This window comes from Schistocerca cancellata, chromosome 5 (genome assembly GCF_023864275.1).
Source record: "Schistocerca cancellata isolate TAMUIC-IGC-003103 chromosome 5, iqSchCanc2.1, whole genome shotgun sequence".
NCBI lineage: Eukaryota > Metazoa > Arthropoda > Insecta > Orthoptera > Acrididae > Schistocerca > Schistocerca cancellata.
Genome location: NC_064630.1, coordinates 3,591,289 through 3,663,377, shown reverse-complemented (window position 1 = coordinate 3,663,377; position 72,089 = coordinate 3,591,289).

Genomic DNA, 72,089 nt, shown 5'->3' with positions numbered 1-72,089 from the left:
CCCGGTCAACCTGTCAGGAAAAGAAAACACATAATTAGTGCTCTCCACAGCTTCATAATAACGCAAATTTCATATGAATTTGTAAACCATAAAATGAAATAAAATATCGAATATCGACATACTGCTTACCAAAATAAAGGAATATACACTCAGGTATCCACTGAACGTAGATGTATTTCATGTGAAGAAATGCTATGTGCACAGCACTAGCGTTATTCTCGTAGAACAAGTCGCCGGAATCACACATCCCATTCGAACCTGTGACGAAAGAAAAGAAATAGATTAGTGCACTCGACAGTACCATTAGTCTGTAAATTACATCTGAATTCGTAAAGAATAATATAAAAGTACTCAATCATCGAGATATCGCTTCCCAAAAACGAATATTCACGTTGCTTCCCATTGCACGTATATACATTTGGAGTGAAAAATTGCTATGTGCACAGCACTAGCCATCTTCTTGTACCATATGTCGCCGCACGGACCCACTCCCGGTGAACCTGTCAGGAAAAGAAAACATATAATTAGTGCTCTCCACAGCTTCATAATAACGCAAATTTCATAGGAATTTGTAAAGCATAAAATGAAATAAAATATCGAATATCGACATATTGCTTACCAAAATAAAGGAATATACACTCAGCTATCAATTGAACGTAGATATATTTCATGTGAAGAAATGCTATGTGCACAGCACTAGCATTATTCTCGTAGAACATGTCGCCGGAATCACACATCCCATTCGAACCTGTGACGAAAGAAAAGAAATAGATTAGTGCACTCGACAGTACCATTAGTCTGTAAATTACATCTGAATTCGTAAAGAATAATATAAATGTACTCAATCATTAAGATATCACTTCCCAAAAACGAATATTCACGTTGCTTCCCATTGCACGTATATACATTTGGAGTGAAAAATTGCTATGTGCACAGTACTACCCATCTTCTTGTACCATATGTCGCCGCACGGACCCACTCCCGGTGAACCTGTCAGGAAAAGAAAACACATAATTAGTGCTCTCCACAGCTTCATAATAACGCAAATTTCATATTAATTTGTAAAGCATAAAATGAAATAAAATATCGAATATCGACATATTCCTTACAAAAATAAAGGAATATACACTCAGCTATCCATTGAATGTAGATATATTTCATGTGAAGAAATGCTATGTGCACAGCACTAGCGTTATTCTCGTAGAACATGTCGCCGGAATCACACATCCCATTCGAACCTGTGACGAAAGAAAAGAAATAGATTAGTGCACTCGACAGTACCATTAGTCTGTAAATTTCATCTGAATTCGTAAAGAATAATATAAAAGTACTCAATCATCAAGATATCACATCCCAAAAACGAATATTCACGTTGCTTCCCGTTGCACGTAAATACATTTGGAGTGAAAAATTGCTATGTGCACAGCACTAGCCATCTTCTTGTACCATATGTCGCCGCACGGTCCCACTCCCGGTGAACCTGTCAGGAAAAGAAAACACATAATTAGTGCTCTCCACAGCTTCATAATAACGCAAATTTCAAATGAATTTGTAAAGCAGAAAATGAAATATAATATCGAATATCGACATATTGCTTAGCAAAATAAAGGAATATACACTCAGCTATCCATTGAACGTAGATGTATTTCATGTGAAGAAATGCTATGTGCACAGCACTAGCGTTATTCTCGTAGAACATGTCGCCGGAATCACACATCCCATTCGAACCTGTGACGAAAGAAAAGAAATAGATTAGTGCACTCGACAGTACCATTAGTCTGTCATTTCATCTGAATTCGTAAAGAATAATATAAAAGTACTCAATCATCGAGATATCACTTCCCAAAAACGAATATTCACGTTGCTTCCTATTGCACGTATATACATTTGGAGTGAAAAATTGCTATGTGCACAGCACTAGCCATCATCTTGTACCATATGTCGCCGCACGGACCCACTCCCGGTGAACCTGTCAGGAAAAGAAAACACATAATTAGTGCTCTCCACAGCTTCATAATAACGCAAATTTCATATGGATTTGTAAAGCATAAAATGAAATAAAATATCGAATATCGACATATTGCTTACCAAAATAAAGGAATATACACTCAGCTATCCATTGAACGTAGATATATTTCATGTGAAGAAATGCTATGTGCACAGCACTAGCGTTATTCTCGTAGAACATGTCGCCAGAATCACACATCCCATTCGAACCTGTGACGAAAGAAAAGAAATAGATTAGTGCACTCGACAGTACCACTAGTCTGTAAATTTCATCTGAATTCGTAAAGAATAATATAAAAGTACTCAATCATCAAGATATCACTTCCCAAAAACGAATATTCACGTTGCTTCCCATTGCACGTATATACATTTGGAGTGAAAAATTGCTATGTGCACAGCACTAGCCATCTTCTTGTACCATATGTCGCCGCACGGTCCCACTCCCGGTGAACCTGTCAGGAAAAGAAAACACATAATTAGTGCTCTCCACAGCTTCATAATAACGCAAATTTCATATGAATTTGTAAAGCAGAAAATGAAATAAAATATCGAATATCGACATATTGCTTACCAAAATAAAGGAATATACACCCAGCTATCCATTGAACGTAGATATATTTCATGTGAAGAAATGCTATGTGCACAGCACTAGCGTTATTCTCGTAGAACATGTCGCCGGAATCACACATCCCATTCGAACCTGTGACGAAAGAAATGAAATAGATTAGTGCACTCGACAGTACCATTAGTCTGTAAATTTCATCTGAATTCGTAAAGAATAATATAAAAGTACTCAATCATCGAGATATCACTTCCCAAAAACGAATATTCACGTTGCTTCCCTGTGCACGTATATACATTTGGAGTGAAAAATTGCTATGTGCACAGCACTAGCCATCTTCTTGTACCATATGTCGCCGCACGGACCCACTCCCGGTGAACCTGTCAGGAAAAGAAAACACATAATTAGTGCTCTCCACAGCTTCATAATAACGCAAATTTCATATGAAATTGTAAAGCATAAAATGAAATAAAATATCGAATATCGACATATTGCTTACCAAAATAAAGGAATATACACTCAGCTATCCATTGAACGTAGATATATTTCATGTGAAGAAATGCTATGTGCACAGCACTAGCGTTATTCTCGTAGAACATGTCGCCGGAATCACACATCCCATTCGAACCTGTGACGAAAGAAATGAAATAGATTAGTGCACTCGACAGTACCATTAGTCTGTAAATTTCATCTGAATTCGTAAAGAATAATATAAAAGTACTCAATCATCGAGATATCACTTCCCAAAAACGAATATTCACGTTGCTTCCCGTTGCACGTATATACATTTGGAGTGAAAAATTGCTATGTGCACAGCACTAGCCATCTTCTTGTACCATATGTCGCCGCACGGACCCACTCCCGGTGAACCTGTCAGGAAAAGAAAACACATAATTAGTGCTCTCCACAGCTTCATAATAACGCAAATTCCATATGAATTTGTAAAGCAGAAAATGAAATAAAATATCGAATATCGACATACTGCTTACCAAAATAAAGGAATATACACTCAGCTATCCATCGAACGTAGATATATTTCAGGAGAAGAAATGCTATGTGCACAGCACTAGCGTTATTCTCGTAGAACATGTCGCCGGAATCACACTTCCCATTCGAACCTGTGACGAAAGAAAAGAAATAGATTAGTGCACCCGACAGTACCATTAGTCTGTAAATTTCATCTGAATTCGTAAAGAATAATACAAAAGTACTCAATCATCGAGATATCACTTCCCAAAAACGAATATTCACGTTGCTTCCCGTTGCACGTATATACATTTGGAGTGAAAAATTGCTATGTGCACAGCACTAGCCATCTTCTTGTACCATATGTCACCGCACGGACCCACTCCCGGTGAACCTGTCAGGAAAAGAAAGCACATAATTAGTGCTCTCCACAGCTTCATAATAACGCAAATTTCATATGAATTTGTAAAGCAGAAAATGAAATAAAATATCGAATATCGACATATTGCTTACCAAAATAAAGGAATATACACTCAGCTATCCATTGAACGTAGATATATTTCATGTGAAGAAATGCTATGTGCACAGCACTAGCGTTATTCTCGTAGAACATGTCGCCGGAATCACACATCCCATTCGAACCTGTGACGAAAGAAAAGAAATAGATTAGTGCACTCGACAGTACCATTAGTCTGTAAATTACATCTGAATTCGTAAAGAATAATATAAAAGTACTCAATCGTCAAGATATCACTTCCCAAAAACGAATATTCACGTTGCTTCCCATTGCACGTATATACATTTGGAGTGAAAAATTGCTATGTGCACAGCACTAGCCATCTTCTTGTATCATATGTCGCCGCACGGACCCACTCCCGGTGAACCTGTCAGGAAAAGATAACACATAATTAGTGCTCTCCACAGCTTCATAATAACGCAAATTTCATATGAATTTGTGAGGCAGAAAATGAAATAAAATATCGAATATCGACATCTTGCTTACCAAAATAAAGGAATATACACTCAGCTATCCATTGAACGTAGATATATTTCATGTGAAGAAATGCTATGTGCACAGCACTAGCGTTATTCTGGTAGAACATGTCGCCGGAATCACACATCCCATTCGAACCTGTGACGAAAGCAAAGAAATAGATTAGTGCACTCGACAGTACCATTAGTCTGTAAATTTCATCTGAATTCGTAAAGAATAATATAAAAGTACTCAATCATCAAGATATCACTTCCCAAAAACGAATATTCACGTTGCTTCCCGTTGCACGTATATACATTTGGAGTGAAAAATTGCTATGTGCACAGCACTAGCCATCTTCTTGTACCATATGTCGCCGCACGGACCCACTTCCGGTGAACCTGTCAGGAAAAGAAAACACATAATTAGTGCTCTCCACAGCTTCATAATAACGCAAATTCCATATGAATTTGTAAAGCAGAAAATGAAATAAAATATCGAATATCGACATACTGCTTACCAAAATAAAGGAATATACACTCAGCTATCCATTGAACGTAGATATATTTCATGTGAAGAAATGCTATGTGCACAGCACTAGCGTTATTCTCGTAGAACATGTCGCCGGAATCACACATCCCATTCGAACCTGTGACGAAAGAAAAGAAATAGATTAGTGCACTCGACAGTACCATTAGTCTGTAAATTTCATCTGAATTCGTAAAGAATAATATAAAAGTACTCAATCATCGAGATATCAGTTCCCAAAAACGAATATTCACGTTGCTTCCCATTGCACGTATATACATTTGGAGTGAAAAATTGCTATGTGCACAGCACTAGCCATCTTCTTGTACCATATGTCGCTGCACGGACCCACTCCCGGTGAACCTGTCAGGAAAAGAAAACACATAATTAGTGCTCTCCACAGCTTCATACTAACGCAAATTTCATATGAATTTGTAAAGCATAAAATGAAATAAAATATCGAATATCGACATATTGCTTACCAAAATAAAGGAATATACACTCAGCTATCCATTGAACGTAGATATATTTCATGTGAAGAAATGCTATGTGCACAGCACTAGCGTTATTCTCGTAGAACATGTCGCCGGAATCACACATCCCATTCGAACCTGTGACGAAAGACAAGAAATAGATTAGTACACTCGACAGTACCATTAGTCTGTAAATTTCATCTGAATTCGTAAAGAATAATATAAAAGTACTCAATCATCGAGATATCACTTCCCAAAAACGAATATTCACGTTGCTTCCCGTTGCACGTATATACATTTGGAGTGAAAATTTGCTATGTGCACAGCACTAGCCATCTTCTTGTAGCATATGACGCCGCACGGACCCACTCCCGGTGAACCTGTCAGGAAAAGAAAACACATAATTAGTGCTCTCCACAGCTTCATAATAACGCAAATTTCATAAGAATTTGTAAAGCATAAAATGAAATAAAATATCGAATATCGACATATTGCTTACCAAAATAAAGGAATATACACTCAGCTATCCATTGAACGTAGATATATTTCATGTGAAGAAATGCTATGTGCACAGCACTAGCGTTATTCTCGTAGAACATGTCGACGGAATCACACATCCCATTCGAACCTGCGACGAAAGAAAAGAAATAGATTAGTGCACTCGACAGTACCATTAGTCTGTAAATTAGATCTGAATTCGCAAAGAATAATATATAAATACTCAATCATCGAGATATCACTTCCCAAAAACGAATATTCACGTTGCTTCCCGTTGCACGTATATACATTTGGAGTGAAAAATTGCTATGTGCACAGCACTAGCCATCTTCTTGTACCATATGTCGCCGCACGGACCCACTCCCGGTGAACCTGTCAGGAAAAGAAAACACATAATTAGTGCTCTCCACAGCTTCATAATAACGCAAATTTCATATGAATTTGTAAAGCATAAAATGATATAAAATATCGAATATCGACATATTGCTTACCAAAATAAAGGAATATACACTCAGCTATCCATTGAACGTAGATATATTTCATGTGAAGAAATGCTATGTGCACAGCACTAGCGTTATTCTCGTAGAACATGTCGCCGGAATCACACATCCCATTCGAACCTATAACGAAAGAAAAGAAATAGATTAGTGCACTCGACAGTACCATTAGTCTGTAAATTTCATCTGAATTCGTAAAGAACATATAAAAGTACTCAATCATCGAGATATCACTTCCCAAAAACGAATATTCGCGTTGCTTCCCGTTGCACGTATATACATTTGGAGTGAAAAATTGCTATGTGCACAGCACTAGCCATCATCTTGTACCATATGTCGCCGCACGGACCCACTCCCGGTGAACCTGTCAGGAAAAGAAAACACATAATTAGTGCTCTCCACAGCTTCATAATAACGCAAATTTCATATGAATTTGTAAAGCATAAAATGAAATAAAATATCGAATATCGACATATTGCTTACCTAAATAAAGGAATATACACTCAGCTATCTATTGAATGTAGATATATTTCATGTGAAGAAATGCTATGTGCACAGTACTAGCGTTATTCTCGTAGAACATGTCGCCGGAATCACACATCCCATTCGAACCTGTGACGAAAGAAAAGAAATAGATTAGTGCACTAGACAGTACCATTAGTCTGTAAATTTCATCTGACTTCGTAAAGAATAATATAAAAGTACTCAATCATCAAGATATCACTTCCCAAAAACGAATATTCACGTTGCTTCCCGTTGCACGTATATACATTTGGAGTGAAAAATTGCTATGTGCACAGCACTAGCCATCTTCTTGTACCATATGTCGCTGCACGGACCCACTCCTTGTGAACCTGTCAGGAAAAGAAAACACATAATTAGTGCTCTCCACAGCTTCATAATAACGCAAATTTCATATGAATTTGTAAAGCAGAAAATGAAATAAAATATCGAATATCGACATATTGCTTACCAAAATAAAGAAATATACACTCAGCTATCCATTGAACGTAGATATATTTCATGTGAAGAAATGCTATGTGCACAGCACTAGCGTTATTCTCGTAGAACATGTCGCCGGAATCACACATCCCATTCGAACCTGTGACGAAAGAAAAGAAATAGATTAGTGCACTCGACAGTACCATTAGTCTGTAAATTTCATCTGAATTCGTGAAGAATAATATAAAAGTACTCAATCATCAAGATATCACTTCCCAAAAACGAATATTCACGTTGCTTCCCGTTGCACGTATATACATTTGGAGTAAAAAATTGCTATGTGCACAGCACTAGCCATCTTCTTGTACCATATGTCGCCGCACGGACCCACTCCCGGTGAACCTGACAGGAAAAGAAAACACATAATTAGTGCTCTCCACAGCTTCATAATAACGCAAATTTCATATGAATTTGTAAAGCAGAAAATGAAATAAAATATCGAATATCGACATATTGCTTACCAAAATAAAGGAATATACACTCAGCTATCCATTGAACGTAGATATATTTCATGTGAAGAAATGCTATGTGCACAGCACTAGCGTTATTCTCGTAGAACATGTCGCCAGAGCACACATCCCATTCGAACCTGTGACGAAAGAAAAGAAATAGATTAGTGCACCCGACAGTACCATTAGTCTGTAAATTTCATCTGAATTCGTAAAGAATAATAGAAAAGTACTCAATTATCAAGATATCACTTCCCAAAAACGAATATTCACGTTGCTTCCCGTGTCACGTATATACATTTGGAGTGAAAAATTGCTATGTGCGCAGCACTAGCCATCTTCTTGTACCATATGTCACCGCACGGACCCACTCCCGGTGAACCTGTCAGGAAAAGAAAGCACATAATTAGTGCTCTCCACAGCTTCATAATAACGCAAATTTCATATGAATTTGTAAAGCATAAAATTAAATAAAATATCGAATATCGACATATTGCTTACCAAAATAAAGGAATATACACTCAGCTATCCATTGAACGTAGATATATTTCATGTGAAGAAAAGCTATGTGCACAGCACTAGCGTTATTCTCGTAGAACATGTCGCCGGAATCACACATCCCATTCGAACCTGTGACGAAAGAAAAGAAATAGATTAGTGCACTCGACAGTACCATTAGTCTGTAAATTACATCTGAATTCGTAAAGAATAATATAAAAGTACTCAATCATCGAGATATCACTTCCCAAAAACGAATATTCACGTTGCTTCCCGTTGCACGTATATACATTTGGAGTGAAAAATTGCTATGTGCACAGCACTAGCCATCTTCTTGTACCATATTTCGCCGCACGGACCCACTCCCGGTGAACCTGTCAGGAAAAGAAAACACATAATTAGTGCTCTCCACAGCTTCATAATAACGCAAATTTCATATGAATTTGTAAAGCATAAAATGAAATAAAATATCGAATATCGACATATTGCTTACCAAAATAAAGGAATATACACTCAGCTATCCATTGAACGTAGATATATTTCATGTGAAGAAATGCTATGTGCACAGAACTAGCGTTATTCTATTAGAACATGTCGCCGGAATCACACATCCCATTCGAACCTGTGACGAAAGAAAAGAAATAGATTAGTGCACTCGACAGTACCATTAGTCTGTAAATTTCATCTGACTTCGTAAAGAATAATATAAAAGTACTCAATCATCAAGATATCACTTCCCAAAAACGAATATTCACGTTGCTTCCCGTTGCACGTATATACATTTGGAGTGAAAAATTGCTATGTGCACAGCACTAGCCATCTTCTTGTACCATATGTCGCTGCACGGACCCACTCCTTGTGAACCTGTCAGGAAAAGAAAACACATAATTAGTGCTCTCCACAGCTTCATAATAACGCAAATTTCATATGAATTTGTAAAGCAGAAAATGAAATAAAATATCGAATATCGACATATTGCTTACCAAAATAAAGGAATATACACTCAGCTATCCATTGAACGTAGATATATTTCATGTGAAGAAATGCTATGTGCACAGCACTAGCGTTATTCTCGTAGAACATGTCGCCGGAATCACACATCCCATTCGAACCTGTGACGAAAGAAAAGAAATAGATTAGTGCACTCGACAGTACCATTAGTCTGTAAATTTCATCTGAATTCGTGAAGAATAATATAAAAGTACTCAATCATCAAGATATCACTTCCCAAAAACGAATATTCACGTTGCTTCCCGTTGCACGTATATACATTTGGAGTGAAAAATTGCTATGTGCACAGCACTAGCCATCTTCTTGTACCATATGTCGCTGCACGGACCCACTCCTTGTGAACCTGTCAGGAAAAGAAAACACATAATTAGTGCTCTCCACAGCTTCATAATACCGCAAATTTCATATGAATTTGTAAAGCATAAAATTAAATAAAATATCGAATATCGACATATTGCTTACCAAAATAAAGGAATATACACTCAGCTATCCATTGAACGTAGATATATTTCATGTGAAGAAAAGCTATGTGCACAGCACTAGCGTTATTCTCGTAGAACATGTCGCCGGAATCACACATCCCATTCGAACCTGTGACGAAAGAAAAGAAATAGATTAGTGCACTCGACAGTACCATTAGTCTGTAAATTACATCTGAATTCGTAAAGAATAATATAAAAGTACTCAATCATCGAGATATCACTTCCCAAAAACGAATATTCACGTTGCTTCCCGTTGCACGTATATACATTTGGAGTGAAAAATTGCTATGTGCACAGCACTAGCCATCTTCTTGTACCATATTTCGCCGCACGGACCCACTCCCGGTGAACCTGTCAGGAAAAGAAAACACATAATTAGTGCTCTCCACAGCTTCATAATAACGCAAATTTCATATGAATTTGTAAAGCATAAAATGAAATAAAATATCGAATATCGACATATTGCTTACCAAAATAAAGGAATATACACTCAGCTATCCATTGAACGTAGATATATTTCATGTGAAGAAATGCTATGTGCACAGCACTAGCGTTATTCTATTAGAACATGTCGCCGGAATCACACATCCCATTCGAACCTGTGACGAAAGAAAAGAAATAGATTAGTGCACTCGACAGTACCAATAGTCTGTAAATTTCATCTGAATTCGTAAAGAATAATATAAAAGTACTCAATCATCGAGATATCACTTCCCAAAAACGAATATTGACGTTGCTTCCCGTTGCACGTATATACATTTGGAGTGAAAAATTGCTATGTGCACAGCACTAGCCATCTTCTTGTACCATATGTCGCCGCACGGACCCACTCCCGGTGAACCTGCCAGGAAAAGAAAACACATAATTAGTGCTCTCCACAGCTTCATAATAACGCAAATTTCATATGAATTTGTAAAGCATAAAACCAAATAAAATATCGAATATCAACATATTGCTTACCAAAATAAAGGAATATACACTCAGCTATCCATTGAACGTAGATATATTTCATGTGAAGAAATGCTATGTGCACAGCACTAGCGTTATTCTCGTAGAACATGTCGCCGGAATCACACATCCCATTCGAACCTGTGACGAAAGAAAAGAAATAGATTAATACACTCGACAGTACCATTAGTCTGTAAATTTCATCTGAATTCGTAAAGAATAATATAAAAGTACTCAATCATCGAGATATCACTTCCCAAAAACGAATATTGACGATGCTTCCCGTTGCACGTATATACATTTGGAGTGAAAAATTGGTATGTGCACAGCACTAGCCATCTTCTTGTACCATATTTCGCCGCACGGACCCACTCCCGGTGAACCTGTCAGGAAAAGAAAACACATAATTAGTGCTCTCCACAGCTTCATAATAACGCAAATTTCATATGAATTTGTAAAGCAGAAAATGAAATAAAATATCGAATATCGACATATTGCTTACCAAAATAAAGGAATATACACTCAGCTATCCATTGAACGTAGATATATTTCATGTGAAGAAATGCTATGTGCACAGCACTAGCGTTATTCTCGTAGAACATGTCGCCGGAATCACACATCCCATTCGAACCTGTGACGAAAGAAAAGAAATAGATTAGTGCACTCGACAGTACCATTAGTCTGTAAATTTCATCTGAATTCGTAAAGAATAATATAAAAGTACTCAATCATCGAGATATCACTTCCCAAAAACGAATATTCACGTTGCTTCCCGTTGCACGTATATACATTTTGAGTGAAAAATTGCTATGTGCACAGCACTAGCCATCTTCTTGTACCATATGTCGCCGCACGGACCCACTCCCGGTGAACCTGTCAGGAAAAGAAAACACATAATTAGTGCTCTCCACAGCTTCATAATAACGCAAATTTCATATGAATTTGTAAAGCAGAAAATGAAATAAAATATCGAATATCGACATATTGCTTACCAAAATAAAGGAATATACACTCAGCTATCCATTGAACGTAGATATATTTCATGTGAAGAAATGCTATGTGCACAGCACTAGCGTTATTCTCGTAGAACATGTCGCCGGAATCACACATCCCATTCGAACCTGTGACGAAAGAAAAGAAATAGATTAGTGCACTCGACAGTACCATTAGTCTGTAAATTTCATCTGAATTCGTGAAGAATAATATAAAAGTACTCAATCATCAAGATATCATTTCCCAAAAACGAATATTCACGTTGCTTCCCGTTGCACGTATATACATTTGGAGTGAAAAATTGCTATGTGCACAGCACTAGCCATCTTCTTGTACCATATGTCGCCGCACGGACCCACTCCCGGTGAACCTGTCAGGAAAAGAAAACACATAATTAGTGCTCTCCATAGCTTCATAATAACGCAAATTTCATATGAATTTGTAAAGCAGAAAATGAAATATAATATCGAATATCGACATATTGCTTACCAAAATAAAGGAATATACACTCAGCTATCCATTGAACGTAGATATATTTCATGTGAAGAAATGCTATGTGCACAGCACTAGCGTTATTCTCGTAGATCATGTCGCCGGAATCACACATTCCATTCGAACCTGTGACGAAAGAAAAGAAATAGATTAGTGAACTCGACAGTACCATTAGTCTGTAAATTTCATCTGAATTCGTAAAGAATAATATAAAAGTACTCAATCATCGAGATATCACTTCCCAAAAACGAATATTCACGTTGCTTCCCGTTGCACGTTATTACATTTGGAGTGAAAAATTGCTATGTGCACAGCACTAGCCATCTTCTTGTACCATATGTCGACGCACAGGCCCACTCCCGGTGAACCTGTCAGGAAAAGAAAACACATAATTAGTGCTCTCCACAGCTTCATAATAACGCAAATTTCATATGAATTTGTAAAGCATAAAATGAAATAAAATATCGAATATCGACATATTGCTTACCAAAATAAAGGAATATACACTCAGCTATCCATTGAACGTAGATATATTTCATGTGAAGAAATGCTATGTGCACAGCACTAGCGTTATTCTCGTAGAACATGTCGCCGGAATCACACATCCCATTCGAACCTGTGACGAAAGAAAAGAAATAGATTAGTGCACTCGACAGTACCATTAGTCTGTAAATTTCATCTGAATTCGTGAAGAATAATATAAAAGTACTCAATCATCAAGATATCATTTCCCAAAAACGAATATTCACGTTGCTTCCCGTTGCACGTATATACATTTGGAGTGAAAAATTGCTATGTGCACAGCACTAGCCATCTTCTTGTACCATATGTCGCCGCACGGACCCACTCCCGGTGAACCTGTCAGGAAAAGAAAACACATAATTAGTGCTCTCCACAGCTTCATAATAACGCAAATTTCATATGAATTTGTAAAGCATAAAATGAAATAAAATATCGAATATCGACATATTGCTTACCAAAATAAAGGAATATACACTCAGCTATCCATTGAACGTAGATATATTTCATGTGAAGAAATGCTATGTGCACAGCACTAGCGTTATTCTCGTAGAACATGTCGCCGGAATCTCACATCCCATTCGAACCTGTGACGAAAGAAAAGAAATAGATTAGTGCACTCGACAGTACCATTAGTCTGTAAATTACATCTGAATTCGTAAAGAATAATATAAAAGTACTCAATCATCAAGATATCACTTCCCAAAAACGAATATTCACGTTGCTTCCCATTGCACATATATACATTTGGAGTGAAAAATTGCTATGTGCACAGCACTAGCCATCTTCTTGTACCATATGTCGCCGCACGGACCCAATCCCGGTGAACCTGTCAGGAAAAGAAAACACATAATTAGTGCTCTCCACAGCTTCATAATAACGCAAATTTCATATGAATTTGTAAAGCAGAAAATGAAATAAAATATCGAATATCGACATATTGCTTACCAAAATAAAGGAATATACACTCAGCTATCCATTGAACGTAGATATATTTCATGTGAAGAGATGCTATGTGCACAGCACTAGCGTTATCCTCGTAGAACATGTCGCCGGAATCACACATCCCATTCGAACCTGTGACGAAAGAAAAGAAATAGATTAGTGCACTCGACAGTACCATTAGTCTGTAAATTTCATCTGAATTCGTAAAGAATAGTATAAAAGTACTCAATCATCGAGATATCAGTTCCCAAAAACGAATATTCACGTTGCTTCCTGTTGCACGTATATACATTTGGAGTGAAAAATTGCTATGTGCACAGCACTAGCCATCTTCTTGTACCATATGTCGCCGCACGGACCCACTCCCGGTGAACCTGTCAGGAAAAGAAGACACATAATTAGTGCTCCCCACAGCTTCATAATAACGCAAATTTCATATGAATTTGTAAAGCATAAAATGATATAAAATATCGAATATCGACATATTGCTTACCAAAATAAAGGAATATACACTCAGCTATCCATTGAACGTTGATATATTTCATGTGAAGAAATGCTATGTGCACAGCACTAGCGTTATTCTCGTAGAACATGTCGCCGGAATCACACATCCCATTCGAACCTGTGACGAAAGAAAAGAAATAGATTAGTGCACTCGACAGTACCATTAGTCTGTAAATTTCATCTGAATTCGTAAGGAATAATATAAAAGTACTCAATCATCGAGATATCACTTCCCAAAAACGAATATTCACGTTGCTTCCCATTGCACGTATATACATTTGGAGTGAAAAATTGCTATGTGCACAGCACTAGCCATCTTCTTGTAGCATATGTCGCCGCACGAACCCACTCCCGGTGAACCTGTCAGGAAAAGAAAACACATAATTAGTGCTCTCCACAGCCTCATAATAACGCAAATTTCATATGAATTTGTAAAGCATAAAATTAAATAAAATATCGAATATCGACATATTGCTTACCAAAATAAAGGAATATACACTCAGCTATCCATTGAACGTAGATATATTTCATGTGAAGAAATGCTATTTGCACAGCACTAGAGTTATTCTCGTAGAACATGTCGCCGGAATCACACATCCTATTCGAACCTGTGACGAAAGAAAAGAAATAGATTAGTGCACTCGACAGTACCATTAAACTGTAAATTTCATCTGAATTCGTAAAGAATAATATAAAAGTACTCAATCATCGAGATATCACTTCCCAAAAACGAATATTCACGTTGCTTCCCATTGCACGTATATACATTTGGAGTGAAAAATTGCTATGTGCACAGCACTAGCCATCTTCTTGTACCATATGTCGTCGCACGGACCCACTCCCGGTGAACCTGTCAGGAAAAGAAATCACATAATTAGTGCTCTCCACAGCTTCATAATAACGCAAATTTCATATGAATTTGTAAAGCATAAAATGAAATAAAATATCGAATATCGACATATTGCTTTCCAAAATAAAGGAATATACACTCAGCTATCCATTGAACGTAGATATATTTCATGTGAAGAAATGCTATGTGCACAGCACTAGCGTTATTCTCGTAGAACATGTCGCCGGAATCACACATCCCATTCGAACCTGTGACGAAAGAAATGAAATAGATTAGTGCACTCGACAGTACCATTAGTCTGTAAATTTCATGTGAATTCGTAAAGAATAATATAAAAGTACTCAATCATCGAGATATCACTTCCCAAAAACGAATATTCACGTTGCTTCCCGTTGCACGTATATACATTTGGAGTGAAAAATTGCTATGTGCACAGCACTAGCCATCTTCTTGTACCATATGTCGCCGCACGGATCCGATCCCGGTGAACCTGGCAGGAAAAGAAAACACATAATTAGTGCTCTCCACAGCTTCATAATAACGCAAATTTCATATGAATTTGTAAAGCATAAAATGAAATAAAATATCGAATATCGACATATTGCTTACCAAAATAAAGGAATATACACTCAGCTATCCATTGCACGTAGATATATTTCATGTGAAGAAATGCTATGTGCTTAGCACTAGCTTTATTCGCGTAGAACATGTCGCCGGAATCACACATCCCATTCGAACCTGTGACGAAAGAAAAGAAATAGATTAGTGCACTTGACAGTACCATTAGTCTGTAAATTTCATCTGAATTCGTAAAGAATAATATAAAAGTACTCAATCATCGAGATATCACTTCCCAAAAACGAATATTCACGTTGCTTCCCGTTGCACGTATATACATTTGGAGTGAAAATTTGCTATGTGCACAGCACTAGCCATCTTCTTGTACCATATGTCGCCACACGGACCCACTCCCGGTGAACCTGTCAGGAAAAGAAAACACATAATTAGTGCTCTCCACAGCTTCATAATAACGCAAATTTCATATGAATTTGTAAAGCAGAAAATGAAATAAAATATCGAATATCGACATATTGCTTACCAAAATGAAGGAATATACACTCAGCTATCCATTGAAAGTAGATATATTTTATGTGAAGAAATGCTATGTGCACAGCTCTAGCGTTATTCTCGTAGAACATGTCGCCGGAATCACACATCCATTTCGAACCTGTGACGAAAGAAAAGAAATAGATTAGTGCACTCGACAGTACCATTAGTCTGTAAATTTCATCTGAATTCGTAAAGAATAATATAAAAGTACTCAATCATCGAGATATCACTTCCCAAAAGCAAATATTCACGTTGCTTCCCGTTGCATGTATATACATTTGGAGTGAAAAATTGCTATCTGCACAGCACTAGCCATCTTCTTGTACCATATGTCGCCGCACGGACGCACTCCCGGTGAACCTGTCAGGAAAAGAAAACACATAATTAGTGCTCTCCACAGCTTCATAATAACGCAAATTTCATATGAATTTGTAAAGCAGAAAATGAAATAAAATATCGAATATCGACATTTGCTTACCAAAATAAATTAATATACACACAGCAATCCATTGAACGTATATGTATTTCATGTGAAGAAATGCTATGTGCACAGCACTAGCGTTATTCTCGTAGAACATGTCGCCGGAATCACACATCCCATTCGAACCTGTGACGAAAGAAAAGAAATAGATTAGTGCACTCGACAGTACCATTAGTCTATAAATTTCATCTGAATTCGTAAAGAATAATATAAAAGTACTCAATCATCGAGATATCACTTCCCAAAAACGAATATTCACGTTGCTTCCCGTTGCACGTATATACATTTGGAGTGAAAAATTGATATGTGCACAGCACTAGCCATCTTCTTGTACCATATGTCGCCGCACGGACCCACTCCCAGTGAACCTGTCAGGAAAAGAAAACACATAATTAGTGCTCTCCACAGCTTCATAATAACGCAAATTTCATATGAATTTGTAAAGCAGAAAATGAAATAAAATATCGAATATCGACATATTGCTTACCAAAATAAAGGAATATACACTCAGCTAACCATTGAACGTAGATATATTTCATGTGAAGAACATGTCGCCGGAATCACACATCCCATTTGAACCTGTGACGAAAGAAAAGAAATAGATTAGTGCACCCGACAGTACCATTAGTCTGTAAATTTCATCTGAATTCGTAAAGAATAATATAAAAGTACTCAATCATCGAGATATCACTTCCCAAAAACGAATATTCACGTTGCTTCCCATTGCACGTATATACATTTGGAGTGAAAAATTGCTATGTGCACAGCATTAGCCATCTTCTTGTACCATATGTCGCCGCACGGACCCACTCCCAGTGAACCTGTCAGGAAAAGAAAACACATAATTAGTGCTCTCCACAGCGTCATAATAACGCAAATTTCATATGAATTTGTAAAGCAGAAAATGAAATAAAATATCGAATATCGACATATTGCTTACCAAAATAAAGGAATATACACTCAGCTATCCATTGAACGTAGATATATTTCATGTGAAGAACATGTCGCCTGAATCACACATCCCATTCGAACCTGTGACGAAAGAAAAGAAATAGATTAGTGCACCCGACAGTACCATTAGTCTGTAAATTTCATCTGAATTCGTAAAGAATAATATAAAAGTACTCAATCATCGAGATATCACTTCCCAAAAACGAATATTCACGTTGCTTCCCATTGCACGTATATACATTTGGAGTGAAAAATTGCTATGTGCACAGCATTAGCCATCTTCTTGTACCATATGTCGCCGCACGGACCCACTCCCCGTGAACCTGTCAGGAAAAGAAAACACATAATTAGTTCTCTCCACAGCTTCATAATAACGCAAATTTCATATGAATTTGTAAAGCATAAAATGAAATAAAATATCGAATATCGACATATTGCTTACCAAAATAAAGGAATATACACTCAGCTATCCATTGAACGTAGATATATTTCATGTGAAGAAATGCTATGTGCACAGCACTAGCGTTATTCTCGTAGAACCTGTCGCCGGAATCACACATCCCATTCGAACCTGTGACGAAAGAAAAGAAATAGATTAGTACACTCGACAGTGCCATTAGTCTGTAAATTTCATCTGAATTCGTAAAGAATTATATAAAAGTACCAATCATCGAGATATCACTTCCCAAAAACGAATATTCACGTTGCTTCCCGTTGCACGTATATACATTTGGAGTGAAAAATTGCTATGTGCACAGCACTAGCCATCTTCTTGTACCATATGTCGACGCACGGACCCACTCCCGGTGAACCTGTCAGGAAAAGAAAACACATAATTAGTGCTCTCCACAGCTTCATAATAACGCAAATTTCATATGAATTTGTAAAGCAGAAAATGAAATAAAATATCGAATATCGACATTTGCTTACCAAAATAAATTAATATACACTCAGCAATCCATTGAACGTAGATGTATTTCATGTGAAGAAATGCTATGTGCACAGCACTAGCGTTATTCTCGTAGAACATGTCGCCGGAATCACACATCCCATTCGAACCTGTGACGAAAGAAAAGAAATAGGTTAGTGCACTCGACAGTACCATTAGTCTATAAATTTCATCTGAATTCGTAAAGAATAATATAAAAGCACTCAATCATCGAGATATCACTTCCCAAAAACGAATATTCACGTTGCTTCCCGTTGCACGTATATACATTTGGAGTGAAAAATTGATATGTGCACAGCACTAGCCATCTTCTTGTACCATATGTCGCCGCACGGACCCACTCCCAGTGAACCTGTCAGGAAAAGAAAACACATAATTAGTGCTCTCCACAGCTTCATAATAACGCAAATTTCATATGAATTTGTAAAGCAGAAAATGAAATAAATATCGAATATCGACATATTGCTTACCAAAATAAAGGAATATACACTCAGCTAACCATTGAACGTAGATATATTTCATGTGAAGAACATGTCGCCGGAATCACACATCCCATTTGAACCTGTGACGAAAGAAAAGAAATAGATTAGTGCACCCGACAGTACCATTAGTCTGTAAATTTCATCTGAATTCGTAAAGAATAATATAAAAGTACTCAATCATCGAGATATCACTTCCCAAAAACGAATATTCACGTTGCTTCCCATTGCACGTATATACATTTGGAGTGAAAAATTGCTATGTGCACAGCATTAGCCATCTTCTTGTACCATATGTCGCCGCACGGACCCACTCCCAGTGAACCTGTCAGGAAAAGAAAACACATAATTAGTGCTCTCCACAGCGTCATAATAACGCAAATTTCATATGAATTTGTAAAGCAGAAAATGAAATAAAATATCGAATATCGACATATTGCTTACCAAAATAAAGGAATATACACTCAGCTATCCATTGAACGTAGATATATTTCATGTGAAGAACATGTCGCCTGAATCACACATCCCATTCGAACCTGTGACGAAAGAAAAGAAATAGATTAGTGCACCCGACAGTACCATTAGTCTGTAAATTTCATCTGAATTCGTAAAGAATAATATAAAAGTACTCAATCATCGAGATATCACTTCCCAAAAACGAATATTCACGTTGCTTCCCATTGCACGTATATACATTTGGAGTGAAAAATTGCTATGTGCACAGCATTAGCCATCTTCTTGTACCATATGTCGCCGCACGGACCCACTCCCGGTGAACCTGTCAGGAAAAGAAAACACATAATTAGTGCTCTCCACAGCTTCATAATAACGCAAATTTCGTATGAATTTGTAAAGCATAAAATGAAATAAAATATCGAATATCGACATATTGCTTACCAAAATAAAGGAATATACACTCAGCTATCCATTGAACGTAGATATATTTCATGTGAAGAAATGCTATGTGCACAGCACTAGCGTTATTCTCGTAGAACATGTCGCCGGAATCACACATCCCATTCGAACCAGTGACGAAAGAAAAGAAATGGATTAGTGCACTCGACAGTACCATTAGTCTGTAAATTTCATCTGAATCCGTAAAGAATAATATAAAAGTACTCAATCATCGAGATATCACTTCCCAAAAACGAATATTCACGTTGCTTTCGTTGCACGTATTTATATTTGGAGCGAAAAATTGCTATGTGCACAGCATTAGCCATCTTCTTGTAGCATATGTCGCCACACGGACGCACTCCCGGTGAACCTGTCAGGAAAAGAAAACACATAATTAGTTCTCTCCACAGCTTCATAATAACGCAAATTTCATATGAATTTGTAAAGCATAAAATGATATAAAATATCGAATATCGACATATTGCTTACCAAAATAAAGGAATATACACTCAGCTATCCATTGAACGTAGATATATTTCATGTGAAAAATGCTATGTGCACAGCACTAGCGTTATTCTCGTAGAACATGTCGCCGGAATCACACATCCCATTCGAACCTGTGACGAAAGAAAAGAAATAGATTAGTACACTCGACAGTGCCATTAGTCTGTAAATTTCATCTGAATTCGTAAAGAATAATATAAAAGTACTCAATCATCGAGATATCACTTCCCAAAAACGAATATTCACGTTGCTTCCCGTTGCACGTATATACATTTGGAGTGAAAAATTGCTATGTGCACAGCACTAGCCATCTTCTTGTACCATATGTCGCCGCACGGACCCACTCCCGGTGAACCTGTCAGGAAAAGAAAACACATAATTAGTGCTCTCCACAGCTTCATAATAACGCAAATTTCATATGAATTTGTAAAGCAGAAAATGAAATAAAATACTGAATATCGACATATTGCTTACCAAAATAAAGGAATATGCACTCAGCTATCCATTGAACGTAGATATATTTCATGTGAAGAAATGCTATGTGCACAGCACTAGCGTTATTCTCGTAGAACATGTCGCCGGAATCACACATCCCATTCGAACCAGTGACGAAAGAAAAGAAATAGATTAGTGCACTCGACAGTACCATTAGTCTGTAAATTTCATCTGAATCCGTAAAGAATAATATAAAACTACTCAATCATCGAGATATCACTTCCCAAAAACGAATATTCACGTTGCTTTCGTTGCACGTATTTATATTTGGAGCGAAAAATTGCTATGTGCACAGCATTAGCCATCTTCTTGTAGCATATGTCGCCGCACGGACGCACTCCCGGTGAACCTGTCAGGAAAAGAAAACACATAATTAGTTCTCTCCACAGCTTCATTATAACGCAAATTTCATATGAATTTGTAAAGCATAAAATGAAATAAAATATCGAATATCGACATATTGCTTACCAAAATAAAGGAATATACACTCAGCTATCCATTGCACGTAGATATATTTCATGTGAAGAAATGCTATGTGCACAGCAGTAGCGTTATTCTCGTAGAACATGTCGCCGGAATCACACATCACATTCGAACCTGTGACGAAAGAAATGAAATAGATTAGTGCACTCGACAGTACCATTAGTCTGTAAATTTCATCTGAATTCGTAATGAATAATATAAAAGTACTCAATCATCGAGATATCACTTCCCAAAAACGAATATTCACGTTGCTTCCTGTTGCACGTATATACATTTGGAGTGAAAAATTGCTATGTGCACAGCACTAGCCATCTTCTTGTACCATATGTCGCTGCACGGACCCACTCCCGGTGAACCTGTCAGGAAAAGAAAACACATAATTACTTCTCTCCACAGCTTCATAATAATGCAAATTTCATATGAATTTGTAAAGCATAAAAAGAAATAAAATATCGAATATCGACATATTGCTTACCAAAATAAAGGAATATACATTCAGCTATCCATTGAACATAGATATATTTCATGTGAAGAAGTGCTATGTGCACAGCAGTAGCGTTATTCTCGTAGAACATGTCGCCGGAATCACACATCACATTCGAACCTGTGACGAAAGAAAAGAAATGGATTAGTACACTCGACAGTACCATTAGTCTGTAAATTTCATCTGAATTCGTAAAGAATAATATAAAAGTACTCAATCATCGAGATATCACTTCCCAGAAACGAATATTTACGTTGCTTCCCGTTGCACGTATATACATTTGGAGTGAAAAATTGCTATGTGCACAGCAATAGCCATCTTCTTGTACCATATGACGCCGCACGGACCCACTCCCGGTGAACCTGTCAGGAAAAGAAAACACATAATTAGTTCTCTCCACAGCTTCATAATAACGCAAATTTCATATGAATTTGTAAAGCATAAAATGAAATAAAATATCGAATATCGACATATTGCTTACCAAAATAAAGGAATATGCACTCAGCTATCCATTGAACGTAGATATATTTCATGTGAAGAAATGCTATGTGCACAGCACTAGCGTTATTCTCGTAGAACATGTCGCCGGAATCACACATCCCATTCGAACCTGTGACGAAAGAAAAGAAATAGATTAGTGCACTCGACAGTACCATTAGTCTGTAAATTTCATCTGACTTCGTAATGAATAATATAAAAGTACTCAATCATCGAGATATCACTTCCCAAAAACGAATATTCACGTTGCTTCCCGTTGCACGTATATACATTTGGAGTGAAAAATTGCTATGTGCACAGCATTAGCCATCTTCTTGTACCATATGACGCCGCACGGACCCACTCCCGGTGAACCTGTCAGGAAAAGAAAACACATAATTAGTTCTCTCCACAGCTTCATAATAACGCAAATTTCATATGAATTTGTAGAGCATAAAATGAAATAAAATATCGAATATCGACATATTGCTTACCAAAATAAAGGAATATACACTCAGCTATCCATTGAACGTAGATATATTTCATGTGAAGAAATGCTATGTGCACAGCACTAGCGTTATTCTCGTAGAACATGTCGCCGGAATCACACATCCCATTCGAACCTGTGACGAAAGAAAAGAAATAGATTAGTGCACTCGACAGTACCATTAGTCTGTAAATTTCATCTGAATTCGTAATGAATAATATAAAAGTATTCAATCAGCGAGATATCACTTCCCAAAAACGAATATTCACGTTGCTTCCCGTTGCACGTATATACATTTGGAATGAAAAATTGCTATGTGCACAGCACTAGCCATCTTCTTGTACCATATGTCGCCGCACGGACCCACTCCCGGTGAACCTGTCAGGAAAAGAAAACACATAATTAGTGCTCTCCACAGCTTCATAATAACGCAAATTTCATATGAATTTGTAAAGCATAAAATGAAATAAAATATCGAAAATCGACATATTGCTTACCAAAATAAAGGAATATACACTCAGCTATCCATTGAACGAAGATATATTTCATGTGAAGAAATGCTATGTGCACAGCACTAGCGTTATTCTCGTAGAACATGTTGCCGGAATCACACATCCCATTCGAACTTGTGACGAAAGAAAAGAAATAAATTAGTACACTCGACAGTACCATTAGACTGTAAATTTCATCTGATTTCTTAAAGAATAATATAAAAGTACTCAATCATCGAGATATCACTTCCCAAAAACGAATATTCACGTTGCTTCCCGTTGCACGTATATACATTTGGAGTGAAAAATTGCTATGTGCACAGCACTAGCCATCTTCTTGTACCATATGTCGCCACACGGACCCACTCCCGGTGAACCTGTCAGGAAAAGAAAACACATAATTAATGCTCTCCACAGCTTTATAATAACGCAAATTTCATATGAATTTGTAAAGCAGAAAATGAAATAAAATATCGAATATCGACATATTGTTTACCAAAATAAAGGAATATACACTCAGCTATCCATTGAATGTAGATATATTTCATGTGAAGAAATGCTATGTGCACAGCACTAGCGTTATTCTCGTAGAACATGTCGCCGGAATCACACATTCCATTCGAACCTGTGACGAAAGAAAAGAAATAGATTAGTGCACTCGACAGTACCATTAGTCTGTAAAATTCATCTGAATTCGTAAAGAATAATATAAAAGTACTCAATCATCGAGATATCACTTCCCAAAAACGAATATTCACGTTGCTTCCCGTTGCACGTATATACATTTGGAGTGAAAAATTGCTATGTGCACAGCACTAGTCATCTTCTTGTACCATATGTCGCCGCACGGACCCACTCCCGGTGAACCTGTCAGGAAAAGAAAACACATAATTAGTGCTCTCCACAGCTTCATAATAACGCAAATTTCATATGAATTTGTAAAGCATAAAATGAAATAAAATATCGAATATCGACATATTGCTTACCAAAATAAAGGAATATACACTCAGCTATCCATTCCACGTAGATATATTTCATGTGAAGAAATGCTATGTGCACAGCACTAGCGTTATTCTCGTAGAACATGTCGCCGGAATCACACATCCCATTCGAACCTGTGACGAAAGAAAAGAAATAGATTAGTGCACTCGACAGTACCATTAGTCTGTAAATTTCATCTGAATTCGTAAAGAATAATATAAAAGTACTCAATTATCGAGATATCACTTCCCAAAAACGAATATTCACGTTGCTTCCCGTTGCACGTATATACATTTGGAGTGAAAAATTGCTATGTGCACAGCACTAGCCATCTTCTTGTACCATATGTCGCCGCACGTACCCACTCCCGGTGAACCTGTCAGGAAAAGAAAACACATAATTAGTGCTCTCCACAGCTTCATAATAACGCAAATTTCATATGAATTTGTAAAACAGAAAATGAAATAAAATATCGAATATCGACATATTGCTTACCAAAATAAAGGAATATACACTCAGCTATCCAATGAACCTAGATATTTTTCATGTGAAGAAATGCTATGTGCACAGCACTAGCGTTATTCTCGTAGAACATGTTGCCGGAATCACACATCCCATTCGAACCTGTGACGAAAGAAAAGAAATAGATTAGTACACTCGACAGTACCATTAGACTGTAAATTTCATCTGAATTCGTAAAGAATAATATAAAAGTACTCAATCATGGAGATATCACTTCCCAAAAACGAATATTCACGTTGCTTCCCGTTGCACGTATATACATTTGGAGTGAAAAATTGCTATGTGCACAGCACTAGCCATCTTCTTGTACCATATGTCGCCGCACGGACCCACTCCCGGTGAACCTGTCAGGAAATGAAAACACATAATTAGTGCTCTCCACAGCTTCATAATAACGCAAATTTCATATGAATTTGTAAAGCATAAAATGAAATAAAATATCGAATATCGACATATTGATTACCAAAATAAAGGAATATACACTCAGCTATCCATTGAACGTAGATATATTTCATGTGAAGAAATGCTATGTGCACAGCACTAGCGTTATTCTCGTAGAACATGTCGCCGGAATCACACATCCCATTCGAACCTGTGACGAAAGAAAAGAAATAGATTAGTGCACTCGACAGTACCATTAGTCTGTAAATTTCATCTGAATTCGTAAAGAATAATATAAAAGTACTCAATCATCGAGATATCACTTCCCAAAAACGTATATTCACGTTGCTTCCCGTTGCACGTATATACATTTGGAGTGAAGAATTGCTATGTGCACAGCACTAGCCATCTTCTTGTACCATATGTCGCCGCACGGACCCACTCCCGGTGAACCTGTCAGGAAAAGAAAACACATAATTTGTGCTCTCCACAGCTTCATAATAACGCAAATTTCATATGAATTTGTAAAGCAGAAAATGAAATAAAATATCGAATATCGACATATTGCTTACCAAAATAACGGAATATACACTCAGCTATCCATTGAACGTAGATATATTTCATGTGAAGAACATGTCGCCGGAATCACACATCCCATTCGAACCTGTGACGAAAGAAAAGAAATAGATTAGTGCACTCGACAGTACAATTAGTCTGTAAATTTCATCTGAATTCGTAAAGAATAATATAAAAGTACTCAATCATCGAGATATCACTTCCCAAAAACGAATATTCACGTTGCTTCCCGTTGCACGTATATACATTTGGAGTGAAAAATTGCTATGTGCACAGCACTAGCCATCTTCTTGTACCATATGTCGCCGCACGGACCCACTCCCGGTGAACCTGTCAGGAAAAGAAAACACATAATTAGTGCTCTCCACAGCTTCATAATAACGCAAATTTCATATGAATTTGTAAAGCAGAAAATGAAATGAAATATCGAATATCGACATATTGCTTTCCAAAATAAAGGAATATACACTCAGCTATCCATTGAACGTAGATATATTTCATGTGACGAAATGCTATGTGCACAGCACTAGCGTTATTCTCGTAGAACATGTCGCCGGAATCACATATCCCATTCGAACCTGTGACGAAAGAAAAGAAATAGATTAGTGCACTCGACAGAACCATTAGTCTGCAAATTTCATCTGAATTCGTAAAGAATAATATAAAAGTACTCAATCATCGAGATATCACTTCCCAAAAACGAATATTCACGTTGCTTCCCGTTGCACGTATATACATTTGGAGTGAAAAATTGCTATGTGCACAGCACTAGCCATCTTCTTGTACCATATGTCGCCGCACGGACCCACTCCCGGTGAACCTGTCAGGAAAAGAAAACACATAATTAGTGCTCTCCATAGCTTCATAATAACGCAAATTTCATATGAATTTGTAAAGCAGAAAATGAAATATAATATCGAATATCGACATATTGCTTACCAAAATAAAGGAATATACACTCAGCTAACCATTGAACGTAGATATATTTCATGTGAAGAACATGTCGCCGGAATCACACATCCCATTTGAACCTGTGACGAAAGAAAAGAAATAGATTAGTGCACCCGACAGTACCATTAGTCTGTAAATTTCATCTGAATTCGTAAAGAATAATATAAAAGTACTCAATCATCGAGATATCACTTCCCAAAAACGAATATTCACGTTGCTTCCCATTGCACGTATATACGTTTGGAGTGAAAAATTGCTATGTGCACAGCATTAGCCATCTTCTTGTACCATATGTCGCCGCACGGACCCACTCCCAGTGAACCTGTCAGGAAAAGAAAACACATAATTAGTGCTCTCCACAGCGTCATAATAACGCAAATTTCATATGAATTTGTAAAGCAGAAAATGAAATTAAATTATGAATATCGACATATTGCTTACCAAAATAAAGGAATATACACTCAGCTATCCATTGAACGTAGATATATTTCATGTGAAGAACATGTCGCCTGAATCACACATCCCATTCGAACCTGTGACGAAAGAAAAGAAATAGATTAGTGCACCCGACAGTACCATTAGTCTGTAAATTTCATCTGAATTCGTAAAGAATAATATAAAAGTACTCAATCATCGAGATATCACTTCCCAAAAACGAATATTCACGTTGCTTCCCATTGCACGTATATACATTTGGAGTGAAAAATTGCTATGTGCACAGCATTAGCCATCTTCTTGTACCATATGTCGCCGCACGGACCCACTCCCGGTGAACCTGTCAGGAAAAGAAAACACATAATTAGTGCTCTCCACAGCTTCATAATAACGCAAATTTCGTATGAATTTGTAAAGCATAAAATGAAATAAAATATCGAATATCGACATATTGCTTACCAAAATAAAGGAATATACACTCAGCTATCCATTGAACGTAGATATATTTCATGTGAAGAAATGCTATGTGCACAGCACTAGCGTTATTCTCGTAGAACATGTCGCCGGAATCACACATCCCATTCGAACCAGTGACGAAAGGAAAGAAATAGATTAGTGCACTCGACAGTACCATTAGTCTGTAAATTTCATCTGAATTCGTAAAGAATAATATAAAAGTACTCAATCATCGAGATATCACTTCCCAAAAACGAATATTCACGTTGCTTCCCATTGCACGTATATACATTTGGAGTGAAAAATTGCTATGTGCACAGCACTAGCCATCTTCTTGTACCATATGTCGCCGCACGGACCCACTCCCGGTGAACCTGTCAGGAAAAGAAATCACATAATTAGTTCTCTCCACAGCTTCATAATAACGCAAATTTCATATGAATTTGTAAAGCATAAAATGAAATAAAATATCGAATATCGACATATTGCTTACCAAAATAAAGGAATATACACTCAGCTATCCATTGAAGGTAGATATATTTCATGTGAAGAAATGCTATGTGCACAGCACTAGCGTTATTCTCGTAGAACATGTCGCCGGAATCACACATCCCATTCGAACCTGTGACGAAAGAAAAGAAATAGATTAGTACACTCGACAGTGCCATTAGTCTGTAAATTTCATCTGAATTCGTAAAGAATTATATAAAAGTACTCAATCATCGAGATATCACTTCCCAAAAACGAATATTCACGTTGCTTCCCGTTGCACGTATATACATTTGGAGTGAAAAATTGCTATGTGCACAGCACTAGCCATCTTCTTGTACCATATGTCGACGCACGGACCCACTCCCGGTGAACCTGTCAGGAAAAGAAAACACATAATTACTTCTCTCCACAGCTTCATAATAACGCAAATTTCATATGAATTTGTAAAGCATAAAATGAAATAAAATATCGAATATCGACATATTGCTTACCAAAATAAAGGAATATACACTCAGCTATCCATTGAACGTAGATATATTTCATGTGAAGAAATGCTATGTGCACAGCACTAGCGTTATTCTCGTAGAACATGTCGCCGGAATCACACATCCCATTCGAACCAGTGACGAAAGAAAAGAAATGGATTAGTGCACTCGACAGTACCATTAGTCTGTAAATTTCATCTGAATCCGTAAAGAATAATATAAAAGTACTCAATCATCGAGATATCACTTCCCAAAAACGAATATTCACGTTGCTTTCGTTGCACGTATTTATATTTGGAGCGAAAAATTGCTATGTGCACAGCATTAGCCATCTTCTTGTAGCATATGTCGCCACACGGACGCACTCCCGGTGAACCTGTCAGGAAAAGAAAACACATAATTAGTTCTCTCCACAGCTTCATAATAACGCAAATTTCATATGAATTTGTAAAGCATAAAATGATATAAAATATCGAATATCGACATATTGCTTACCAAAATAAAGGAATATACACTCAGCTATCCATTGAACGTAGATATATTTCATGTGAAAAATGCTATGTGCACAGCACTAGCGTTATTCTCGTAGAACATGTCGCCGGAATCACACATCCCATTCGAACCTGTGACGAAAGAAAAGAAATAGATTAGTACACTCGACAGTGCCATTAGTCTGTAAATTTCATCTGAATTCGTAAAGAATAATATAAAAGTACTCAATCATCGAGATATCACTTCCCAAAAACGAATATTCACGTTGCTTCCCGTTGCACGTATATACATTTGGAGTGAAAAATTGCTATGTGCACAGCACTAGCCATCTTCTTGTACCATATGTCGCCGCACGGACCCACTCCCGGTGAACCTGTCAGGAAAAGAAAACACATAATTAGTGCTCTCCACAGCTTCATAATAACGCAAATTTCATATGAATTTGTAAAGCAGAAAATGAAATAAAATACTGAATATCGACATATTGCTTACCAAAATAAAGGAATATGCACTCAGCTATCCATTGAACGTAGATATATTTCATGTGAAGAAATGCTATGTGCACAGCACTAGCGTTATTCTCGTAGAACATGTCGCCGGAATCACACATCCCATTCGAACCAGTGACCAAAGAAAAGAAATAGATTAGTGCACTCGACAGTACCATTAGTCTGTAAATTTCATCTGAATCCGTAAAGAATAATATAAAACTACTCAATCATCGAGATATCACTTCCCAAAAACGAATATTCACGTTGCTTTCGTTGCACGTATTTATATTTGGAGCGAAAAATTGCTATGTGCACAGCATTAGCCATCTTCTTGTAGCATATGTCGCCGCACGGACGCACTCCCGGTGAACCTGTCAGGAAAAGAAAACACATAATTAGTTCTCTCCACAGCTTCATTATAACGCAAATTTCATATGAATTTGTAAAGCATAAAATGAAATAAAATATCGAATATCGACATATTGCTTACCAAAATAAAGGAATATACACTCAGCTATCCATTGCACGTAGATATATTTCATGTGAAGAAATGCTATGTGCACAGCAGTAGCGTTATTCTCGTAGAACATGTCGCCGGAATCACACATCACATTCGAACCTGTGACGAAAGAAATGAAATAGATTAGTGCACTCGACAGTACCATTAGTCTGTAAATTTCATCTGAATTCGTAATGAATAATATAAAAGTACTCAATCATCGAGATATCACTTCCCAAAAACGAATATTCACGTTGCTTCCTGTTGCACGTATATACATTTGGAGTGAAAAATTGCTATGTCCACAGCACTAGCCATCTTCTTGTACCATATGTCGCTGCACGGACCCACTCCCGGTGAACCTGTCAGGAAAAGAAAACACATAATTACTTCTCTCCACAGCTTCATAATAATGCAAATTTCATATGAATTTGTAAAGCATAAAAAGAAATAAAATATCGAATATCGACACATTGCTTACCAAAATAAAGGAATATACATTCAGCTATCCATTGAACATAGATATATTTCATGTGAAGAAGTGCTATGTGCACAGCAGTAGCGTTATTCTCGTAGAACATGTCGCCGGAATCACACATCACATTCGAACCTGTGACGAAAGAAAAGAAATGGATTAGTACACTCGACAGTACCATTAGTCTGTAAATTTCATCTGAATTCGTAAAGAATAATATAAAAGTACTCAATCATCGAGATATCACTTCCCAGAAACGAATATTTACGTTGCTTCCCGTTGCACGTATATACATTTGGAGTGAAAAATTGTTATGTGCACAGCAATAGCCATCTTCTTGTACCATATGACGCCGCACGGACCCACTCCCGGTGAACCTGTCAGGAAAAGAAAACACATAATTAGTTCTCTCCACAGCTTCATAATAACGCAAATTTCATATGAATTTGTAAAGCATAAAATGAAATAAAATATCGAATATCGACATATTGCTTACCAAAATAAAGGAATATGCACTCAGCTATCCATTGAACGTAGATATATTTCATGTGAAGAAATGCTATGTGCACAGCACTAGCGTTATTCTCGTAGAACATGTCGCCGGAATCACACATCCCATTCGAACCTGTGACGAAAGAAAAGAAATAGATTAGTGCACTCGACAGTACCATTAGTCTGTAAATTTCATCTGACTTCGTAATGAATAATATAAAAGTACTCAATCATCGAGATATCACTTCCCAAAAACGAATATTCACGTTGCTTCCCGTTGCACGTATATACATTTGGAGTGAAAAATTGCTATGTGCACAGCATTAGCCATCTTCTTGTACCATATGACGCCGCACGGACCCACTCCCGGTGAACCTGTCAGGAAAAGAAAACACATAATTAGTTCTCTCCACAGCTTCATAATAACGCAAATTTCATATGAATTTGTAGAGCATAAAATGAAATAAAATATCGAATATCGACATATTGCTTACCAAAATAAAGGAATATACACTCAGCTATCCATTGAACGTAGATATATTTCATGTGAAGAAATGCTATGTGCACAGCACTAGCGTTATTCTCGTAGAACATGTCGCCGGAATCACACATCCCATTCGAACCTGTGACGAAAGAAAAGAAATAGATTAGTGCACTCGACAGTACCATTAGTCTGTAAATTTCATCTGAATTCGTAATGAATAATATAAAAGTATTCAATCAGCGAGATATCACTTCCCAAAAACGAATATTCACGTTGCTTCCCGTTGCACGTATATACATTTGGAATGAAAAATTGCTATGTGCACAGCACTAGCCATCTTCTTGTACCATATGTCGCCGCACGGACCCACTCCCGGTGAACCTGTCAGGAAAAGAAAACACATAATTAGTGCTCTCCACAGCTTCATAATAACGCAAATTTCATATGAATTTGTAAAGCATAAAATGAAATAAAATATCGAAAATCGACATATTGCTTACCAAAATAAAGGAATATACACTCAGCTATCCATTGAACGAAGATATATTTCATGTGAAGAAATGCTATGTGCACAGCACTAGCGTTATTCTCGTAGAACATGTTGCCAGAATCACACATCCCATTCGAACTTGTGACGAAAGAAAAGAAATAAATTAGTACACTCGACAGTACCATTAGACTGTAAATTTCATCTGATTTCTTAAAGAATAATATAAAAGTACTCAATCATCGAGATATCACTTCCCAAAAACGAATATTCACGTTGCTTCCCGTTGCACGTATATACATTTGGAGTGAAAAATTGCTATGTGCACAGCACTAGCCATCTTCTTGTACCATATGTCGCCACACGGACCCACTCCCGGTGAACCTGTCAGGAAAAGAAAACACATAATTAATGCTCTCCACAGCTTTATAATAACGCAAATTTCATATGAATTTGTAAAGCAGAAAATGAAATAAAATATCGAATATCGACATATTGTTTACCAAAATAAAGGAATATACACTCAGCTATCCATTGAATGTAGATATATTTCATGTGAAGAAATGCTATGTGCACAGCACTAGCGTTATTCTCGTAGAACATGTCGCCGGAATCACACATTCCATTCGAACCTGTGACGAAAGAAAAGAAATAGATTAGTGCACTCGACAGTACCATTAGTCTGTAAAATTCATCTGAATTCGTAAAGAATAATATAAAAGTACTCAATCATCGAGATATCACTTCCCAAAAACGAATATTCACGTTGCTTCCCGTTGCACGTATATACATTTGGAGTGAAAAATTGCTATGTGCACAGCACTAGTCATCTTCTTGTACCATATGTCGCCGCACGGACCCACTCCCGGTGAACCTGTCAGGAAAAGAAAACACATAATTAGTGCTCTCCACAGCTTCATAATAACGCAAATTTCATATGAATTTGTAAAGCATAAAATGAAATAAAATATCGAATATCGACATATTGCTTACCAAAATAAAGGAATATACACTCAGCTATCCATTGAACGTAGATATATTTCATGTGAAGAAATGCTATGTGCACAGCACTAGCGTTATTCTCGTAGAACATGTCGCCGGAATCACACATCCCATTCGAACCTGTGACGAAAGAAAAGAAATAGATTAGTGCACTCGACAGTACCATTAGTCTGTAAATTTCATCTGAATTCGTAAAGAATAATATAAAAGTACTCAATTATCGAGATATCACTTCCCAAAAACGAATATTCACGTTGCTTCCCGTTGCACGTATATACATTTGGAGTGAAAAATTGCTATGTGCACAGCACTAGCCATCTTCTTGTACCATATGTCGCCGCACGTACCCACTCCCGGTGAACCTGTCAGGAAAAGAAAACACATAATTAGTGCTCTCCACAGCTTCATAATAACGCAAATTTCATATGAATTTGTAAAGCAGAAAATGAAATAAAATATCGAATATCGACATATTGCTTACCAAAATAAAGGAATATACACTCAGCTATCCAATGAACCTAGATATTTTTCATGTGAAGAAATGCTATGTGCACAGCACTAGCGTTATTCTCGTAGAACATGTTGCCGGAATCACACATCCCATTCGAACCTGTGACGAAAGAAAAGAAATAGATTAGTACACTCGACAGTACCATTAGTCTGTAAATTTCATCTGAATTCGTAAAGAATAATATAAAAGTACTCAATCATCGAGATATCACTTCCCAAAAACGTATATTCACGTTGCTTCCCGTTGCACGTATATACATTTGGAGTGAAAAATTGCTATGTGCACAGCACTAGCCATCTTCTTGTACCATATGTCGCCGCACGGACCCACTCCCGGTGAACCTGTCAGGAAAAGAAAACACATAATTTGTGCTCTCCACAGCTTCATAATAACGCAAATTTCATATGAATTTGTAAAGCAGAAAATGAAATAAAATATCGAATATCGACATATTGCTTACCAAAATAACGGAATATACACTCAGCTATCCATTGAACGTAGATATATTTCATGTGAAGAACATGTCGCCGGAATCACACATCCCATTCGAACCTGTGACGAAAGAAAAGAAATAGATTAGTGCACTCGACAGTACAATTAGTCTGTAAATTTCATCTGAATTCGTAAAGAATAATATAAAAGTACTCAATCATCGAGATATCACTTCCCAAAAACGAATATTCACGTTGCTTCCCGTTGCACGTATATACATTTGGAGTGAAAAATTGCTATGTGCACAGCACTAGCCATCTTCTTGTACCATATGTCGCCGCACGGACCCACTCCCGGTGAACCTGTCAGGAAAAGAAAACACATAATTAGTGCTCTCCACAGCTTCATAATAACGCAAATTTCATATGAATTTGTAAAGCAGAAAATGAAATGAAATATCGAATATCGACATATTGCTTTCCAAAATAAAGGAATATACACTCAGCTATCCATTGAACGTAGATATATTTCATGTGACGAAATGCTATGTGCACAGCACTAGCGTTATTCTCGTAGAACATGTCGCCGGAATCACATATCCCATTCGAACCTGTGACGAAAGAAAAGAAATAGATTAGTGCACTCGACAGAACCATTAGTCTGAAAATTTCATCTGAATTCGTAAAGAATAATATAAAAGTACTCAATCATCGAGATATCACTTCCCAAAAACGAATATTCACGTTGCTTCCCGTTGCACGTATATACATTTGGAGTGAAAAATTGCTATGTGCACAGCACTAGCCATCTTCTTGTACCATATGTCGCCGCACGGACCCACTCCCGGTGAACCTGTCAGGAAAAGAAAACACATAATTAGTGCTCTCCATAGCTTCATAATAACGCAAATTTCATATGAATTTGTAAAGCAGAAAATGAAATATAATATCGAATATCGACATATTGCTTACCAAAATAAAGGAATATACACTCAGCTATCCATTGAACGTAGATATATTTCATGTGAAGAAATGCTATGTGCACAGCACTAGCGTTATTCTCGTAGATCATGTCGCCGGAATCACACATTCCATTCGAACCTGTGACGAAAGAAAAGAAATAGATTAGTGAACTCGACAGTACCATTAGTCTGTAAATTTCATCTGAATTCGTAAAGAATAATATAAAAGTACTCAATCATCGAGATATCACTTCCCAAAAACGAATATTCACGTTGCTTCCCGTTGCACGTTATTACATTTGGAGTGAAAAATTGCTATGTGCACAGCACTAGCCATCTTCTTGTACCATATGTCGACGCACAGGCCCACTCCCGGTGAACCTGTCAGGAAAAGAAAACACATAATTAGTGCTCTCCACAGCTTCATAATAACGCAAATTTCATATGAATTTGTAAAGCATAAAATGAAATAAAATATCGAATATCGACATATTGCTTACCAAAATAAAGGAATATACACTCAGCTATCCATTGAACGTAGATATATTTCATGTGAAGAAATGCTATGTGCACAGCACTAGCGTTATTCTCGTAGAACATGTCGCCGGAATCACACATCCCATTCGAACCAGTGACGAAAGAAAAGAAATTGATTAGTGCACTCGACAGTACCATTAGTCTGTAAATTTCATCTGAATCCGTAAAGAATAATATAAAAGTACTCAATCATCGAGATATCACTTCCCAAAAACGAATATTCACGTTGCTTCCCATTGCACGTATATACATTTGGAGTGAAAAATTGCTATGTGCACAGCATTAGCCATCTTGTTGTACCATATGTCGCCGCACGGACCCACTCCCGGTGAACCTGTCAGGAAAAGAAAACACATAATTAGTGCTCTCCACAGCTTCATAATAACGCAAATTTCATATGAATTTGTAAAGCATAAAATGAAATAAAATATCGAATATCGACATATTGCTTACCAAAGTAAAGGAATATACACTCAGCTATCCATTGAACGTAGATATATTTCATGTGAAGAAATGCTATGTGCACAGCACTAGCGTTATTCTCGTAGAACATGTCGCCGGAATCACACATCCCATTCGAACCAGTGACGAAAGAAAAGAAATAGATTAGTGCACTCGACAGTACCATTAGTCTGTAAATTTCATCTGAATTCGTAAAGAATAATATAAAAGTACTCAATCATCGAGATATCACTTCCCAAAAACGAATATTCACGTTGCTTCCCGTTGCACGTATATACATTTGGAGTGAAAAATTGCTATGTGCACAGCACTAGCCATCTTCTTGTACCATATGTCGCCACACGGACCCACTCCCGGTGAACCTGTCAGGAAAAGAAAACACATAATTAGTGCTCTCCACAGCTTCATAATAACGCAAATTTCATATGAATTTGTAAAGCAGAAAATGAAATAAAATATCGAATATCGACATATTGCTTACCAAAATAAAGGAATATACACTCAGCTATCCATTGAACGTAGATATATTTCATGTGAAGAAATGCTATGTGCACAGCACTAGCGTTATTCTCGTAGAACATGTCGCCGGAATCACACATCCCATTGGAACCTGTGACGAAAGAAAAGAAATAGATTAGTGCACTCGACAGTACCATTACATCTGAATTCGTAAAGAATAATATAAAAGTACTCAATCATCGAGATATCACTTCCCAAAAACGAATATTCACGTTGCTTCCCGTTGCACGTATATACATTTGGAGTGAAAAATTGCTATGTGCACAGCACTAGCCATCTTCTTGTACCATATGTCGCCGCACGGACCCACTCCCGGTGAACCTGTCAGGAAAAGAAAACACATAATTAGTGCTCTCCACAGCTTCATAATAACGCAAATTTCATATGAATTTGTAAAGCATAAAATGAAATAAAATATCGAATATCGACATATTGCTTACCAAAATAAAGGAATATACACTCAGCTATCCATTGAACGTAGATATATTTCATGTGAAGAAATGCTATGTGCACAGCACTAGCGTTATTCTCGTAGAACATGTCGCCGGAATCACACATCCCATTCGAACCTGTGACGAAAGAAAAGAAATAGATTAGTGCACTCGACAGTACCATTAGTCTGTAAATTTCATCTGAATTCGTAAAGAATAATATAAAAGTACTCAATTATCGAGATATCACTTCCCAAAAACGAATATTCACGTTGCTTCCCGTTGCACGTATATACATTTGGAGTGAAAAATTGCTATGTGCACAGCACTAGCCATCTTCTTGTACCATATGTCGCCGCACGTACCCACTCCCGGTGAACCTGTCAGGAAAAGAAAACACATAATTAGTGCTCTCCACAGCTTCATAATAACGCAAATTTCATATGAATTTGTAAAGCAGAAAATGAAATAAAATATCGAATATCGACATATTGCTTACCAAAATAAAGGAATATACACTCAGCTATCCAATGAACCTAGATATTTTTCATGTGAAGAAATGCTATGTGCACAGCACTAGCGTTATTCTCGTAGAACATGTTGCCGGAATCACACATCCCATTCGAACCTGTGACGAAAGAAAAGAAATAGATTAGTACACTCGACAGTACCATTAGTCTGTAAATTTCATCTGAATTCGTAAAGAATAATATAAAAGTACTCAATCATCGAGATATCACTTCCCAAAAACGTATATTCACGTTGCTTCCCGTTGCACGTATATACATTTGGAGTGAAAAATTGCTATGTGCACAGCACTAGCCATCTTCTTGTACCATATGTCGCCGCACGGACCCACTCCCGGTGAACCTGTCAGGAAAAGAAAACACATAATTTGTGCTCTCCACAGCTTCATAATAACGCAAATTTCATATGAATTTGTAAAGCAGAAAATGAAATAAAATATCGAATATCGACATATTGCTTACCAAAATAACGGAATATACACTCAGCTATCCATTGAACGTAGATATATTTCATGTGAAGAACATGTCGCCGGAATCACACATCCCATTCGAACCTGTGACGAAAGAAAAGAAATAGATTAGTGCACTCGACAGTACAATTAGTCTGTAAATTTCATCTGAATTCGTAAAGAATAATATAAAAGTACTCAATCATCGAGATATCACTTCCCAAAAACGAATATTCACGTTGCTTCCCGTTGCACGTATATACATTTGGAGTGAAAAATTGCTATGTGCACAGCACTAGCCATCTTCTTGTACCATATGTCGCCGCACGGACCCACTCCCGGTGAACCTGTCAGGAAAAGAAAACACATAATTAGTGCTCTCCACAGCTTCATAATAACGCAAATTTCATATGAATTTGTAAAGCAGAAAATGAAATGAAATATCGAATATCGACATATTGCTTTCCAAAATAAAGGAATATACACTCAGCTATCCATTGAACGTAGATATATTTCATGTGACGAAATGCTATGTGCACAGCACTAGCGTTATTCTCGTAGAACATGTCGCCGGAATCACATATCCCATTCGAACCTGTGACGAAAGAAAAGAAATAGATTAGTGCACTCGACAGAACCATTAGTCTGAAAATTTCATCTGAATTCGTAAAGAATAATATAAAAGTACTCAATCATCGAGATATCACTTCCCAAAAACGAATATTCACGTTGCTTCCCGTTGCACGTATATACATTTGGAGTGAAAAATTGCTATGTGCACAGCACTAGCCATCTTCTTGTACCATATGTCGCCGCACGGACCCACTCCCGGTGAACCTGTCAGGAAAAGAAAACACATAATTAGTGCTCTCCATAGCTTCATAATAACGCAAATTTCATATGAATTTGTAAAGCAGAAAATGAAATATAATATCGAATATCGACATATTGCTTACCAAAATAAAGGAATATACACTCAGCTATCCATTGAACGTAGATATATTTCATGTGAAGAAATGCTATGTGCACAGCACTAGCGTTATTCTCGTAGATCATGTCGCCGGAATCACACATTCCATTCGAACCTGTGACGAAAGAAAAGAAATAGATTAGTGAACTCGACAGTACCATTAGTCTGTAAATTTCATCTGAATTCGTAAAGAATAATATAAAAGTACTCAATCATCGAGATATCACTTCCCAAAAACGAATATTCACGTTGCTTCCCGTTGCACGTTATTACATTTGGAGTGAAAAATTGCTATGTGCACAGCACTAGCCATCTTCTTGTACCATATGTCGACGCACAGGCCCACTCCCGGTGAACCTGTCAGGAAAAGAAAACACATAATTAGTGCTCTCCACAGCTTCATAATAACGCAAATTTCATATGAATTTGTAAAGCATAAAATGAAATAAAATATCGAATATCGACATATTGCTTACCAAAATAAAGGAATATACACTCAGCTATCCATTGAACGTAGATATATTTCATGTGAAGAAATGCTATGTGCACAGCACTAGCGTTATTCTCGTAGAACATGTCGCCGGAATCACACATCCCATTCGAACCAGTGACGAAAGAAAAGAAATTGATTAGTGCACTCGACAGTACCATTAGTCTGTAAATTTCATCTGAATCCGTAAAGAATAATATAAAAGTACTCAATCATCGAGATATCACTTCCCAAAAACGAATATTCACGTTGCTTCCCATTGCACGTATATACATTTGGAGTGAAAAATTGCTATGTGCACAGCATTAGCCATCTTGTTGTACCATATGTCGCCGCACGGACCCACTCCCGGTGAACCTGTCAGGAAAAGAAAACACATAATTAGTGCTCTCCACAGCTTCATAATAACGCAAATTTCATATGAATTTGTAAAGCATAAAATGAAATAAAATATCGAATATCGACATATTGCTTACCAAAGTAAAGGAATATACACTCAGCTATCCATTGAACGTAGATATATTTCATGTGAAGAAATGCTATGTGCACAGCACTAGCGTTATTCTCGTAGAACATGTCGCCGGAATCACACATCCCATTCGAACCAGTGACGAAAGAAAAGAAATAGATTAGTGCACTCGACAGTACCATTAGTCTGTAAATTTCATCTGAATTCGTAAAGAATAATATAAAAGTACTCAATCATCGAGATATCACTTCCCAAAAACGAATATTCACGTTGCTTCCCGTTGCACGTATATACATTTGGAGTGAAAAATTGCTATGTGCACAGCACTAGCCATCTTCTTGTACCATATGTCGCCACACGGACCCACTCCCGGTGAACCTGTCAGGAAAAGAAAACACATAATTAGTGCTCTCCACAGCTTCATAATAACGCAAATTTCATATGAATTTGTAAAGCAGAAAATGAAATAAAATATCGAATATCGACATATTGCTTACCAAAATAAAGGAATATACACTCAGCTATCCATTGAACGTAGATATATTTCATGTGAAGAAATGCTATGTGCACAGCACTAGCGTTATTCTCGTAGAACATGTCGCCGGAATCACACATCCCATTGGAACCTGTGACGAAAGAAAAGAAATAGATTAGTGCACTCGACAGTACCATTACATCTGAATTCGTAAAGAATAATATAAAAGTACTCAATCATCGAGATATCACTTCCCAAAAACGAATATTCACGTTGCTTCCCGTTGCACGTATATACATTTGGAGTGAAAAATTGCTATGTGCACAGCACTAGCCATCTTCTTGTACCATATGTCGCCGCACGGACCCACTCCCGGTGAACCTGTCAGGAAAAGAAAACACATAATTAGTGCTCTCCACAGCTTCATAATAACGCAAATTTCATATGAATTCGTAAAGCATAAAATGAAATAAAATATCGAATATCGACATATTGCTTACCAAAACAAAGGAATATACACTCAGCTATCCATTGAACGTAGATATATTTCATGTGAAGCACATGTCGCCGGAATCACACATCCCATTCGAACCTGTGACGAAAGAAAAGAAATAGATTAGTGCACCCGACAGTACCATTAGTCTGTAAATTTCATCTGAATTCGTAAAGAATAATATAAAAGTACTCAATCATCGAGATATCACTTCCCAAAAACGAATATTCACGTTGCTTCCCATTGCACGTATATACATTTTGAGTGAAAAATTGCTATGTGCACAGCATTAGCCATCTTCTTGTACCATATGTCGCCGCACGGACCCACTCCCGGTGAACCTGTCAGGAAAAGAAAACACATCATTAGTGCTCTACACAGCTTCATCATAACGCAAATTTCATATGAATTTGTGAAGCATAATATGAAATAAAATATCGAATATCTACATATTGCTTACCAAAATAAAGGAATATACACTCAGCTATCCATTGAACGTAGATATATTTCATGTGAAGAAATGCTATGTGCACAGCACTAGCGTTATTCTTGTAGAACATGTCGCCGGAATCACACATCCCATTCGAACCAGTGACGAAAGAAAAGTAATAGATTAGTGCACTCGACAGTACCATTGGTCTGTAAATTTCATCTGAATCCGTAAAGAATAATATAAAAGTACTCAATCATCGAGATATCACTTCCCAAAAACGAATATTCACGTTGCTTCCCGTTGCACGTATATACATTTGGAGTGAAAAATTGCTATGTGCACAGCACTAGCCATCTTCTTGTACTATATGTCGCCGCACGGACCCACTCCCGGTGAACCTGTCAGGAAAAGAAAACACATAATTAGTGCTCTCCGCAGCTTCATAATAACGCAAATTTCATATGAATTTGTAAAGCATAAAATGAAATAAAATATCGAATATCGACATATTGCTTACCAAAATAAAGGAATATACACTCAGCTATCCATTGAACGTAGATATATTTCATGTGAAGAAATGCTATGTGCACAGCACTAGCGTTATTCTCGTAGAACATGTCGCCGAAATCACATATCCCATTCGAACCTGTGACGAAAGAAAAGAAATAGATTAGTGCACTCGACAGTACCATTAGTCTGTAAATTTCATCTGAATTCGTAAAGAATAATATAAAAGTACTCAATCATCGAGATATCACTTCCCAAAAACGAATATTCACATTGCTTCCCATTGCACGTATATACATTTGGAGTGAAAAATTGCTATGTGCACAGCACTAGCCATCTTCTTCTACCATATGTCGCCGCACGGACCCACTCCCGGTGAACCTGTCAGGAAAAGAAAACACATAATTAGTGCTCTCCACAGCTTCATAATAACGCAAATTTCATATGAATTTGTAAAGCATAAAATGAAATAAAATATCGAATATCGACATATTGCTTACCAAAATAACGGAATATACACTCAGCTATCCATTGAACGTAGATATATTTCATGTGACGAAATGCTATGTGCACAGCACTAGCGTTATTCTCGTAGAACATGTCGCCGGAATCACACATCCCATTCGAACCTGTGACGAAAGAAAAGAAATAGATTAGTGCACTCGACAGTACCATTAGTCTGTAAATTTCATCTGAATTCGTAAAGAATAATATAAAAGTACTCAATCATCGAGATATCACTTCCCAAAAACGAATATTCACGTTGCTTCCCGTTGCACGTATATACATTTGGAGTGAAAAATTACTATGTGCACAGCACTAGCCATCTTCTTGTACCATATGTCGCCGCACGGACCCACTCCCGGAGAACCTGTCAGAAAAAGAAAACACATAATTAGTGCTCTCCACAGCTTCATAATAACGCAAATTTCATATGAAATTGTAAAGCAGAAAATGAAATAAAATATCGAATATCGACATATTGCTAACCAAAATAAAGAAATATACACTCAGCTATCCATTGAACGTAGATATATTTCATGTGAAGAAATGCTATGTGCACAGCACTAGCGTTATTCTCGTAGAACATGTCGCCGGAATCACACATCCCATTCGAACCTGTGACGAAAGAAAAGAAATAGATTAGTGCACTCGACAGTACCATTAGCCTGTAAATTTCATCTGAATTCGTAAAGAATAATATAAAAGTACTCAATCATCGAGATATCACTTCCCAAAAACGAATATTCACGTTGCTTCCCGTTGCACGTATATACATTTGGAGTGAAAAATTGCTATGTGCACACCACTAGCCATCTTCTTGTACCATATGTCGCTGCACGGACCCACTCCCGGTGAACCTGTCAGGAAAATAAAACACATAATTAGTGCTATCCACAGCTTCATAATAACGCAAATTTCATATGAATTTGTAAAGCATAAAATGAAATAAAATATCGAATATCGACATATTGCTTACCAAAATAAAGGAATATACACTTAGCTATCCATTGAACGTAGATATATTTCATGTGAAGAAATGCTATGTGCACAGCACTAGCGTTATTCTCGTAGAACATGTACGCCGGAATCTCACATCCCATTCGAACCTGTGACGAAAGAAAAGAAATAGATTAGTGCACTCAACAGTACCATTAGTCTGTAAATTTCATCTCAATTCGTAAAGAATAATATAAAAGTACTCAATCATCGAGATATCACTTCCCAAAAACGAATATTCACGTTGCTTCCCGTTGCACGTATATACATTTGGAGTGAAAAATTGCTATGTGCACAGCACTAGCCATCTTCTTGTACCATATGTCGCCGCACGGACCCACTCCCGGTGAACCTGTCAGGAAAAGAAAACACATAATTAGTGCTCTCCACAGCTTCATAATAACGCAAATTTCATATGAATTTGTAAAGCAGAAAATGAAATAAAATATCGAATATCGACATATTGCTTACCAAAATAAAGGAATATACACTCAGCTATCCATTGAACGTAGATATATTTCATGTGAAGAAATGCTATGTGCACAGCCCTAGCGTTATTCTCGTAGAACATGTCGCCGGAATCACGCATCCCATTCGAACCTGTGACGAAAGAAAAGAAATAGATTAGTGCACTCGACAGTACCATTAGCCTGTAAATTTCATCTGAATTCGTAAAGAATAATATAAAAGTACTCAAGCATCGAGATATCACTTCCCAAAAACGAATATTCACGTTGCTTCCCGTTGCACGTTATTACATTTGGAGTGAAAAATTGCTATGTGCACAGCACTAGCCATCTTCTTGTACCATATGTCGCCCCACGGACCCACTCCCGGTGAACCTGTCAGGAAAAGAAAACACATAATTAGTGCTCTCCACAGCTTCATAATAACGCAAATTTCATATGAATTTGTAAAGCATAAAATGAAATAAAATATCGAATATCGACATATTGCTTACCAAAATAAAGGAATATACACTCAGCTATCCATTGAACGTAGATATATTTCATGTGAAGAAATGCTATGTGCACAGCACTAGCGTTATTCTCGTAGAACATGTCGCCGGAATCACACATCCCATTCGAACCTGTGACGAAAGAAAAGAAATAGATTAGTACACTCGAGAGTACCATTAGTCTGTAAAGTTCATCTGAATTCGTAAAGAATAATATAAAAGTACTCAATCATCGAGATATCACTTCCCAAAAACGAATATTCACGTTGCTTCCCGTTGCACGTAAATACATTTGGAGTGAAAAATTGCTATGTGCACAGCACTAGCCATCTTCTTGTATCATATGTCGCCGCACAGACCCACTCCCGGTGAACCTGTCAGGAAAAGAAAACACATAATTAGTGCTCTCCACAGCTTCATAATAACGCAAATTTCATATGAATTTGTAAAGCAGAAAATGAAATAAAATATCGAATATCGACATATTGCTTACCAAAATAAAGGAATATACACTCAGCTATCCATTGAACATAGATATATTTCATGTGAAGAAATGCTATGTGCACAGCACTAGCGTTATTCTCGTAGAACATGTCGCCGGAATCACGCATCCCATTCGAACCTGCGACGAAAGAAAAGAAATAGATTAGTGCACCCGACAGTACCATTAGTCTGTAAATTTCATCTGAATTCGTAAAGAATAATATAAAAGTACTCAATCATCGAGATATCACTTCCCAAAAACGAATATTCACGTTGCTTCCCGTTGCACGTATATACATTTGGAGTGAAAAATTGCTATGTGCACAGCACTAGCCATCTTCTTGTACCATATCTCGCCGCACGGACCCACTCCCGGTGAACCTGTCAGGAAAAGAAAACACATAATTAGTACTCTCCACAGCTTCATAATAACGCAAATTTCATATGAATTTGTAAAGCATAAAATGAAATAAAATATCGAATATCGACATATTGCTTACCAAAATAAAGGAATATGCACTCAGCTATCCATTGAACGTAGATATATTTCATGTGAAGAAATGCTATGTGCACAGCACTAGCGTTATTCTCGTAGAACATGTCGCCGGAATCACACATCCCATTCGAACCTGTGACGAGAGAAAAGAAATATATTAGTGCACTCGACAGTACCATTAGACTGTAAATTTCATCTGAATTCGTAAAGAATAATATAAAAGTACTCAATCATCGAGATATCACTTCCCAAAAACGAATATTCACGTTGCTTCCCATTGTACGTATATACATTTGGAGTGAAAAATTGCTATGTGCACAGCACTAGCCATCTTCTTGTACCATATGTCGCCGCACGGACCCATTCCCGGTGAACCTGTCAGGAAAAGAAAACACATAATTAGTGCTCTCCACAGCTTCATAATAACGCGAATTTCATATGAATTTGTAAAGCAGAAAATGAAATAAAATATCGAATATCGACATATTGCTTACCAAAATAAAGGAATATACACTCAGCTATCCATTGAACGTAGATATATTTCATGTGAAGAAATGCTATGTGCACAGCACTAGCGTTATTCTCGTAGAACATGTCGCCGGAATTACACATCCCATTCGAACCTGTGACGAGAGAAAAGAAATATATTAGTGCACTCGACAGTACCATTAGTCTGTAAATTTCATCTGAATTCCTAAAGAATAATATAAAAGTACTCAATCATCGAGATATCACTTCCCAAAAACGAATATTCACGTTGCTACCCGTTGCACGTATATACATTTGGAGTGAAAAGTTGCTATGTGCACAGCACTAGCCATCTTCTTGTACCATATGTCGCCGTACGGACCCACTCCCGGTGAACCTGTCAGGAAAAGAAAACACATAATTAGTGCTCTCCACAGCTTCATAATAACGCGAATTTCATATGAATTTGTAAAGCATAAAATGAAATAAAATATCGAATATCGACATATTGCTTACCAAAATAAAGGAATATACACTTAGCTATCCATTGAACGTAGATATATTTCATGTGAAGAAATGCTATGTGCACAGCACTAGCGTTATTCTCGTAGAACATGTCGCCGGAATCACGCATCCCATTCGAACCTGTGACGAAAGAAAAGAAATAGATTAGTGCACTCGACAGTACCATTAGTCTGTAAATTTCATCTGAATTCGTAAAGAATAATATAAAAGTACTCAATCATCGAGATATCACTTCCCAAAAACGAATATTCACGTTGCTTCCCGTTGCACGTATATACATTTGGAGTGAAAAATTGCTATGTGCACAGCACTAGCCATCTTCTTGTACCATATGTCGCCGCACGGACCCACTCCCGGTGAACCTGTCAGGAAAAGAAAACACATAATTAGTGCTCTCCACAGCTTCATAATAACGCGAATTTCATATGAATTTGTAAAGCATAAAATGAAATAAAATATCGAAAATCGACATATTGCTTACCAAAATAAAGGAATATACACTCAGCTATCCATTGAACGTAGATATATTTCATGTGAAGAAATGCTATGTGCACAGCACTAGCGTTATTCTCGTAGAACATGTCGCCGAATCACACATCCCATTCGAACCAGTGACGAAAGAAAAGAAATAGATTAGTGCACTCGACAGTACCATTAGTTTGTAAATTTCATCTGAATTCGTAAAGAATAATATAAAAGTACTCAATCATCGAGATATCACTTCCCAAAAACGAATATTCACGTTGCTTCCCGTTGCACGTATATACATTTGGAGTGAAAAATTGCTATGTGCACAGCACTAGCCATCTTCTTGCACCATATGTCGCCGCACAGACCCACTCCCGGTGAACCTGTCAGGAAAAGAAAACACATAATTAGTGCTCTCCACAGCTTCATAATAACGCAAATTTCGTATGAATTTGTAAAGCATAAAATGAAATAAAATATCGAATATCGACATATTGCTTACCAAAATAAAGGAATATACACTCAGCTATCCATTGAACGTAGATATATTTCATGTGAAGAAATGCTATGTGCACAGCACTAGCGTTATTCTCGTAGAACATGTCGCCGGAATCACGCATCCCATTCGATCCTGTGACGAAAGAAAAGAAATAGATTAGTGCACTCGACAGTACCATTAGTCTGTAAATTTCATCTGAATTTGTAAAGAATAATATAAAAGTACTCAATCATCGAGATATCACTTCCCAAAAACGAATATTCACGTTGCTTCCCGTTGCACGTATATACATTTGGAGTGAAAAATTGCTATGTGCACAGCACTAGCCATCTTCTTGTACCATATGTCGTCGCACGGACCCACTCCCGGTGAACCTGTCAGGAAAAGAAAACACATAATTAGTGCTCTCCACAGCTTCATAATAACGCAAATTTCATATGAATTTGTAAAGCATAAAATGAAATAAAATAACGAATATCGACATATTGCTTACCAAAATAAAGGAATATACACTCAGCTATCCATTGAACGTAGATATATTTCATGTGAAGAAATGCTATGTGCACAGCACTAGCGTTATTCTCGTAGAACATGTCGCCGGAATCACACATCCCATTCAAACCTGTGACGAAAGAAAAGAAATAGATTAGTGCACTCGACAGTACCATTAGTCTGTAAATTTCATCTGAATTCGTAAAGAATAATATAAAAGTACTCAATCATCGAGATATCACTTCCCAAAAACGAATATTCACGTTGCTTCCCATTGCACGTATATACATTTGGAGTGAAAAATTGCTATGTGCACAGCAGTAGCCATCTTCTTGTACCATATGTCGCCGCACGGACCCACTCCCGGTGAACCTGTCAGGAAAAGAAAACACATAATTAGTGCTCTCCACAGCTTCATAATAACGCGAATTTATTCGAATTTGTAAAGCATAGAATGAAATAAAATATCGAATATCGACATATTGCTTACCAAAATAAAGGAATATACACTCAGCTATCCATTGAACGTAGATATATTTCATGTGAAGAAATGCTATGTGCACAGCACTAGCGTTATTCTCGTAGAACATGTCGCCGGAATCACACATCCCATTCGAACCTGTGACGAAAGAAAAGAAATAGATTAGTGCACTCGACAGTACCATTAGTCTGTAAATTTCATCTGAATTCGTAAAGAATAATATAAAAGTACTCAATCATCGAGATATCACTTCCCAAAAACGAATATTCACGTTGCTTCTCGTTGCACGTATATACATTTGGAGTGAAAAATTGCTATGTGCACAGCACTAGCCATCTTCTTGTACCATATGTCGCCGCACGGACCCACTCCCGGTGAACCTGTCAGGAAAAGAAAACACATAATTAGTGCTCTCCACAGCTTCATAATAACGCAAATTTCGTATGAATTTGTAAAACATAAAATGAAATAAAATATCGAATATCGACATATTGCTTACCAAAATAAAGGAATATACACTCAGCTATCCATTGAACGTAGATATATTTCATGTGAAGAAATGCTATGTGCACAGCACTAGCGTTATTCTCGTAGAACATGTCGCCGGAATAACACATCCCATTCGAACCCGTGACGAAAGAAAAGAAATAGATTAGTGCACTCGACAGTACCATTAGTCTGTAAATTTCATCTGAATTCGTAAAGAATAATATAGAAGTACTCAATCATCGAGATATCACTTCCCAAAAACGAATATTCGCGTTGCTTCCCGTTGCACGTATATACATTTGGAGTGAAAAATTGCTATGTGCACAGCACTAGCCATCTTCTTGCGCCATATGTCGCCGCACGGACCCACTCCCGGTGAACCTGGCAGGAAAAGAAAACACATAATTAGTGCTCTCCACAGCTTCATAATAACGCAAATTTCGTATGAATTTGTAAAGCATAAAATGAAATAAAATATCGAATATCGACATATTGCTTACCAAAATAAAGGAATATACACTCAGCTATCCATTGAACGTAGATATATTTCATGTGAAGAAATGCTATGTGCACAGCACTAGCGTTATTCTCGTAGAACATTTCGCCGGAATCACACATCCCATTCGAACCTGTGACGAAAGAAAGGAAATAGATTAGTGCACTCGACAGTACCATTAGTCTGTAAATTTCATCTGAATTCGTAAAGAATAATATAAAAGTACTCAATCATCGAGATATCACTTCCCAAAAACGAATATTCACGTTGCTTCCCATTGCACGTATATACATTTTGAGTGAAAAATTGCTATGTGCACAGCACTAGCCATCTTCTTGTACCATATGTCGCCGCACGGACCCACTCCCGGTGAACCTGTCAGGAAAAGAAAACACATAATTAGTGCTCTCCACAGCTTCATAATAACGCGAATTTCATTCGAATTTGTAAAGCATAAAATGAAATAAAATATCGAATATCGACATATTGCTTACCAAAATAAAGGAATATACACTCAGCTATCCATTGACGTAGATATATTTCGTGTGAAGAAATGCTATGTGCACAGCACTAGCGTTATTCTCGTAGAACATGTCGCCGGAATCACACATCCCATTCGAACCTGTGACGAAAGAAAAGAAATAGATTAGTACACTCGACAGTACCATTAGTTTGTAAATTTCATCTGAATTCGTAAAGAATAATATAAAAGTACTCAATCATCGAGATATCACTTCCCAAAAACGAATATTCACGTTGCTTCCCATTGCACGTATATACATTTGGAGTGAAAAATTGCTATGTGCACAGCACTAGCCATCTTCTTGCACCATATGTCGCCGCACGGACCCACTCCCGGTGAAACTGTCAGGAAAAGAAAACACATAATTAGTGCTCTCAACAGCTTCATAATAACGCAAATTTCATATGAATTTGTAAAGCATAAAATGAAATAAAATATCGAATATCGACATATTGCTTACCAAAATAAAGGAATATACACTCAGCTATCCATTGAACGTAGATATATTTCATGTGAAGAAATGCTATGTGCACAGCACTAGCGTTATTCTCGTAGAACATGTCGCCGGAATCACGCATCCCAATCGAACCTGTGACGAAAGAAAAGAAATAGATTAGTGCACTCGACAGTACCATTAGTCTGTAAATTTCATCTGAATTCGTAAAGAATAATATAAAAGTACTCAATCATCGAGTTATCACTTCCCAAAAACGAATATTCACGTTGCTTCCCATTGCACGTATATACATTTGGAGTGAAAAATTGCTATGTGCACAGCACTAGCCATCTTCTTCTACCATATGTCGCCGCACGGACCCACTCCCGGTGAACCTGTCAGGAAAAGAAAACACATAATTAGTGCTCTCCACAGCTTCATAATAACGCAAATTTCATATGAATTTGTAAAGCATAAAATGAAATAAAATATCGAATATCGACATATTGCTTACCAAAATAAAGGAATATACACTCAGCTATCCATTGAACGTAGATATATTTCATGTGAAGAAATGCTATGTGCACAGCACTAGCGTTATTCTCGTAGAACATGTCGCCGGAATCACACATCCCATTCGAACCTGTGACGAAAGAAAAGAAATAGATTAGTGCACTCGACAGTACCATTAGTCTGTAAATTTCATCTGAATTCGTAAAGAATAATATAAAAGTACTCAATCATCGAGATATCACTTCCCAAAAACGAATATTCACGTTGCTTCCCATTGCACGTATATACATTTTGAGTGAAAAATTGCTATGTGCACAGCACTAGCCATCTTCTTGTACCATATGTCGCCGCACGGACCCACTCCCGGTGAACCTGTCAGGAAAAGAAAACACATAATTAGTGCTCTCCACAGCTTCATAATAACGCGAATTTCATTCGAATTTGTAAAGCATAAAATGAAATAAAATATCGAATATCGACATATTGCTTACCAAAATAAAGGAATATACACTCAGCTATCCATTGACGTAGATATATTTCATGTGAAGAAATGCTATGTGCACAGCACTAGCGTTATTCTCGTAGAACATGTCGCCGGAATCACACATCCCATTCGAACCTGTGACGAAAGAAAAGAAATAGATTAGTACACTCGACAGTACCATTAGTTTGTAAATTTCATCTGAATTCGTAAAGAATAATATAAAAGTACTCAATCATCGAGATATCACTTCCCAAAAACGAATATTCACGTTGCTTCCCATTGCACGTATATACATTTGGAGTGAAAAATTGCTATGTGCACAGCACTAGCCATCTTCTTGCACCATATGTCGCCGCACGGACCCACTCCCGGTGAAACTGTCAGGAAAAGAAAACACATAATTAGTGCTCTCAACAGCTTCATAATAACGCAAATTTCATATGAATTTGTAAAGCATAAAATGAAATAAAATATCGAATATCGACATATTGCTTACCAAAATAAAGGAATATACACTCAGCTATCCATTGAACGTAGATATATTTCATGTGAAGAAATGCTATATGCACAGCACTAGCGTTATTCTCGTAGAACATGTCGCCGGAATCACACATCCCATTCGAACCTGTGACGAAAGAAAAGAAATAGATTAGTGCACTCGACAGTACCATTAGTCTGTAAATTTCATCTGAATTCGTAAAGAATAATATAAAAGTACTCAATCATCGAGATATCACATCCCAAAAACGAATATTCACGTTGCTTCTCGTTGCACGTATATACATTTGGAGTGAAAAATTGCTATGTGCACAGCACTAGCCATCTTCTTGTACCATATGTCGCCGCACGGACCCACTCCCGGTGAACCTGTCAGGAAAAGAAAACACATAATTAGTGCTCTCCCCAGCTTCATAATAACGCAAATTTCGTATGAATTTGTAAAGCATAAAATGAAATAAAATATCGAATATCGACATATTGCTTACCAAAATAAAGGAATATACACTCACCTATCCATTGAACGTAGATATATTTCATGTGAAGAAATGCTATGTGCACAGCACTAGCGTTATTCTCGTAGAACATGTCGCCGGAATAACACATCCCATTCGAACCCGTGACGAAAGAAAAGAAATAGATTAGTGCACTCGACAGTACCATTAGTCTGTAAATTTCATCTGAATTCGTAAAGAATAATATAAAAGTACTCAATCATCGAGATATCACTTCCCAAAAACGTATATTCGCGTCGCTTCCCATTGCACGTATATACATTTGGAGTGAAAAATTGCTATGTGCACAGCACTAGCCATCTTCTTGTACCATATGTCGCCGCACGGACCCACTCCCGGTGAACCTGTCAGGAAAAGAAAACACATAATTAGTGCTCTCCACAGCTTCATAATAACGCAAATTTCATATGAATTTGTAAAGCATAAAATGAAATAAAATATCGAATATCGACATATTGCTTACCAAAATAAAGGAATATACACTCAGCTATCCATTGAACGTAGATATATTTCATGTGAAGAAATGCTATGTGCACAGCACTAGCGTTATTCTCGTAGAACATGTCGCCGGAATCACACATCCCATTCGAACCTGTGACGAAAGAAAAGAAATAGATTAGTGCACTCGACAGTACCATTAGTCTGTAAATTTCATCTGAATTCGTAAAGAATAATATAAAAGTACTCAATCATCGAGATATCACTTCCCAAAAACGAATATTCACGTTGCTTCTCGTTGCACGTATATACATTTGGAGTGAAAAATTGCTATGTGCACAGCACTAGCCATCTTCTTGTACCATATGTCGCCGCACGAACCCACTCCCGGTGAACCTGTCAGGAAAAGAAAACACATAATTAGTGCTCTCCACAGCTTCATAATAACGCAAATTTCGTATGAATTTGTAAAGCATAAAGTGAAATAAAATATCGAATATCGACATATTGCTTACCAAAATAAAGGAATATACACTCAGCTATCCATTGAACGTAGATATATTTCATGTGAAGAAATGCTATGTGCACAGCACTAGCGTTATTCTCGTAGAACATGTCGCCGGAATAACACTTCCCATTCGAACCCGTGACGAAAGAAAAGAAATAGATTAGTGCACTCGACAGTACCATTAGTCTGTAAATTTCATCTGAATTCGTAAAGAATAATATAGAAGTACTCAATCATCGAGATATCACTTCCCAAAAACGAATATTCGCGTTGCTTCCCGTTGCACGTATATACATTTGGAGTGAAAAATTGCTATGTGCACAGCACTAGCCATCTTCTTGCGCCATATGTCGCCGCACGGACCCACTCCCGGTGAACCTGGCAGGAAAAGAAAACACATAATTAGTGCTCTCCACAGCTTCATAATAACGCAAATTTCGTATGAATTTGTAAAGCATAAAATGAAATAAAATATCGAATATCGACATATTGCTTACCAAAATAAAGGAATACACACTCAGCTATCCATTGAACGTAGATATATTTCATGTGAAGAAATGCTATGTGCACAGCACTAGCGATATTCTCGTAGAACATGTCGCCGGAATCACGCATCCCATTCGAACCTGTGACGAAAGAAAAGAAATAGATTAGTGCACTCGACAGTACCATTAGTCTGTAAATTTCATCTGAATTCGTAAAGAATAATATAAAAGTACTCAATCATCGAGATATCACTTCCCAAAAACGAATATTCACGTTGCTTCCCATTGCACGTATATACATTTGGTGTGAAAAATTGCTATGTGCACAGCACTAGCCATCTTCTTCTACCATATGTCGCCGCACGGACCCACTCCCGGTGAACCTGTCAGGAAAAGAAAACACATAATTAGTGCTCTCCACAGCTTCATAATAACGCAAATTTCATATGAATTTGTAAAGCATAAAATGAAATAAAATATCGAATATCGACATATTGCTTACCAAATCAAAGGAATATACACTCAGCTATCCTTTGAACGTAGATATATTTCATGTGAAGAAATGCGATGTGCACAGCACTAGCGTTATTCTCGTGGAACATGTCGCCGGAATCACACATGCCATTCGAACCTGTGACGAGAGAAAAGAAATATATTAGTGCACTCGACAGTACCATTAGTCTGTAAATTTCATCTGAATTCGTAAAGAATAATATAAAAGTACTCAATCATCGAGATATCACTTCCCAAAAACGAATATTCACGTTGCTTCCCATTGCACGTATATACATTTGGAGTGAAAAATTGCTATGTGCACAGCACTAGCCATCTTCTTGTACCATATGTCGCCGCACGGACCCACTCCCGGTGAACCAGTCAGGAAAAGAAAACACATAATTAGTGCTCTCCACAGCTTCATAATAACACAAATTTCATATGAATTTGTAAAGCAGAAAATGAAATAAAATATCGAATATCGACATATTGCTTACCAAAATAAAGGAATATACACTCAGCTATCCATTGAACGTAGATATATTTCATGTGAAGAAATGCTATGTGCACAGCACTAGCGTTATTCTCGTAGAATATGTCGCCGGAATCACACATCCCATTCGAACCTGTGACGAAAGAAAAGAAATAGATTAGTGCACTCGACAGTACCATTAGTCTGTAAATTTCATCTGAATTCGTAAAGAATAATATAAAAGTACTCAATCATCGAGATATCACTTCCCAAAAACGAATATTCACGTTGCTTCCCATTGCACGTATATACATTTGGAGTGAAAAATTGCTATGTGCACAGCACTAGCCATCTTCTTCTACCATATGTCGCCGCACGGACCCACTCCCGGTGAACCTGTCAGGAAAAGAAAACACATAATTAGTGCTCTCCACAGCTTCATAATAACGCGAATTTCATATGAATTTGTAAAGCATAAAATGAAATAAAATATCGAATATCGACATATTGCTTACCAAAATAGAGGAATATACACTCAGCTATCCATTGAACGTAGATATATTTCATGTGAAGAAATGCTATGTGCACAGCACTAGCGTTATTCTCGTAGAACATGTCGCCGGAATCACACATCCCATTCGAACCTGTGACGAAAGAAAAGAAATAGATTAGTACACACGACAGTACCATTAGTTTGTAAATTTCATCTGAATTCGTAAAGAATAATATAAAAGTACTCAATCATCGAGATATCACTTCCCAAAAACGAATATTCACGTTGCTTCCCGTTGCACGAATATACATTTGAAGTGAAAAATTGCTATGTGCACAGCACTAGCCATCTTCTTGCACCATATGTCGCCGCACGGACCCACTCCCGGTGAACCTGTCAGGAAAAGAAAACACATAATTAGTGCTCTCCACAGCTTCATAATAACGCGAATTTCGTATGAATTTGTAAAGCATAAAATGAAATAAAATATCGAATATCGACATATTGCTTACCAAAATAGAGGAATATACACTCAGCTATCCATTGAACGTAGATATATTTCATGTGAAGAAATGCTATGTGCACAGCACTAGCGTTATTCTCGTAGAACATGTCGCCGGAATCACACATCCCATACGAACCTGTGACGAAAGAAAAGAAATAGATTAGTGCACTCGACAGTACCATTAGTCTGTAAATTTCATCTGAATTCGTAAAGAATAATATAAAAGTACTCAATCATCGAGATATCACTTCCCAAAAACGAATATTCACGTTGCTTCGCATTGCACGTATATACATTTGGAGTGAAAAATTGCTATGTGCACAGCACTAGCCATCTTCTTCTACCATATGTCGCCGCACGGACCCACTCCCGGTGAACCTGTCAGGAAAAGAAAACACATAATTAGTGCTCTCCACAGCTTCATAATAACGCAAATTTCATATGAATTTGTAAAGCAGAAAATGAAATAAAATATCGAATATCGACATATTGCTTACCAAAATAAAGGAATATACACTCAGCTATCCTTTGAACGTAGATATATTTCATGTGAAGAAATGCTATGTGCACAGCACTAGCGTTATTCTCGTGGAACATGTCGCCGGAATCACACATGCCATTCGAACCTGTGACGAGAGAAAAGAAATATATTAGTGCACTCGACAGTACCATTAGTCTGTAAATTTCATCTGAATTCGTAAAGAATAATATAAAAGTACTCAATCATCGAGATATCACTTCCCAAAAACGAATATTCACGTTGCTTCCCATTGCACGTATATACATTTGGAGTGAAAAATTGCTTGTGCACAGCACTAGCCATCTTCTTGTACCATATGTCGCCGCACGGACCCACTCCCGGTGAACCGGTCAGGAAAAGAAAACACATAATTAGTGCTCTCCACAGCTTCATAATAACACAAATTTCATATGAATTTGTAAAGCAGAAAATGAAATAAAATATCGAATATCGACATATTGCTTACTAAATTGAGGAATATACACTTAGCTATCCATTGAACGTAGATATATTTCATGTGAAGAAATGCTATGTGCACAGCACTAGCGTTATTCTCGTAGAACATGTCGCCGGAATCACACATCCCATTCGAACCTGTGACGAAAGAAAAGAAATAGATTAGTGCACTCGACAGTACCATTAGTCTGTAAATTTCATCTGAATTCGTAAAGAATAATATAAAAGTACTCAATCATCGAGATATCACTTCCCAAAAACGAATATTCACGTTGCTTCCCATTGCACGTATATACATTTGGAGTGAAAAATTGCTATGTGCACAGCACTAGCCATCTTCTTGTACCATATGTCGCCGCACGGACACACTCCCGGTGAACCTGTCAGGAAAAGAAAACACATAATTAGTGCTCTCCACAGCTTCATAATAACGCGAATTTCATATGAATTTGTAAAGCATAAAATGAAATAAAATATCGAATATCGACATATTGCTTACCAAAATAGAGGAATATACACTCAGCTATCCATTGAACGTAGATATATTTCATGTGAAGAAATGCTATGTGCACAGCACTAGCGTTATTCTCGTAGAACATGTCGCCGGAATCACACATCCCATTTGAACCTGTGACGAAAGAAAAGAAATAGATTAGTACACACGACAGTACCATTAGTTTGTAAATTTCATCTGAATTCGTAAAGAATAATATAAAAGTACTCAATCATCGAGATATCACTTCCCAAAAACGAATATTCACGTTGCTTCCCGTTGCACGAATATACATTTGAAGTGAAAAATTGCTATGTGCACAGCACTAGCCATCTTCTTGCACCATATGTCGCCGCACGGACCCACTCCCGGTGAACCTGTCAGGAAAAGAAAACACATAATTAGTGCTCTCCACAGCTTCATAATAACGCGAATTTCGTATGAATTTGTAAAGCATAAAATGAAATAAAATATCGAATATCGACATATTGCTTACCAAAATAGAGGAATATACACTCAGCTATCCATTGAACGTAGATATATTTCATGTGAAGAAATGCTATGTGCACAGCACTAGCGTTATTCTCGTAGAACATGTCGCCGGAATCACACATCCCATTCGAACCTGTGACGAAAGAAAAGAAATAGATTAGTGCACTCGACAGTACCATTAGTCTGTAAATTTCATCTGAATTCGTAAAGAATAATATAAAAGTACTCAATCATCGAGATATCACTTCCCAAAAACGAATATTCACGTTGCTTCCCATTGCACGTATATACATTTGGAGTGAAAAATTGCTATGTGCACAGCACTAGCCATCTTCTTGTACCATATGTCGCCGCACGGACCCACTCCCGGTGAACCTGTCAGGAAAAGAAAACACATAATTAGTGCTCTCCACAGCTTCATAATAACGCTAATTTCATATGAATTTGTAAAGCATAAAATGAAATAAAATATCGAATATCGACATATTGCTTACCAAAATAGAGGAATATACACTCAGCTATCCATTGAACATAGATATATTTCATGTGAAGAAATGCTATGTGCACAGCACTAGCGTTATTCTCGTAGAACATGTCGCCGGAATCACACATCCCATTCGAACCTGTGACGAAAGAAAAGAAATAGATTAGTGCACTCGACAGTACCATTAGTCTGTAAATTTCATCTGAATTCGTAAAGAATAATATAAAAGTACTCAATCATCGAGATATCACTTCCCAAAAACGAATATTCACGTTGCTTCCCATTGCACGTATATACATTTGGAGTGAAAAATTGCTATGTGCACAGCACTAGCCATCTTCTTGTACCATATGTCGCCGCACGGACCCACTCCCGGTGAACCTGTCAGGAAAAGAAAACACATAATTAGTGCTCTCCACAGCTTCATAATAACTTGAATTTCATATGAATTTGTAAAGCATAAAATGAAATAAAATATCGAATATCGACATATTGCTTACCAAAATAGAGGAATATACACTCAGCTATCCATTGAACGTAGATATATTTCATGTGAAGAAATGCTATGTGCACAGCACTAGCGTTATTCTCGTAGAACATGTCGCCGGAATCACACATCCCATTCGAACCTGTGACGAAAGAAAAGAAATAGATTAGTACACACGACAGTACCATTAGTTTGTAAATTTCATCTGAATTCGTAAAGAATAATATAAAAGTACTCAATCATCGAGATATCACTTCCCAAAAACGAATATTCACGTTGCTTCCCGTTGCACGAATATACATTTGAAGTGAAAAATTGCTATGTGCACAGCACTAGCCATCTTCTTGCACCATATGTCGCCGCACGGACCCACTCCCGGTGAACCTGTCAGGAAAAGAAAACACATAATTAGTGCTCTCCACAGCTTCATAATAACGCGAATTTCGTATGAATTTGTAAAGCATAAAATGAAATAAAATATCGAATATCGACATATTGCTTACCAAAATAGAGGAATATACACTCAGCTATCCATTGAACGTAGATATATTTCATGTGAAGAAATGCTATGTGCACAGCACTAGCGTTATTCTCGTAGAACATGTCGCCGGAATCACACATCCCATTCGAACCTGTGACGAAAGAAAAGAAATAGATTAGTGCACTCGACAGTACCATTAGTCTGTAAATTTCATCTGAATTCGTAAAGAATAATATAAAAGTACTCAATCATCGAGATATCACTTCCCAAAAACGAATATTCACGTTGCTTCCCATTGCACGTATATACATTTGGAGTGAAAAATTGCTATGTGCACAGCACTAGCCATCTTCTTCTACCATATGTCGCCGCACGGACCCACTCCCGGTGAACCTGTCAGGAAAAGAAAACACATAATTAGTGCTCTCCACAGCTTCATAATAACGCAAATTTCATATGAATTTGTAAAGCATAAAATGAAATAAAATATCGAATATCGACATATTGCTTACCAAAATAAAGGAATATACACTCAGCTATCCTTTGAACGTAGATATATTTCATGTGAAGAAATGCTATGTGCACAGCACTAGCGTTATTCTCGTGGAACATGTCGCCGGAATCACACATGCCATTCGAACCTGTGACGAGAGAAAAGAAATATATTAGTGCACTCGACAGTACCATTAGTCTGTAAATTTCATCTGAATTCGTAAAGAATAATATAAAAGTACTCAATCATCGAGATATCACTTCCCAAAAACGAATATTCACGTTGCTTCCCATTGCACGTATATACATTTGGAGTGAAAAATTGCTATGTGCACAGCACTAGCCATCTTCTTGTACCATATGTCGCCGCACGGACCCACTCCCGGTGAACCGGTCAGGAAAAGAAAACACATAATTAGTGCTCTCCACAGCTTCATAATAACACAAATTTCATATGAATTTGTAAAGCAGAAAATGAAATAAAATATCGAATATCGACATATTGCTTACCAAAATAAAGGAATATACACTCAGCTATCCATTGAACGTAGATATATTTCATGTGAAGAAATGCTATTTGCACAGCACTAGCGTTATTCTCGTAGAATATGTCGCCGGAATCACACATCCCATTCGAACCTGTGACGAAAGAAAAGAAATAGATTAGTGCACTCGACAGTACCATTAGTCTGTAAATTTCATCTGAATTCGTAAAGAATAATATAAAAGTACTCAATCATCGAGATATCACTTCCCAAAAACGAATATTCACGTTGCTTCCCATTGCACGTATATACATTTGGAGTGAAAAATTGCTATGTGCACAGCACTAGCCATCTTCTTGTACCATATGTCGCCGCACGGACCCACTCCCGGTGAACCTGTCAGGAAAAGAAAACACATAATTAGTGCTCTCCACAGCTTCATAATAACGCGAATTTCATATGAATTTGTAAAGCATAAAATGAAATAAAATATCGAATATCGACATATTGCTTACCAAAATAGAGGAATATACACTCAGCTATCCATTGAACGTAGATATATTTCATGTGAAGAAATGCTATGTGCACAGCACTAGCGTTATTCTCGTAGAAAATGTCGCCGGATTCACACATCCCATTCGAACCTGAGACGAAAGAAAAGAAATAGATTAGTACACATGACAGTACCATTAGTTTGTAAATTTCATCTGAATTCGTAAAGAATAATATAAAAGTACTCAATCATCGAGATATCACTTCCCAAAAACGAATATTCACGTTGCTTCCCGTTGCACGAATATACATTTGAAGTGAAAAATTGCTATGTGCACAGCACTAGCCATCTTCTTGCACCATATGTCGCCGCACGGACCCACTCCCGGTGAACCTGTCAGGAAAAGAAAACACATAATTAGTGCTCTCCACAGCTTCATAATAACGCGAATTTCGTATGAATTTGTAAAGCAGAAAATGAAATAAAATATCGAATATCGACATATTGCTTACAAAAATAGAGGGATATACACTTAGCTATCCATTGAACGTAGATATATTTCATGTGAAGAAATGCTATGTGCACAGCACTAGCGTTATTCTCGTAGAACATGTCGCCGGAATCACACATCCCATTCGAACCTGTGACGAAAGAAAAGAAATAGATTAGTGCACTCGACAGTACCATTAGTCTGTAAATTTCATCTGAATTCGTAAAGAATAATATAAAAGTACTCAATCATCGAGATATCACTTCCCAAAAACGAATATTCACGTTGCTTCCCATTGCACGTATATACATTTGGAGTGAAAAATTGCTATGTGCACAGCACTAGCCATCTTCTTGTACCATATGTCGCCGCACGGACCCACTCCCGGTGAACCTGTCAGGAAAAGAAAACACATAATTAGTGCTCTCCACAGCTTCATAATAACGCGAATTTCATATGAATTTGTAAAGCATAAAATGAAATAAAATATCGAATATCGACATATTGCTTACCAAAATAGAGGAATATACACTCAGCTATCCATTGAACGTAGATATATTTCATGTGAAGAAATGCTATGTGCACAGCACTAGCGTTATTCTCGTAGAACATGTCGCCGGAATCACACATCCCATTCGAACCTGTGACGAAAGAAAAGAAATAGATTAGTACACACGACAGTACCATTAGTCTGTAAATTTCATCTGAATTCGTAAAGAATAATATAAAAGTACTCAATCATCGAGATATCACTTCCCAAAAACGAATATTCACGTTGCTTCGCATTGCACGTATATACATTTGGAGTGAAAAATTGCTATGTGCACAGCACTAGCCATCTTCTTGTACCATATGTCGCCGCACGGACCCACTCCCGGTGAACCTGTCAGGAAAAGAAAACACATAATTAGTGCTCTCCACAGCTTCATAATAACGCGAATTTCATATGAATTTGTAAAGCAGAAAATGAAATAAAATATCGAATATCGACATATTGCTTACCAAAATAGAGGAATATACACTCAGCTATCCATTGAACGTAGATATATTTCATGTGAAGAAATGCTATGTGCACAGCACTAGCGTTATTCTCGTAGAACATGTCGCCGGAATCACACATCCCATTCGAACCTGTGACGAAAGAAAAGAAATAGATTAGTGCACTCGACAGTACCATTAGTCTGTAAATTTCATCTGAATTCGTAAAGAATAATATAAAAGTACTCAATCATCGAGATATCACTTCCCAAAAACGAATATTCACGTTGCTTCCCATTGCACGTATATACATTTGGAGTGAAAAATTGCTATGTGCACAGCACTAGCCATCTTCTTGTACCATATGTCGCCGCACGGACCCACTCCCGGTGAACCTGTCAGGAAAAGAAAACACATAATTAGTGCTCTCCACAGCTTCATAATAACGCGAATTTCATATGAATTTGTAAAGCATAAAATGAAATAAAATATCGAATATCGACATATTGCTTACCAAAATAGAGGAATATACACTCAGCTATCCATTGAACGTAGATATATTTCATGTGAAGAAATGCTATGTGCACAGCACTAGCGTTATTCTCGTAGAACATGTCGCCGGAATCACACATCCCATTCGAACCTGTGACGAAAGAAAAGAAATAGATTAGTGCACACGACAGTACCATTAGTCTGTAAATTTCATCTGAATTCGTAAAGAATAATATAAAAGTACTCAATCATCGAGATATCACTTCCCAAAAACGAATATTCACGTTCCTTCCCGTTGCACGTATATACATTTGAAGTGAAAAATTGCTATGTGCACAGCACTAGTTATCTTCTTGCACCATATGTCGCCGCACGGACCCACTCCCGGTGAACCTGTCAGGAAAAGAAAACACATAATTAGTGCTCTCCACAGCTTCATAATAACGCAAATTTTGTATGAATTTGTAAATCATAAAATGAAATAAAATATCGAATATCGACATATTGCTTACCAAAATAAAGGAATATACACTCAGCTATCCATTGAACGTAGATATATTTCATGTGAAGAAATGCTATATGCACAGCACTAGCGTTATTCTCGTATAACATGTCGCCGGAATCACACATCCCATCCGAACCTGTGATGAAAGAAAAGAAATAGATTAGTGCACTCGACAGTACCATTAGTCTGTAAATTTCATCTGAATTCGTAAAGAATAATATAAAAGTACTCAATCATCGAGATATCACTTCCCAAAAACGAATATTCACGTTGCTTCCTATTTCACGTATATACATTTGGAGTGAAAAATTGCTATGTGCACAGCACTAGCCATCTTCTTGTACCATATGTCGCCGCACGGACCCACTCCCGGTGAACCTGTCAGGAAAATAAAACACATAATTAGTGCTCTCCACAGCTTCATAATAACGCAAATTTCATTTGAATATGTAAAGCATAAAATGAAATAAAATATCGAATATCGACATATTGCTTACCAAAATAAAGGAATATACACTCAGCTATCCATTGAACGTAGATATATTTCATGTGAAGAAATGCTATGTGCACATCACTAGCGTTATTCTCGTAGAACATGTCGCCGGAATAACACATCCCACTCGAATCCGTGACGAAAGAAAAGAAATATATTAGTGCACTCGACAGTACCATTAGTCTGTAAATTTCATCTGAATTCGTAAAGAATAATATAAAAGTACTCAATCATCGAGATATCACTTGCCAAAAACGAATATTCACGTTGCTTCCCGTTGCACGTATATACATTTGGAGTGAAAAATTGCTATGTGCACAGCATTAGCCATCTTATTGTAGCATATGACGCCGCACGGACCCATTCCCGGTGAACCTGTCAGGAAAAGAAAACACATAATTAGTGCTCTCCACAGCTTCATATTAACGCAAATTACATAGGAATTTGTAAAGCAGAAAATGAAATAAAATATCGAATATCGACATATTGCTTACCAAAATAAAGGAATATACACTCAGCTATCCATTGCACGTAGATATATTTCATGTGAAGAAATGCTATGTGCACAGCACTAGCGTTATTCTCGTAGAACATGTCGCCGGAATCACACATCCCATTCGAACCTGTGACGAAAGAAAAGAAATAGATTAGTGCACTCGACAGTACCATTAGTCTGTAAATTTCATCTGAATTCGTAAAGAATAATATAAAAGTACTCAATCATCGAGATATCACTTCCCAAAAACGAATATTCACGTTGCTTCCCGTTGCACATATATACATTTGGAGTGAAAAATTGCTATGTGCACAGCACCAGCCATCTTCTTGTACCATATGTCGCCGCACGGACCCACTCCCGGTGAACCTGTCAGGAAAAGAAAACACATAATTAGTGCTCTCCACAGCTTCATAATAACGCGAATTTCATATGAATTTGTAAAGCATAAAATGAAATAAAATATCGAATATCGACATATTGCTTAGCAAAATAAAGGAATATACACTCAGCTATCCATTGAACGTAGATATATTTCATGTGAAGAAATGCTATGTGCACAGCACTAGCGTTATTCTCGTAGAACATGTCGCCGGAATCACACATCCCATTCGAACCTGTGACGAGCGAAAAGAAATATATTAGTGCACTCGACAGTACCATTAGTCTGTAAATTTCATCTGAATTCGTAAAGAATAATATAAAAGTACTCAATCATCGAGATATCACTTCCCAAAAACGAATATTCACGTTGCTTCCCATTGCACGTATATACATTTGGAGTGAAAAATTGCTATGTGCACAGCACTAGCCATCTTCTTGTACCTTATGTCGCCGTACGGACCCACTCCCGGTGAACCTGTCAGGAAAAGAAAACACATAATTAGTGCTCTCCACAGCTTCATAATAACGCGAATTTCATATGAATTTGTAAAGCATAAAATGAAATAAAATATCGAATATCGACATATTGCTTACCAAAATAAAGGAATATACACTTAGCTATCCATTGAACGTAGATATATTTCATGTGAAGAAATGCTATGTGCACAGCACTAGCGTTATTCTCGTAGAACATGTCGCCGGAATCACGCATCCCATTCGAACCTGTGACGAAAGAAAAGAAATAGATTAGTGGACTCGACAGTACCATTAGTCTGTAAATTTCATCTGAATTCGTAAAGAATAATATAAAAGTACTCAATCATCGAGATATCACTTCTCAAAAACGAATATTCACGTTGCTTCCCGTTGCACGTAAATACATTTGGGTGAAAAATTGCTATGTGCACAGCACTAGCCATCTTCTTGTACCATATGTCGCCGCACGGACCCACTCCCGGTGAACCTGTCAGGAAAAGAAAACACATAATTAGTGCTCTCCACAGCTTCATAGTAACGCAAATTTCATATGAATTTGTAAAGCAGAAAATGAAATAAAATATCGAATATCGACATATTGCTTACCAAAATAAAGGAATATACACTCACCTTTCCATTGAACGTAGATATATTTCATGTGAAGAAATGCTATGTGCACAGCACTAGCGTTATTCTCGTAGAACATGTCGCCGGAATCACGCATCCCATTCGAACCTGTGACGAAAGAAAAGAAATAGATTAGTGCACTCGACAGTACCATTAGTCTGTAAATTTCATCTGAATTCGTAAAGAATAATATAAAAGTACTCAATCATCGAGATATCACTTCCCAAAAACGAATATTCACGTTGCTTCCCGTTGCACGTATATACATTTGGAGTGAAAAATTGCTATGTGCACAGCACTAGCCATCTTCTTCTACCATATGTCGCCGCACGGACCCACTCCCGGTGAACCTGTCAGGAAAAGAAAACACATAATTAGTGCTCTCCACAGCTTCATAATAACGCAAATTTCATATGAATTTGTAAAGCAGAAAATGAAATAAAATATCGAATATCGACATATTGCTTACCAAAATAAGGAAAAAACACTCAGCTATCCATTGAACGTAGATATATTTCATGTGAAGAAATGCTATGTGCACAGCACTAGCGTTATTCTCGTAGAACATGTCGCCGGAATCACACATCCCATTCGAACCTGTGACGAAAGAAAAGAAATAGATTAGTGCACTCGACAGTACCATTAGTCTGTAAATTTCATCTGAATTCGTAAAGAATAATATAAAAGTACTCAATCATCGAGATATCACTTCCCAAAAACGAATATTCACGTTGCTTCCCATTGCACGTATATACATTTGGAGTGAAAAATTGCTATGTGCACAGCACTAGCCATCTTCTTGTACCATATGTCGCCGCACGGACCCACTCCCGGTGAACCTGTCAGAAAAGAAAACACATAATTAGTGCTCTCCACAGCTTCATAATAACGCGAATTTCATATGAATTTGTAAAGCATAAAATGAAATAAAATATCGAAAATCGACATATTGCTTACCAAAATAAAGGAATATACACTCAGCTATCCTTTGAACGTAGATATATTTCATGTGAAGAAATGCTATGTGCACAGCACTAGCGTTATTCTCGTAGAACATGTCGCCGAATCACACATCCCATTCGAACCAGTGACGAAAGAAAAGAAATAGATTAGTACACTCGACAGTACCATTAGTTTGTAAATTTCATCTGAATTCGTAAAGAATAATATAAAAGTACTCAATCATCGAGATATCACTTCCCAAAAACGAATATTCACGTTGCTTCCCGTTGCACGTATATACATTTGGAGTGAAAAATTGCTATGTGCACAGCACTAGCCATCTTCTTGCACCATATGTCGCCGCACGGACCCACTCCCGGTGAACCTGTCAGGAAAAGAAAACACATAATTAGTGCTCTCCACAACTTCATAATAACGCAAATTTCGTATGAATTTGTAAAGCATAAAATGAAATAAAATATCGAATATCGACATATTGCTTACCAAAATAAAGGAATATACACTCAGCTATACATTGAACGTAGATATATTTCATGTGAAGAAATGCTATGTGCACAGCACTAGCGTTATTCTCGTAGAACATGTCGCCGGAATCACGCATCCCATTCGATCCTGTGACGAAAGAAAAGAAATAGGTTAGTGCACTCGACAGTACCATTAGTCTGTAAATTTCAACTGAATTTGTAAAGAATAATATAAAAGTACTCAATCATCGAGATATCACTTCCCAAAAACGAATATTCACGTTGCTTCCCGTTGCACGTATATACATTTGGAGTGAAAAATTGCTATGTGCACAGCACTAGCCATCTTCTTGTACCATATGTCGTCGCACGGACCCACTCCCGGTGAACCTGTCAGGAAAAGAAAACACATAATTAGTGCTCTCCACAGCTTCATAATAACGCAAATTTCATATGAATTTGTAAAGCATAAAATGAAATAAAATAACGAATATCGACATATTGCTTACCAAAATAAAGGAATATACACTCAGCTATCCATTGAACGTAGATATATTTCATGTGAAGAAATGCTATGCGCACAGCACTAGCGTTATTCTCGTAGAACATGTCGCCGGAATCACACATCCCATTCAAACCTGTGACGAAAGAAAAGAAATAGATTAGTGCACTCGACAGTACCATTAGTCTGTAAATTTCATCTGAATTCGTAAAGAATAATATAAAAGTACTCAATCATCGAGATATCACTTCTCAAAAACGAATATTCACGTTGCTTCCCGTTGCACGTAAATACATTTGGGTGAAAAATTGCTATGTGCACAGCACTAGCCATCTTCTTGTACCATATGTCGCCGCACGGACCCACTCCCGGTGAACCTGTCAGGAAAAGAAAACACATAATTAGTGCTCTCCACAGCTTCATAGTAACGCAAATTTCATATGAATTTGTAAAGCAGAAAATGAAATAAAATATCGAATATCGACATATTGCTTACCAAAATAAAGGAATATACACTCACCTTTCCATTGAACGTAGATATATTTCATGTGAAGAAATGCTATGTGCACAGCACTAGCGTTATTCTCGTAGAACATGTCGCCGGAATCACGCATCCCATTCGAACCTGTGACGAAAGAAAAGAAATAGATTAGTGCACTCGACAGTACCATTAGTCTGTAAATTTCATCTGAATTCGTAAAGAATAATATAAAAGTACTCAATCATCGAGATATCACTTCCCAAAAACGAATATTCACGTTGCTTCCCGTTGCACGTATATACATTTGGAGTGAAAAATTGCTATGTGCACAGCACTAGCCATCTTCTTCTACCATATGTCGCCGCACGGACCCACTCCCGGTGAACCTGTCAGGAAAAGAAAACACATAATTAGTGCTCTCCACAGCTTCATAATAACGCAAATTTCATATGAATTTGTAAAGCAGAAAATGAAATAAAATATCGAATATCGACATATTGCTTACCAAAATAAGGAAAAAACACTCAGCTATCCATTGAACGTAGATATATTTCATGTGAAGAAATGCTATGTGCACAGCACTAGCGTTATTCTCGTAGAACATGTCGCCGGAATCACACATCCCATTCGAACCTGTGACGAAAGAAAAGAAATAGATTAGTGCACTCGACAGTACCATTAGTCTGTAAATTTCATCTGAATTCGTAAAGAATAATATAAAAGTACTCAATCATCGAGATATCACTTCCCAAAAACGAATATTCACGTTGCTTCCCATTGCACGTATATACATTTGGAGTGAAAAATTGCTATGTGCACAGCACTAGCCATCTTCTTGTACCATATGTCGCCGCACGGACCCACTCCCGGTGAACCTGTCAGAAAAGAAAACACATAATTAGTGCTCTCCACAGCTTCATAATAACGCGAATTTCATATGAATTTGTAAAGCATAAAATGAAATAAAATATCGAAAATCGACATATTGCTTACCAAAATAAAGGAATATACACTCAGCTATCCTTTGAACGTAGATATATTTCATGTGAAGAAATGCTATGTGCACAGCACTAGCGTTATTCTCGTAGAACATGTCGCCGAATCACACATCCCATTCGAACCAGTGACGAAAGAAAAGAAATAGATTAGTACACTCGACAGTACCATTAGTTTGTAAATTTCATCTGAATTCGTAAAGAATAATATAAAAGTACTCAATCATCGAGATATCACTTCCCAAAAACGAATATTCACGTTGCTTCCCGTTGCACGTATATACATTTGGAGTGAAAAATTGCTATGTGCACAGCACTAGCCATCTTCTTGCACCATATGTCGCCGCACGGACCCACTCCCGGTGAACCTGTCAGGAAAAGAAAACACATAATTAGTGCTCTCCACAACTTCATAATAACGCAAATTTCGTATGAATTTGTAAAGCATAAAATGAAATAAAATATCGAATATCGACATATTGCTTACCAAAATAAAGGAATATACACTCAGCTATACATTGAACGTAGATATATTTCATGTGAAGAAATGCTATGTGCACAGCACTAGCGTTATTCTCGTAGAACATGTCGCCGGAATCACGCATCCCATTCGATCCTGTGACGAAAGAAAAGAAATAGGTTAGTGCACTCGACAGTACCATTAGTCTGTAAATTTCAACTGAATTTGTAAAGAATAATATAAAAGTACTCAATCATCGAGATATCACTTCCCAAAAACGAATATTCACGTTGCTTCCCGTTGCACGTATATACATTTGGAGTGAAAAATTGCTATGTGCACAGCACTAGCCATCTTCTTGTACCATATGTCGTCGCACGGACCCACTCCCGGTGAACCTGTCAGGAAAAGAAAACACATAATTAGTGCTCTCCACAGCTTCATAATAACGCAAATTTCATATGAATTTGTAAAGCATAAAATGAAATAAAATAACGAATATCGACATATTGCTTACCAAAATAAAGGAATATACACTCAGCTATCCATTGAACGTAGATATATTTCATGTGAAGAAATGCTATGCGCACAGCACTAGCGTTATTCTCGTAGAACATGTCGCCGGAATCACACATCCCATTCAAACCTGTGACGAAAGAAAAGAAATAGATTAGTGCACTCGACAGTACCATTAGTCTGTAAATTTCATCTGAATTCGTAAAGAATAATATAAAAGTACTCAATCATCGAGATATCACTTCCCAAAAACGAATATTCACGTTGCTTCCCGTTGCACGTATATACATTTGGAGTGAAAAATTGCTATGTGCACAGCACTAGCCATCTTCTTGCACCATATGTCGCCGCACGGACCCACTCCCGGTGAACCTGTCAGGAAAAGAAAACACATAATTAGTGCTCTCCACAGCTTCATAATAACGCGAATTTCATTCGAATTTGTAAAGCATAAAATGAAATAAAATATCGAATATCGACATATTGCTTACCAAAATAAAGGAATATACACTCAGCTATCCATTGAACGTAGATATATTTCATGTGAAGAAATGCTATGTGCACAGCACTAGCGTTATTCTCGTAGAACATGTCGCCGGAATCACACATCCCATTCGAACCTGTGACGAAAGAAAAGAAATAGATTAGTACACTCGACAGTACCATTAGTTTGTAAATTTCATCTGAATTCGTAAAGAATAATATAAAAGTACTCAATCATCGAGATATCACTTCCCAAAAACGAATATTCACGTTGCTTCCCGTTGCACGTATATACATTTGGAGTGAAAAATTGCTATGTGCACAGCACTAGCAATCTTCTTGCACCATATGTCGCCGCACGGACCCACTCCCGGTGAACCTGTCAGGAAAAGAAAACACATAATTAGTGCTCTCCACAGCTTCATAATAACGCAAATTTCATATGAATTTGTAAAGCATAAAATGAAATAAAATATCGAATATCGACATATTGCTTACCAAAATAAAGGAATATACACTCAGCTATCCATTGAACGTAGATATATTTCATGTGAAGAAATGCTATATGCACAGCACTAGCGTTATTCTCGTATAACATGTCGCCGGAATCACACATCCCATCCGAACCTGTGATGAAAGAAAAGAAATAGATTAGTGCACTCGACAGTACCATTAGTCTGTATATTTCATCTGAATTCGTAAAGAATAATATAAAAGTACTCAATCATCGAGATATCACTTCCCAAAAACGAATATTCACGTTGCTTCCCATTTCACGTATATACATTTGGAGTGAAAAATTGCTATGTGCACAGCACTAGCCATCTTCTTGTACAATATGTCGCCGCACGGACCCACTCCCGGTGAACCTGTCAGGAAAATAAAACACATAATTAGTGCTCTCCACAGCTTCATAATAACGCAAATTTCATTTGAATATGTAAAGCATAAAATGAAATAAAATATCGAATATCGACATATTGCTTACCAAAATAAAGGAATATACACTCAGCTATCCATTGAACGTAGATATATTTCATGTGAAGAAATGCTATGTGCACATCACTAGCGTTATTCTCGTAGAACATGTCGCCGGAATAACACATCCCACTCGAATCCGTGACGAAAGAAAAGAAATATATTAGTGCACTCGACTGTACCATTAGTCTGTAAATTTCATCTGAATTCGTAAAGAATAATATAAAAGTACTCAATCATCGAGATATCACTTGCCAAAAACGAATATTCACGTTGCTTCCCGTTGCACGTATATACATTTGGAGTGAAAAATTGCTATGTGCACAGCATTAGCCATCTTATTGTAGCATATGACGCCGCACGGACCCATTCCCGGTGAACCTGTCACGAAAAGAAAACACATAATTAGTGCTCTCCACAGCTTCATATTAACGCAAATTACATAGGAATTTGTAAAGCATAAAATGAAATAAAATATCGAATATCGACATATTGCTTAGCAAAATAAAGGAATATACACTCAGCTATCCATTGAACGTAGATATATTTCATGTGAAGAAATGCTATGTGCACAGCACTAGCGTTATTCTCGTAGAACATGTCGCCGGAATCACACATCCCATTCGAACCTGTGACGAGAGAAAAGAAATATATTAGTGCACTCGACAGTACCATTAGTCTGTAAATGTCATCTGAATTCGTAAAGAATAATATAAAAGTAGTCAATCATCGAGATATCACTTCCCAAAAACGAATATTCACGTTGCTTCCCATTGCACGTATATACATTTGGAGTGAAAAATTGCTATGTGCACAGCACTAGCCATCTTCTTGTACCTTATGTCGCCGT